The 71,368-nt window shown below is 46.5% G+C and overlaps 1 protein-coding gene across 1 annotated transcript; it reads right to left on the bottom strand.

Annotated features, from left to right (window-relative positions):
• Positions 1–22,646: 22,646 nt before the first annotated feature.
• On the bottom strand, positions 22,647–55,266 carry BCAS1 (brain enriched myelin associated protein 1). The gene is made up of 11 exons (XM_041478406.1): positions 55,198–55,266; positions 55,025–55,106; positions 47,266–47,783; positions 42,223–42,375; positions 41,668–41,712; positions 38,807–38,947; positions 36,716–36,751; positions 36,275–36,475; positions 32,477–32,644; positions 30,047–30,112; positions 22,647–23,836 (listed from the first exon to the last, which is right to left on the bottom strand). Exons 1-11 carry the CDS (start codon positions 55,264–55,266, stop codon positions 23,762–23,764), a joined length of 1,554 nt encoding a protein of 517 aa, XP_041334340.1. The 3' UTR covers positions 22,647–23,761.
• Positions 55,267–71,368: the final 16,102 nt, after the last annotated feature.

Genomic DNA, 71,368 nt, shown 5'->3' with positions numbered 1-71,368 from the left:
ATCAAAAAGCACCATTTCAGAGGGATAAACTGTGCAGTCAAGGAAAAACTGTGCTGTAACAACTGTGGTTTTACTGTCATGAAGACATCAAGGACAGAGGATGAGGAGGGCACCTAATGATTTCTTTTCCTAATTTCAGAATGTCTCTTGTACCTTCTTTTCCCCTGGTGAGAATCCATTATTAATATTTACAAGCAATTCTCCTGTAAGCAGGTAAAGGCTCATCATCAAATCAAATTACTGTGCTCCTGATGGCACTTCATGAGATGAGCACTTTATTAGGGAACAAAAGCTTCCAGAGAGATTATTTAATGAGAACTACATCAGTTTCTTTAATACTTTAATGGTAATTGCCAGTGAGACAATTATTTTCCTTGCCCAATGATTCTTCCTCCCCTCGTGAGCAGTGTTGTACTCAATGCTTAGAGCATGATATAATTATTCAGAGTTCATTAATAGACAATATTTCTTGTCCTTTCATTAAACCAGATCTGCATCTGTTTGAATAAGAATATAGAAATCAGCAGCCATGCAGCACAAAGTGTATATTATCATTTAACTGGTGAGGAAAGAACAACATGAGCCTGGCACTCTTCAATAAATTGAGGAAACCTGGCCCTGGTGGCCTGAGCAAATCCCTGTCTCTCAGCACATCTGCTCCACTTCACTTTCCCACCAGCCAGGCAAGGACAATTATTCCCCAGCCTCGCAGGGAGCTCTGAGAACTTGGAGCTGAGCAATAATAAATTACTAATACTGTTTTTAAACCCCTGCCAGGCAGCAGGGAGCAGTGATAAGACACGATGATAAGGCCAGAGGGACGGGTGCCTCTGCAGCCCCAGAGGCTCTTTGGTCCCAGGATGGCACTGACCAGCATTTTGGGTGTCTTCTGCCAGTGGCACCCCTTTCCACCACTTCTTTGAGGCTTCTAATCCTCCTGTTACTAAACATGAGCAAGGACTTCTTTGAGAAGCCTTTCCAGCTGGAGACCAGCAGCTCCTGCACGGATTTGGGTGGATGGAAGCAGCAGGGAAATGTCTCTGCAGCCACACTCCTGCTGGGTGAGGCCAGGTCTGGACAGGGCTGAGGAGAACCATGCCCAAAAAAAGGGAAAGGGCAAATCAGGGAGGTGCTCCCGTGGGAAACAGACACAGCAGCAGCTACAGGGGGGGTTCAGTGCACCCTGAGACCCCAAACCAGCCTGGTCCCTCTGCCTGAACTCTGCAGGGGTTCAGGTTCACCCTGAGACCCCAAACTAGCCTGGCCCCCTGCCCGACCTCTGCAGGGGTTCAGCTGAGACCCCAACCAGCCTGGTCCCCCTGGAGCTCTGCAGGGGTTCAGGTGCACCCTGAGACCCCAAACCAGCCTGGTCCCCCTGCCTGAGCTCTGCAGGGGTTCAGGTGCACCCTGAGACCCCAGACCAGCCTGGTCCCCCTGCCCGAGCTCTGCAGACCAGCAGGAGCTTCATTCTGTGACTAAAGACAGCATGCACCAGTTGTTCTAAAACCTCATCATTCCACTTAAGACAAATTTACATTTCTGAAGCCCTTTGAGCCTGTCTGCCCCATAAAGCCCCAATCCTTTTTCAATTCAAGCAACCAGAATGGTGGCAAGAGCAGAGCTGATGCTGGGCAGGAAAACAGAGCAACTTCTGCTGAGTGGGAGCAGGGATTTGCTGCCAGGAAGGAGAGAAAACAAGGTCCCACCTCCCTCTGCAGCTGATCAGTGCCCAGAACACTCCGAGTTTCCCCTGTATGGTTTTGCATGCGAGGGGCTGATAAAGATCTTTTCCTCCAGTTTCATGTTTGCCTGCTATTCTTGTGTAATGGCCAAACCTGTTTGGTTACAGATTCCTCTGTCTGGCCTGATTAACGTTGTTCTCCTCTCTGGACCCCACGAGGGAATCTGGGAAGCTTTTGGTGCTTTTTAGGCCATTTGTTGCATTATCTGGGCTGTCATTCTCAATTTCAGCTCTGGATTGCTCAAAACCCAGTGGTCTGTGCATTGCTTAAGGTTTTGCTCAGCTTTGCTCTCCAGAGCAGCTTTTCTTTGAATTGCTACTGAAACCAATTTCAGGAATAATCAGCTGTTACAAGAGTTTAATGGAGATATCCCAAAGTCTCTTCAGCCAAGGATTTCAAGCCCCGTGTGTGCAGGGAACCAAGAAAAGCACAGCTGTTACAAACTCCAGATAATCTGGGCTTGTCTATTCCCTATCACCGCTACTCCCTCATAGCAGTGAACAGGAAAACTGGGATATTTGTCCAGTTTCAAAAGGAGGAGACAGCACCCAGGACACAGCACAGAAAAGAGCACAATGTGCCAGCATCCCAGTCCCAGTGTGGCAGCAAAGTCTCTCCTGGGGGACAAAGCCACTCCCAGAGGGGTTGGACATTATTTAATTCCCCAGAACCTGGAGAAAATAAGCTCAGCACAAAGGGAGTTACACCTGTCCTGTGGAGCCTGCAGAAGCTGGGCACACAAGGCATGGAAAGGTGATTAAATAAAGTCACTTGGATGTGACATCCCCATAGAGACTGTTGCTGCAGCAACAAGACCTTTAGTTCCTCAAGTCACTTAAAGGTAAATAATACCAGGAAAAAGAGATTCTGCTGCCCAAGCCCTTGTGAAATGTTCATAAAAAGCACATTTCACCTGAGAAGAGCTCAGGATGAGTGTTGCACACATCCAGCAGGTGTAGAGCACTGCAGGGCTGCAATCACCAGCTTCTTCCTGATCCTTATTCTGAGGCAGCTCATCATCCCCTCCACCACCAGCCACCCCCTAAAAAACACAAGAGGAAAAGAAACCTGCATTTGGCTACAATGTACTGTTTTGAATGGCTAATAGAGAAATGGGGGTGGAAAATGAAAAGTGTATTTATTGCTGATTCTCACTATGAGATTTGACAGATAGCATTTGCCTCCAACCTTTCAAGCCAGAAGTGGAACAGATGTTCATGAAAAGCCAGTTAATTTCCTGCCATTTGTGAACTGATTAGAAACTGAAACATTAGCACGCTGACACTTCTTTATTTTTAATCTTGCTCGTGTTTTGAAAGGAAAAGAACCACCGGGAGCTAAGGTCTGCTTTTCAGATAGGAATAGCTGCACATTTTTATTTCCTCTTTTAACCCCAAACCTCGCTGCTAAGGAAATGGGAAAAAGCCAACCTGAGGCTGCACAGGCAGTGACAACTCAGTGCTGCCAAATGTGTCCTGGCACAGCTTTGCCAGGGAATGAGGAAGAGGAGGCTGAGCTTCCACACACCCCCAGCTCTTGTTACAGCTGCTAAGTCCAGGTACAAAGGCTCTACAACCGGTTTCCAACAGCTAGTAAACAGGCTGGTATGCAGGTACAGGTCACTGTCAAAAACGAGGTGTTCTGCCCTGCAGGGAGGAGCCAGGAATGAGGAACCCTCCTGGTTTTAGTTTCCAGCAGTGCTCTCACTGAGCCTCTGCTTCCAGAGCTCCCAGAACAGAAATTCAGGCCCAAACACAAATATGGGAGAAGCAGGTTTGATTCTGTTCAAAACTGAATGATGGTTGCAGATCTAATTCAGATTTATGGGTTACTGTTGATCCCAGGGGGAGAACTTTGGGCGTGCATTATCAGTTATTCAGACACTCCTTGCCCCAGAAAGAGGATTTTACTCTCTTGGGGCAGATGGAGCGCGTTGCTCAAAAGTAAAGCTGGGCAGAGAACTTCTGACAAAGCCAGGTTTTGTTGGGCAATCACAATTGGCCAGGCCTGGGATGTGTTATTTAAAACATCCTGGGTTTGACGAGCAGGCACCGAGGCTGGGGCAGGTCCAGCCCAGGGGCAGCTGCTGGGCCACTCCAGCCTTTTCCCTGCTGTCCTTGTCAATATTCCTGGAGCCAAATTAAAAATCTTCATCTTCCCGGGACCCAAAGCAAGCTGGAAGTGAGCAGGCAAACACAAAAAGGAAACTTTGTGAATTGCAAACGCTGCTTTTCAAGGCAGCTGTACTCAGGAGTAATTACAACCAAATGAAACAAGAGCTCTGTGTTTAAAACCAGGGTTTAAAAGGAAAATCAGGAGAGATTCTGCCCCAGATCTGCAAGCTGGTCAATATAACAGATATTTTTCCTGAGCTGCACTTACATCCACAACTGGAACAGCACGTGATTTCAGGTGTGGAAAGGAAACTTTGCTTCTAACAGCCCGAGCAGCACAAATGTGCTCACGGAGCATCCAGGGTGGGGCTGGGCAGCAGAGGGCTCAGCCCAGGCCACAGTGCCCATGTGTCCTCACACGTGTGTGCACCAAGGCAGGGTGCAAAAATCACAGACAGGCAGAGCTGGCACCTGGGGACAGCGGGGGAAGAGTCTGAAAAACTAAAGTTTTGTTCTGTGGAAAAAACTGCTCCTCCATCCTTCCCCCGAGGTGCCCCTGGAAGGGTTGGGGATGTTCTGCTGCCGAGTTTCATGTTTTAGTAACAGGTGGTTGGGTTAATCCCCAGCACCAGCACACAAAGGCAGGCTGATTCTGCTCCTGCAATCAGCACACACCCAGTTAAAGGTTATGAAAGCTGGGGTGAAACTCTGCCAGGTGTGTGTGTGAGCAGCAGGGATGTTACACAAACCATCTCTGCTGGATCCCAAACCTTGGGCCACACCTTGCTGGGGATCAATGGAAACCAAGCTGCTGTCAGCAGGACAGCGCTCATCAAATTCAAGTCAATTAAAATTAAAGTCACTGGCTGGCTAAATTGTCTCTCACTGTCTCCCGGAATTCAGCCCTCTTGCTAAAATTGTACGGTTCCCCTTTAAATTCCTTTCCTTACTCCACTTTCAAGTTGTCTTTACTTTTTAATTCCTTTCTTCTTCCTACTTCTGCCACCACTCCTCTGCTTCCTCCCTCTCCTGGGGGAGGGGAAGGGAAGAATAAATGCTTTGTTGTTGCTCCCCTCCCCCAGCCTGTAAAGTTTGCCTCTCGCATCCCCCTGGAAAACAGCATTTCCCCAAGCACTGGGAGAAACCATCCCCCTGGAAAACAGCATTTCCCCAAGCACTGGGAGAAACCATCCCCCTGGAAAACAGCATTTCCCCAAGCACTGGGAGAAACCTGCCATCCGTAATGGACAGCTGGATGTTGGAAACAGAGACAGCCAGGGGGAGGAAAGGCAGATTTTTGGGGTTTTCTTGGGGGGCTTTTTTTTTTTTTGGGTTTTTTTTTGTTTGTTTGTTCGGGGGAGGAAAGGCAGATTTTTGGGGGTTTTTGGGGGGCTTTTTTGGTTTTTGGGGTTTGTTTTTTTTTTTTTTTGTTGCTGGATGTGATGGAGAGCAGGACCTGCATCCCTCCCAGCGGCTCCAAGCCCTGCAGGGTGACAGAAATCACCTCCAGCAGCTCCATCTCCCTCACTTGGAGCCTCCGCGCGTTCTGCCTCTCCCTGCGGCAGGAATTTCCTATTCCCGGCTATTTCTGGCGTGATCAGCTGCTGAACAACTCCCAGCGACAGGAAAGCCCAAACTGCCCCCGGACACTTGGTGTTCCACGGGGGGAATGCAGGGCAGCCTCCCTGCCTGCCCCCAAAACCATCCCGACAGCAGGTAAAATCCCAGGAAATTCAGGAAAATACCCTCAATTTAATTTGAGGTCCTTGTGCTTACAAGTGATGTGTTTTCACCTCTGGATAAACTCTGGATGTCAGTCCCCAGCATCATCTGCCCCCTCCTCTGCCAGCCCCAGCTCCTCTCCCAAAGCCAGGCTATTGTTTGAAGGGGCAATTTATTGTCTCCCATAAATCACAGGTGTGCTCAAATTAAATCACCATCAGAGAGCCCGGGACAAAAATTAACTCAAGGCACTGAGTAATTTTAGAACCATTCAGGAGCTCTGAAGTGGCAGGGAGAGGATTGTTTGTTCTGTGGTTTTTTAACAAACAAAATCACACAGGAAAAAAAACCCCTAGGATTAATTTGCACAACTGTTGCAATCTTTAGACAGAATAAAGACCCCCCAGTCTTAATACTTTCAATTTAAAATACTTCTAATATTTGTATATGAACACAATTTGATTTTTAGAATTCCCCCTTCCCCCCCTTTATGCCCATCTGCTTATAGAGCTCTATTGCTAATTCAGGGAATAGAAAGTAAATGAAGGAAATTAAAATGAAGTAAATTCATCTATTAAAAAGCAAAAAGAAGACAACAAGATAAAGGTTGAATGAGTGATTTGACCAAATTATGACTCAGGGAGGATATGACAACAACCTAAAATATTTGATGTGTGTCAGCTTTAGAGACGGGCACAAAATGAAATCAGGCTGGGTGGGAGCAAAGGTTCCCTAAATGGCTCCAGCAGGAGATGAGGGAGGTGCTGACAGCTCCTTCTGCTCCCCAAGCCACCCCAGAGAGGGAGGGAACACAAAAACAGCACCCAGCACTTCTCCACAGCCTGAGATCTCATCCCAGCACAGCTTTGATCCTGACCTGCAGAAATGCTCTGGGAAATCCACTGCAGCTCTGCTTCTGCACACTCTGACCCTGGAGCAAAACTCCCTCCAAAAGGGAGTTATTCCAGCAGAATTATGAAATAAGTCTTTTCTAGGAGTTGATTGTTACATATAAATAATGTCACAGGTTCAGAGCACAGAAGAATCCTGAAATGACAGGAGACCAAGTGGGCCATTTTCCTAATTTATCTCACTTAAAATTTAAAAACAAAATTTTAAAATTGTACCTACAGTCTGTTTAAAAATGCTGTATAAAATCAGGATATTGAATGAACACGAACCAAGGCATGTACTGATTGACACCAAGTCTGTGTTTATGTCACAAAATCAAAGTTTGCTGGCACTGTTTTGTTATATTTGTGTTGCATAAATCCAGCCTAGTCAGATATATTTATTTTAGGCACTGCCATTTTAAGGGTTTGTATTTTGTTCTAACTGAAATACAACAAAATTCAGTTTGTTCTCCCCCCCCTTCCCAGATACACCTAAACCACAAAAATAAAACTGCAGTTCTGCAGAAAGTTTGACTTTGGATTAAGATACTTAATTACTGGATCTATTCCAAATGCTAAAAAAGTCTCACATACCTAGACTTGAAAACTCTGTTTTTCTTTCTACAATTGATAACACTGTAGTCTAAACTACCAAAAAAAAAAAAAACCAAAAAAAAACCCCAAAAACATTAGACAAAACCAAATACCACGGGGGTTTTATTGCCTAAAATTCACTTTAATGTAATCTTGTCAAACTTTTGTGAGTTTGTCCTGAGCAGAACTCTGGTTACAGCGGTGTGGTTTCACAAAGCATTTACCCCCAGGAGCCCTGCAGGTAACCAGCTCCTGCTTCCCTGGGGTGAATTACCTGCTTTGGTGGCTCTGCCTCCTCCAGAGCACCCTGCCTGTCCTTGCTCGCTGCTGCTGGCTTCACAGCAGGGTGTGCTGCCTATTTTGGGTTATTCTCATCGCTGCCAGCTGTTCTCCGTGCTGGGTTTTGCTTTGTGTCTCCCCCAGCCCCTGAATTTCCAGAGGCACCTGAAAGTGGGCAACGATCAGCAAGCCCAGCTTGGTCAGAGGTCAGGCCCTGCTTGAGCATTGGCTTTTTGCTAAACATCCTTTATAAAAATGTCTTTTATGAGCTGACGCTGAATTAGTTTAGTGCCCTTCCCTTTCAGTGTGGTCTCTGCTCTTTCACTTTAATTTCAGGTGATGGTAAATGCCTGAGCTCATTAAAAGCAAGGTTCTGTGAGCTGCAGGGGATGAATCTCTCCCTCAGCCATCACCCACTTGTGGCACTTTTGTCTCATTTCAGCTCGGTTAGTGATGGACACAGGCCCACAGCAGCCTGTGAGTGCAGTTTGGAATGAGATGCTCCTGGGGCTCTGCACCAGCAGCTCCCTGAGCAGCTGGAATGGCCCCAGCTGGAATCCTGCATCCACTCTCTGCTGGAACCTTTCCTGGGAGGTGGGGAGGGCTGGGATGGAATTCCCAGAGCAGCTGAGGCTGCCCTGGATCCCTGGCAGTGCCCAAGGCCAGGTTGGACACTGGGACAGTGGGAGGTGTCCCTGCCATGGCAGGGTGGGTGAGAAGACCTTCAAGGTCCCTCCCAACCCACCCCATTCCATGGTTCCACACCGGTGTGTGAATTCAGTGGCAAAACACCCCCAAAATGTACATGGAGCTGCTCTCCATGGACTCCTCAAACTGCTTCTGCTCAGGGAGACAACAGAAACTGGCCCATGTTGGTACATGAAATTAATGTGAGAAATCAAATAAAGCACTGCTCTGATGGGGCTTCAAAGCAAAGGTGTGGAAATACAAAGAAGGGGGATTTGTGCACACTGAGGAAAAGCAGCTCCAGCAGGAGCTCCTGAAGGAAATCTGGTTTTGGTGGAAGAGTCTGCAGGGAAAGTGCTCTTGGGTCAGTTCTCAGGAGCTGGGGCTTATTTGCATAATAGATCAGATAATACACAAGACCTGCAAATCTCTTATTTCTGTCATCAAACAGGAAACAGAAATAACAGACTGTGACTTGTGGCCGCTCATGTGACAGAAAACTGAACAATGTGAGGCAGCTCCTGGAGCATCTACGGAAAAATCACAGGACAGGCCTTGATTGCACCAATGATCTGAGAAATCATTGTGAAAAAATCGATTTGAATCAGGTGATTTGAAGTGAAAAAAGGGTTAAATTAGATTATTCATGATGACTGTGCTCAATTCTAAGTGCTTTATCTTGTGTTACTACACAAAATTCTATTTTTCATCTAAACGACCCAGTGCCTAAGTCAAACTCATTTAACATTAAATGATAAAGTGACACACACTGGGTGAGATTTTAAGTGAAGAAGAACAAAGTTTTGAGCCTCTTGCAGTTCTGATTTGGGTCACTTATTTTACTCAGCCCAGTTTGCTCATTCCAAACCCAAACCAAGCAGCTTATCCCACCTTTCCTAGGGCAGGCCAAGGCACAGGACATGGAATGCTCTTTACTAGGCCACCTGGCTAATTATTTTCCTTCTTTTCCTTCCAGACTGCGTTAAAAAAATGTAAATAAAAATCATTCTGGCTCTGGTAACATGGCCTTTGTCCATCACATGATGTAAATTCGTGGAGAGTCAGAAATATAAACCAAATTATCCAGAGGTGAAAACACATCAGTTGTAAGCACAAGGACCTCAAATTAAATTTAGGGGTTTTTTTCCCCGAAATTTAAGGGTTTATTTAAGTATCTGCCCCTTAAAATATCTTCTCTTTTAGGTAAATTGTGACTAAAGGGTAAACTGTTAATTGCTTCAGTCAACAGGCCTGAATATCTGTTCTTATCAGCAGAGAAATCTCTGAGCAGAGAAATCTCTGTGCAGGTCAGAAGCAGTAAAGAACCTGCAGATTTGCCTCATTTACACAAAATTTGACCAGGATCCCTGCCTCATCTCTGCCTGACCCAGGATGCTGACACTGGTACCAGCAGAGCAGGAGCATCCTCACCTCTGGGGGGCCAGCTCCAAATTTCAGTTTATTCATTTTCCATGAATAATCTGAAATGGAAATTAGTCAGGTGGAGAAGGGTTTCACCATTTCAGTGTCTCAGGAAATCTCAGAGAGCCTCCAAACCACAGCCGTGACCTGTGAACTGCTGGGCAAAAAACACTTCAGAAAGAAATTCCTTCTCCAGTTTATGGTGAACGTGGGAGAGTAAAAGTTCTGCTTCATGCTGGAAGCACAAAACTGCTAATGCAGAGTGTGCTTTTAAACCCAGGTGAGCTTGCAGCAAAAATAATGCTGGAAAATTATTTCTCAGCTGCAGTTTGGGGAGGGACTAGCAACACTTTGGTCCAGTGCAGCCTGAAGGAGAAGAAAACTTCTTTTTAAAAGCTACTGATTCCATGAGAGTTATTCTGCTGAGGTTACAGATAACAAGGTAAGGCTCCCAGTTACCTCAGTGTACCCCAAATTAATAACTCAAGGCTCCCAGTTACCCCAGTATACCCCAAAGTAACAACTCAAGGATTCCAGTGTACCCCAAATTAATAACTCAAGGATCCCAGTTATCCCAATTTACCCCACATTAACAACTCAAGGCTCCCAGTTACCCCAAATTAATAACTCAATGCTCCCAGTGTACTCCTCATTAATAACTCAAGGATCCCAGTTACCCCAGTGTACCCCAAATTAATAACTCAAGGCTCCCAGTTACCCCACATGAATGACTCAAGGAACTCCCAGTAAGGTGGGGGTAACTCCCAGTTATCCCCACATTACCAACTCACGGCTCCCAGTTACCCCAGTGTACCCCACATTAACAGCTCAAGGCTTTCAGTGTACCCCAAATTAATAACTCAAGGATCCCAGTTATCCCATTTTACCCCACATTACCAACTCACAGCTCCCAGTTACCCCAGTGTACCCCACATTAACAGCTCAAGGCTCCCAGCTGTACCCCACATTCACAACTCAGCTGTGGCTGCACCCCTGCTTTCCTCAGGCAGCTGATTGCACCAGCACCTCATTAATTACAGCCACAAGCAGAGCAGCTCCCTGACTGCAGCCGGAGCTGAAAGCACACACCTGACTGTACAGGGGGAAATAAATACACTGATGGCCTGCAAAGCACATATAAATCACTTATGGCCTGGAAATCACATGAAATCCCAAATGAATACATGTATGGCCTGGAAATCACATGAAATCCCAAACAAATACACTTGTGGCCTGGAAATTACATGAAATCAGAAATAAATACATGTATGGCCTGGAAATCACATGAAATCCCAAATAAATACATGTATGCCTTGTAAATCACATGAAATCCCCAACAAACACACGTGTGCCCTGTAAATCACATGCAATCCCATACAAATGAATACATGTATGGCCTGGAAATCACATAAATCCACAAATAAATACACTTATGGCCTGCAAATCACGTGAAATCACAAATAAATACATGTATGGTCTGTAAATCACATGCAATCCCAAACACACGTGTGCCCCGCAAATCACATGCAATCCCCAACAAACACACGTGTGCCCTGTAAATCACATGCAATCCCAAACAAATACACTTGTGGCCTGGAAATCACATGAAATCCCAAATAAATACATGTATGCCTTGTAAATCACATGGGGGCTCAGGCCGGGCTCTGGGGGCTCAGGCTGGGCTCTGGGGGCTCAGGCCGGGCTCTGGGGGCTGGGGCCGGGCTCTGGGGGCTCAGGCTGGGCTCTGGGGGCTCGGGCCGGGCTCTGGCACACTGCAGGCTGCTTCCCGAGCAGCTCCTGCTCAGAACCAGCTGCAGCTTTTCCTCAAAGCCCTGCGGTGAGGCTCTCAGGTGAGCGCTTTCCTCCCCACCGCAGCTTTGGCTCTTCCTCAGCGGCGTTGTTTTAATTTCGTTCTGACTCTGGAGGGGACGCTGAGAGAAGAACAATGCCACATTCAGAGCAGCACGAAAAGTCACTTCCGTGTTATGGCATGGCCAAGTCTCTCCTGACCTTTTTGTTTCTTCTGCATTTGAAAGACAAAGGGAGAACGGAGCAGGGAATATATCTTTTCATGTACATCAGGCACTTATTCTCATTAATCCCCTCTCTTTTTAATTTAAAGGCACTTCTGTGGTGCTTGCTTAGCATTCTCATCACACTCTGCAATTACATTTTTAGTTTTAGTTGCATTATTTTTTTTTCTGCCCTAAGCATGCCAGTTTTTGCCAGGATCAGTCTCTCATTTCCCCTTTACCATCACCCCTTCCCTGGCACTCCTTGGCTTTTGTTTGCCCCACATCAGCTTTTAACCAGTGGGATCCCAAAAAAGGCACCAAATGAAACCCCAGAGAGGCCCCAACAGTGCCAGGCAGGAGCTCTCAGGGCCAGGAATTGGGATTAAACCAAGCAGGGGCATTGCTTTATTCTGCACGAGGGAGGGGAGGACAGCAGGAAACCTGAGCAGAGATCACCAGCCTGAGCTGCAAATCCTGGAAAACACCAAAATACCCCAAAAGGACAAACAGACGAGCAGGGAAGTTCAGGGGGCTGAGCTGGGCTGGGACAAAGCCTGGTTTCGCTGAGGCTGCAGGAGTTTATTTACCCAGAGCTGTGCAGAAATTGCTCCGAAAACATCTCGGAGGAGCTGCTCATTATCCTCCCCCCAGGAGGAGAAAAATCCTCCTCAAGAGCAGAGGGCCTGGAATTCAGCACGGTGGGGAACCCTGCAGGGCCCCCCAGCTCCTCCCAGGCTCCTAAACTGGGATTTTGGTGGGATCTGGGACCCTGAACTGGGATTATGGGTTTGTTTGGGATCCTGAACTGGGATTATGGGTTTGTTTGGGATCCTCAACTGGGATTATGGGCTTGTTTGGGGTCCTCAACTGGGATTATGGGTTTGTTTGGGATCCTGAACTGGGATTATGGGTTTGTTTGGGATCCTCAACTGGGATTATGGGCTTGTTTGGGATCCTCAACTGGGATTATGGGCTTGTTTGGGGTCCTCAACTGGGATTATGGGTTTGTTTGGGATCCTCAACTGGGATTATGGGCTTGTTTGGGGTTTGGGATCTGGGATCCTAAACTGGGATTATAGGTTTGTTTGGGATCCTAAACTGGGATGATGGGCTTGTTTGGGGTTTGGGATCTGGGATCCTAAACTGGGGTTATGGGTTTGTTTGGGATCCTAAACTGGGATGATGGGCTTGTTTGGGATTCTAAACTGGGATTATGGGTTTGGGATCCAGGACCCTAAACTGGGATTATGGGTTTGTTTGAGGTTTGGGATCCTAAACTGGGATTACGGGTTTGGGATCCAGGACCCTAAACTGGGATTATGGGTTTGTTTGAGGTTTGGGATCCTAAACTGGGATTATGGGTTTGTTTGGGGTTTCTCAGGAAAAAAAAATATCCCAAAAAACCTGTAAATGCTACTGCTGAACAGTTTTAGAGCCTGAACCATGGCAGAAATTAAATCCAAGTGCCCTCTGCTGGCATTGGCGAGAGATGGGGCTGAGCAGGGAAGGGAGGTGAGGCAACATCCAAAGGAGCTGTGGCAGGAACGGGAATTGTTAGATTGGGAATTTGTGGGCATCACACAGAATTCCAGGTAAATCTTTTACATTTGTTAGACTGGAATTTGTGGGCATCACACAGAATTCCAGGTAAATCTTTTACACTTTTTAGATTGGGATTTGTGGGAGTCACACAGAATTCCAGGTGACCAGCACTGAAACAGCCCAAAAAAAGCTCCAAACCTTGCTCACCTTTCCGATGTAAAGACAAAGCCAGAGCTCCCTGGGGCTGTTTGATCCTGCCTCTGACAGTGCCCACACACCCCAGCACAATCTGATTTTCCACAGCCAGGATTGCTTGCTCTGCTCAATCTTGAATATTTCAGCACGTCCTGCAGATGGTTCTGCAGCAATTTGTGAACTTTTAGGGGAAATTAACTGGATTAGACCTATTTTGGGAATTACCAACGATGAACTTGCTCCACTTTTTGATCTGCTATGACATTAAATCTCCCAGGACTTTAACACCTGAAGCTCAGCTCGCCATAAAAAAGGTCAATGAGGCTTTCCAAAGAAGACAAGCCCAGCGTTGTGCTCCAGAGAAACCTTTCTTCCTCGCTGTTTTGGGGCAGAAGCTGCAACTTTATGGCCTCATTTTTCAATGGGATCCCACTGAGAGAGATCCTTTGTTAATAATGGGATGGGTTTTTCTTCCCTACAAGTCTATTTCTACAACCCTGGAGATGACAGCACAAATTGTAATTAAGGCCAGGGCAAGAATATTAACCTTGGCAGGCAAAGATTTTGCAGTTATATATTTAGCTCTGAAAAAAAATTACTTAGATTGGGCATTGTAAAATTCAGATGATTTACAAAATGCATTGTTAATTTTTTCAGGTGTTTGTTCTATTCATTATCCAGGTCACAAATTATTACAAGCAAAATTGAGTTTTGGAGAAAAGCCCTTGCTAAGTGCAGAGCCTTTGGGTGCTATAATGCTCTTCTCTGATGGGTCAGGAAAAACACACAAATCAGTGGCAGTATGGTTAAATCAAACAAGAAAAAACTGGGAATCAGATATTCAAATGGTAGAAGGTTCTCAAACAGTGGAGCTGGCTGCTGCTGTTAGAGCTTTTCAGCTATTTTCTCAAATAATGAAAAAAAACTCAAATCTCTCAAATTCAAGCTCAATCTGAATATTTCAGCAGGTCCTGAAGATGGTTCTACAGCAGTTTGTGAGCATTTTCAGGGAAATGTGATGGATCCAGGGTGGATCTCCCTTCTGGCACCTTCCCACCTGAGCTGAGCTTTGCTGCAGGGCAGCACCTTCAGCTTTCCCACTGCTCATCACCTGGGCCCAGCCTAAACCTCCTCCTGGGCTGGATTTTAAATCAGAACCAGCTCAGGACTGCTTCTGGTGATGGAAGTTAGAAAAAAAAGAAAGAAAAACAAAGAATAAAGAAATATATAATAAATAAAGAAATATATAATATATAAAGAAGAATAAATATTACTTAATATAATATATTTATATATTTCTTTAATAAGAAAAATAATAAAATAGAAATATATAATAATAAATAAATAATATATAATAAATTAATAATGAACCAAATATATATTTTAATATTTAATAATTTATATAGTATTTATATTTATAATTATATTATATAATGATAAATAGATGCATATTATATTTTATATAATAAATAGTATATAAAATAAAATAATATATAAAGAAATAAATAATTAATAAAGAAATAAATAAAGAAAAGCCTGTCTTGCCTGAGTGTGGCCATCTCTCACCTGAATGGCCACGGGGCAGTCTCTGGTACCAAAGCTTGTGCAGAAACAGCTCAGGGTGACAAACACTGGGAAAAGGGAAATTAAACTGTGGATGGAGCTCTCCTATTGTGTGTGCTCTGCATCTCTGCCTTGAGTGTAAAAAACCCCAAAGACATCCAAGAAGTGGAAACAAATGTAGGAAGAATAAAGCATTCTCCTCCTGGAGTGTCTGATTTGAAGTCAACACTCGCAAAAACTGATGGTTAATTTTAATTTTTTTTTTTTTCTACAGACAGTTAACAGCAAAATCTAAATTCATGCTAACAACTGGAATAAAAATCTCACTTTAAATATCTGAGATGGCTGTTGGTGATAACAACCAGGCCGCTACATTAGTTTTAACTGTCTCAAATTGCAAATTGAGATCTTTCAGGAGTACTTTGTGTTCTCCCCTTGGCAGGGCAGAGATCAACTAAATGTGTTAAGAAGTCAGATATAAAAAACTACTTAGATAAATGTGGTTGATATGTGGAGTCCAGCAATAAATTAAAAATAGACAATGTTCCACAAAAACAGTGATTTGTCCCCAAACTTCCAAATCCACTTCCAAACCAACATCAAATTTTTCACCTTTTATAGGAACTAAGTACAATCTCATGAAGAGTCAATTAGGAGTAAATTCAAAGTAAAGGAGAAGTTGAAAACAAGCTGACAATGCCAATTTGGGGTGACCTCCACCACATCTCACAAAAGCCAAAGAATCAGCACTTATAAAATCTTCAGTTTTTGGAGAAATTACGAGCAGAACCCCCCAAATTTGAAGTCTGCATAATCAGTAGTTGCTTAGGAAATTCTTGGCAGCCGTGTGCCCGTAAGAACAAAGCTACATCTGTGAACAACAAGCCTGAGGAACACGTTCTGCAAACCCCTGAATTCTATTTCCAGCCTCCAATACAGACATTTACAAGCAATTCTGCCAGTAACCAGCAGTAATTTTAGTGCAATGTTTGTTTCCAAGTTCTTGAAAGAACCTACTCTGTAAAAGACTGGGAATAGCAACTACCGTCTTTACCCTGTCTACAGCAATTACATTTTTTCCCATTTTTCCTGCCCTTGAAGCTCAAAAAACGAGGCACAGGCTGGATGGAAAGTGAGGAAATTTTCCTGATTTCTTCCCCTTTCAGCATATGGTTTAGTTTCAGTTTTTTTCCAGCCTAGAACAATGTGCTGTACAGGAGACAAGATGATGAATGCTTCATTTTGGGCTCAGTTAAAACAAACAACTTTCCCTAAAAGCACATGCTTTGTTTCAAAGTGACATTTGGTAAAAGCCTCGTGTCCATATTATGTTACATCACTGCAGGTCAGCTCTGTGACTGACACACAGGGCCAGGGAAAAAAGGAGATTTCCCTTAACCCTCACCTTGCCACAGCCCCGAGTGCTCTGAATGCAGAATTCAGGCTCCTTTTACACCATTTCTTAATCTTTACACTAATCGAGTCACAAACTTAAGTGATGCTGAGTATTTTGTTTGTTGAGAATGAAAAAAAAAAAACAGAAACAATTTCCCACCAAGATTAACCCAAGGAAGAGCATTTCACAATTTCCTTCACCAAGAAAACTTTTCTGATGCTGGAATTCATGTTCCTTTAACACCATTTCTCAATCTCTGCACTAATCAAGGCACTTACTAACTTAAATGATGCTGAGAATTTTGTTTGTTGAGAATGAATAAAACAGAAACAATTTCCCACCAAGATAAACCCAAGTAAGAGCATTTCACAATTTCTTTCACCAAGAAAGCTTTTCTGATGCTGATGCACCAAAATCCATCATTTTTGCACATCAAAACTCTCAATACCAGCCCTGTTTGGGTCTCTCAGAGGCTTTAGTGTCACATCCCCTCCTTCCCAGCATATTTTACAGGGAAAGGCAACTTTAAAAACTTGTTATTTCTGTGATAAATGTTCCCCTGTACTCCCAGGCCCCACTAAATTCACTTTTTAGCATTGCCATTCACCTTTAAATAGCGATTTAAGGAGGTCAGAGTTATTTATGCTCTCAGGGTTGAATGAGGTGGCCAAGGCCACATTTTGGCTTCCAGCAGAAAGGTGGGAGAGCAGAGGGATGTGCTGGGGCACGGGTGGGCAGCACTTCCCAAACAGTGGGGTTTGGTGGGGATGGAGCCAAGGAGCTGCACAGCACTGCCAGGGGAGCCACCCCACAGACAAAGCATGGGGGAACCACCCCAAAAAATCCAGAGGAACCACCCCACAAAATCTTGGGGAATCACCTCAAACCACGGGGGAACCACCCCACAAAATCCAGAGGAACCACCCCAAACCATGGGGAACCACCCCACAAAATCCAGAAAAGCCACACCAAACCATGGGGGAATCACCCCAAACCACGGGGGAACCACCCCACAAAATCCAGAGGAATCACCCCAAACCACGGGGGAACCACCCCACAAAATCCAGAGGAACCACTCCACAAAATCTGGGGAAATCACCCCAAACCACGGGGGAATCACCCCACTGAATCCAGGGGAATCAGTCCAGGGGAGCCACCCCACAAACTCCAGGGGGAACTACCCCACAAACCACGGGGGAATCAGCCCAAACTATGTGGGAAACCATCCCACAAAATCCAGAGAAACCATCCCAAACCATGGGGGAATCAGCCCCAGGGAATCACCCCACAAAATCCAGGGGAATCAGCCCAGGGGAACCACCCCACAAACCATGGGGGAATCACCCCAAACCACGAGGAAACCGCCCCACAAAATCCAGGAGAATCAGCCCAAACCAGGAGGGAATCACCCCAAACCATGGGGGAACCACCCCACAAAAATCCAGGGGAACCACCCCCCAAACCACGAGGGAACCACTCCACAAAATCCAGAGGAACCACCCCACAGAATCCAGGGGAATCAGTCCAGGGGAGCCACCCCACAAAATCCAGAGGAACCACCCCACAAACCACAGGGGAATCAGCCCACAAAATCCAGGGAAACCATCCCAAACCATGGGGGAATCAGCCCAAGGGAACCACCCCACAAAACCCAGGGGAATCACCCCACAAACCACGATGGAACCACCCCACAAAATTCAGGGGAATCAGCCCAGGGGAACCACCCCACAAAAATCCAGGGGAACCACCCCAAGGGAATCACCCCACAAAACCCAGGGGAATCAGCCCAGGGGAACCACCCCACAAACCATGGAGGAATCAGCCCAAACCATGGGGGAACCATCCCACAAAATGCAGGGGAATCCTCTCGAAGCACAGGAGGACCACCCCACAAACTGCAGAGAAAGCTGGAACCACAAAACCTTACGGGGCACTGCTGTCTCCTTGGGAAGCCACAAAAAGACAGAAAGGCACCAGAGCACTCCAAGGCCCCCAGAGCCGGCCGGGCACAGCTCTTACCTGCCCCTGGGAAAAGCCAGCCCTTCCTCCTGCAGCTCTGCCTCCCTTCCCATCCCTTCCAGGGGATTAAACCTTCTCATCACGTCCCAAATGAACCCAACCGGGCTGACCCCAGGGCAGCCTTTAACCCCTTCTGTGCCCCGTGGCACCTGCAGACCCCCTCAGCAGATTGACCCAGGCAAAACCTCATTTTTACTCAGCAGTTCTACTGTGGCAGGACTGTGTGGAGGCAACAAATCGGGAGAAGAGAGCCAAAAAATTATTTTTGAGTGTAGTCACAATGGTAGTAAAAGGCTTTGCATGGATTTAGTCTCGCTGGGATGAAATTTGTGTGGTTGTGTCTCTGCAGGGCTGCTCCACTCACTGCTGGAAGCACCAAAATCCTTCTGGTGTGGCCCAGCCCTGGGTTCTTGGGGTAAAGAAAATTTTTTTCTAAAATGTCTAAGACTGGTTCTGCTCTGTGGCTGGGTTGGGAATGTTGATAAAGCATTTTGTGGCAATAAACAGGGAGTAATAAAGTTATCTAGCCCTGATTACTGAATTTGATGAAAGATTCCTGAACGGGGCATTTGATAATTATGTGCCTTTTCAGTATGTGAAGCAGTGGTTAAAAAAAAAAAAAATTAGAATTTTTAAAAATAGGAAAAAAAGATTGCTTCAGCTCCATTTTACAAGCAAATTTTTCACAAGCAATTCTTTTCTTTGACTCATAGCAGCCACTGCCAGGGCTCAAAAGCTTCCTGTGATGATGGAGTCCCAACATTCTGGAATACTTCAGATTCATTTACCAAAGTCATAAAATTTCAGCCTGTACCAGCTCAGAATCTATTTCTCCAATGGACTCAAAACTGCTGACAGCAAAAAAAAGTGAAACCTCTGCAGCTTAATCCCCACTTCCCTTCTGTTTTCCAACCAACTCCAATGAAGTAATCACAAACATCCTGAAACTGGTGCACAAAGATGAGTCTGCAAAACTCTAATTGTGTTTTAGATGCCATGGGTGAGGGTCTGTCCTTATCATCCCTGTGCCTGTGAGCAGAATAAAGGACTGTGAGCAGAATGAAGGACTGTGACCAGGATGAAGGACTGTGAGCAGAATAAAGGCCCTTGCTGTGAGCAAAGGCAGGTGAAGGGGCACTGCTGGGCTCTCCATCACCTGCTCACCCTGGGATGTGATAAAGGAGGAATTTGGACTTTGTCCCTTTCCGGTTTGAAGTCAAATCTCTGGTGCTTCCTGTGCAGGAGGTTCTTTCCTCTGCCCTTCAGCAGGTGACAGATTTAATAGGAAATGATGAAGTCAAAGCAAAGAGTGCTGATAAGAAGTTTATTCTTCTTCTTCTTCTTCTTCGAGGCTTTTGATAATTTGTTTCCAGAAAATGACGCTTCTTTAAGGAATTCGTAAGCATCTTCAGCCTCGCCAGGGCTGCTGCAGAATTTCCTGTTTTTGTGTTCTCAGAACTGCTGAGCTGCTGAAATTGCCAGTAAAGCCCGGGGTGTGTTATCCAGAAGAGGTGGAGTCTATAACAAATCCAGATTTCTCACTGCTGTTCTCAGATTGTGTGACTGCACGGAATTCAGAGCCATCCCAGCTCCAGCCTCCCATGGCTCAGTCCCACAGCCACCAACTCTGTGTTTACCTCCTGTCACACCATCCTTCCAGGCAGGAAACCACAGGTTTTGTTGCATGAGTGACTTTAAAGCCAGCTGTGAAGATTTCCATCCCAAAAGGTATCCAAGGGTTCTTAAAACATGTTGTGGGTGCAGAGCTGTGAAACACAAACCCCAAATCAGGGCCTGGCTCAGTGTGAGCAGACTCAGCTCCTAAATGAAGGACCTTAAACTTCCAAGGGGCAAGATCCTGCCCAGATTCCCTGCTCTGAGGCTGGATGGGTCTGGCATGCTCAGCAGGGAGGAGTTCATGGCTCTGCAGCCCTGCTGGGAATGGACACAGAGAACCCAGCTCCTGGGATGGACACAGAGAGCCCTGCTGGGAACCTGCAAATCACCCTCTGCATGCTGTAAGCCAGCATTTCTTGCAGAAAAACCTGCAGTTTTGATCCATTCCCCTTTATATTTATCAGATGCTTAAAACCCTTCCAAAATGCCCCCCTGAAACACACCCTGAGAGCCTCGAGCAGTGTGATGTGCCCCGGTTATGCTCCAAAACATAAAACCAGAGCCTGTTTGTTAACAACGGGCTCTAAATGCAATGTATGGCCTTGGCTGCTCCTTTCCTTTGTCCTGGGCTGCAGCCCTTCCAAAGCTTTGATTTCCAAATGACTTGTTAAGCTTTCCTGGACATGAAAGCTGCATTTAATGTTCCTTATATCCGTGAGGAATGCGGAAACTCCCTGAGCTGGGGATGCTTCTCCTAAGACCTTTCTTCCTCTGGGTTCCACGTGTGGCAGAGTCATGGGCAGGCTGAGGGGCTTCTGCAAGGCTGCTGCTGGCAGGAGGAATCAAAGAAAACCAGGGAGGAATCAAAGAAAACCAGGGAGGAATCAAGGAAAACCAGGGGAGGAATCAAGCAAAACAAGGGGAGGAATCAAACAAAACCAGGGGAGGAATCAAAGAAAATCAGAGGAGGAATGAAACAAAACTAGGGGAGGAATCAAACAAAACCAGAAGAGGAATCAAACAAAAAAAAAAAAAAAAAAAAAAAAAACAAAAACAGAGGAGGAATCAAGCAAAACCAGGGGAGGAATCAAGGAAAATCAGGGGAGGAATCAAGCAAAACAAGGGGAGGAATCAAACAAAACCAGGGGAGGAATCAAGGAAAATCAGGGGAGGAATCAAGCAAAACAAGGGGAGGAATCAAACAAAACCAGGGGAGGAATCAAGGAAAATCAGGGGAGGAATCAAGCAAAACAAGGGGAGGAATCAAACAAAACCAGGGGAGGAATCAAGGAAAATCAGGGGAGGAATCAAGCAAAACAAGGGGAGGAATCAAACAAAACCAGGGGAGGAATCAAGGAAAATCAGGGGAGGAATCAAACAAAACCAGAAAAGGAATCAAACAAAAAAAAAAAAAACAACAAAAAAACACCAGGCAGTTTCTGCCAGGAGCCTGTGCCAGCTCTCAGAGTGGTTTTATTTTGCCTGCAGTGAGAGCCCCGTGCCATGGAGGGCACCCACAGCCACCCTTGGTGCTTGTTTCTCTGCCAAGAGTGACTCCTGACTCCTCAAAGCAGCCCCTTTGCCGAGGGATGGGGTCAGGGCACAGCAGCCCCGATTCCTGGGAGCTCAGGGTGCCCCCAGCACAGGCTGCTCCCCGAGGGGAGAGCTCTTCTCCTCCAGAGAAGGTCTGGTCTAGCCAAAATAGAATATTAATTAATGTCTACACAGTCCATAATATAGAAATAGATACATATTCTGTATTTTCAGCCTGGAAAAAAGGTTTTCTTCCTTCCACTGCCTGAAGGAGCTGCAGCAAAGATGGAGAGAGAGGATTTCCAAGGGATGGAGGGACAGCACACAGGGAATGGCTTCACACTGACAGAGAGGAGGGTTAGGTGGGATACTGGGGAGGAATTCCTGGTTGTGAGGGTGAGGAGGGGCTGGGCTGGAATTCCCAGAGCAGCTGTGGCTGTTCTGGATCCCTGGCAGTGCCCAAGGCCAGGCTGGACAGGGCTTGGAGCACTTGGGACAGTGGAAGGTGTCCCTGCCATGGCAGGGTGGCACTGGGTGGGCTTTAATGTCCCTTCCCACCCAAACCCCTCTGTGATTTTATGCTAATATAATTGATCATATTCATAACTTTTATTTAAAAATTACTGAACTACTATTCCTGAGGTAATCCCAGCAGTGTGATCACACCATTTATTCCCTCTGCTCTGCTAAGAGCCCCTGTCTCACACCTGGCACTGCCACAGCCCTGTCTCACACTGCAGCTGTCTCCCTGGCTCTGCTTTATTCCATTCAATCTCATCTCATGTAGACAAAGCCTAATTTTATTTATTTCTTTTTGTGGAGCAAAGCTGGGCAGAACAACCCCAATTCTGTCACCCTGGTGCTGCCCAGAAGGACAAGGAGGGGCTGTGGGTCAATCACCATGGACTGATGTCCCTTTACATGGCATCAGAGTGCCAGGGAGGGAGCAGAAAGTGCCTTTACAATAAAGAACCCTTGGTCTGTGCTCTGTGTGCACAGAACCAGCTGAAGTTTGGGCTGGGCACCCCAAACCTGCAGGTCTGCAGAACCCAGAGCCAAAATCCCACTGAACTGCAGGGGCTTTGCACCTCTGTCCTCTCTGATTAGTTAGAAACAGAATTGTGCAGAATTTAGAGAATTCTCCCCTGCTTTCCATGTGTAATATTCACTCAAATAAAGAGAGAATAACAACTATTCCCTCCACGGGCAAGGTTTGTCTGTGCTGATTTGTGCCTTAGTGTCACATCAATCATCAGGCCACCATCAGGGGATGTAAATAACGAACTTGGTTTGCAAATTGAAACAGCAGCTGATTTTTTGTTTCAAAGGATAAGTATTAGTTTATTTAAAGATAAGGATGTCAAAATATACAGTATTGCATCATTAAGATCAGTGTGGATTACAGTGTCAAGCCCCTGGTTCCCTGTACAGGCTAGGATTGAACAAACAGAAATCTTAATTTTCTGTAAAATTTATTAACTACAGTTATTACAGGAGTCTTGTGAAGCAGAGAGCTGCCTGGGCAGCTTCGATTTTGGTTTTTTATTAGGATTAATTACAAGTATGGATACAAACAAACATCAGGATGAACAACTAAGTTTCCTATGATCTAAGGAACATTAATTCCGGGCTGGCAGGCACAGCCCGGCGTTAGGGGACGTGGCTGCCCTCTTGTGTCCTATTAGAACCTTAAATAGCTTTTAATTTGTTATCCCACCCTGCCGGCCGAGACAGGAGCTGCCCCCATCACGGCAAGCCTTTGCATTTTAGCGTTTTAATTTACATTAATAACCATCAGGAAGCAGGACTCGATCACCACGGGTTCTGCCGGGCTGAAGGGCTCAGCTCTCATTCCAGCTCTGTCGAAACCCCACCAGAAGTGACTCGGCTGTTGTTACACTGCAGCAGAACATTTCTCCAGGGGATTTGTGTTTTCCTGGCTGCTTTCAAGCTCTCTGAAGAGGAGGATTCTCTGCCCGTGCCTCGCTGCCTTCCTCTGTCACCTGCTTGCTTTTTCTGCCATTTATTGAATTCCCTGCCAGCCTCGTACCTGACTCACCCTCCCCTCTGCACACTTCAAACCATCCACAGCACCTTACCTTAAACACATTTCATAGGATCTGCAGAGCAGCTTTCTACAGGTGAGGAACAAACCCTGCAGAGACAACCTGCAAAATTACAAACCCTGCAAAGACAACCTTGCAAAATGACAAACCCCGCAAAGACAACCTCCAAAATGACAAACCCTGCAAAGACAACCTGCAAAATGACAAACCCTGCCATGACAACCTGCAGTGGTACCCGGTGTTTGCTTCAGCCTCAGGTGTTTGTGACAGCCGTGGGAAGGAAAAGGAGTCATTTCTGCTGCCAGAAAGGAGTCATTTCTGGAGCTCCAGAGAGCTGCTGAGCCTCCCTCCAGCAGCTGGCACTACTTGGATTTCCCAGCAGGGAGGATGGACACGGGATCTGTCTGCACTTCTGCATCCGACATCCTTTTGGAGCCCTGTGGAACAAGAGAGACACCTTTAGAAACACTTCCAACTATTTCTGAATGGTCAAGTCTGGAATTGTGCCCTAGACTTTTGCTGCCAGATATTTCCCACTGATTTAATCTCCCTGCTTTTCTTCATTTAATACGCACAAATATACGAGCACCATCTGCATCATGAGAACCACACAAAGTTCCTGCCTAAATGTGGGGGTTATTTTAATAGAATTGTCTCAATTGGCATGGAAATAATTGTTGTCAGGAACTGGGCTCACCTACCAGAGCCAGGCTGCTGTGTGTCTGTAGTATTGGAGTTTTGGCATAACTTTCTCTACCATTTCCCTGCCCTAAACGCTTCACTGCAGCCCTGCTGAGAGTCCTTCAGGCATGATGAATGGTGTATTATAGCCAGCCCTGCTCTGCTCTAGGTTAAAGGAACATTAAATACTTTTATGCATGACAGGTATTCGACAATGTTCGAGTGATAAAGCTTTTTTTACACTGCAAACATAATTCTGGGTTTGGAACCACTCCAAGACACTAATCCAGCTTAGATGAAGGAAATGTATAGCTCTAACTATACCAACTACATTTTTCACTAACTGATAAAAACTTGGCTCTGGTTTAAGGTGCCTGACCTAATTTTGCTGGCCTTGAAGCTGCCAAAACTTCAGCAAAACGGACCCACAATCAGTGTTTGAGGTCACTGTTACCAGTGTGGGGTGTCAGTGCTGTTTGTAACCCAAATCACACCTTGCTAAGCAGAAAATCCAGCATGACAAAGCTAAAGGTGCCTCTGTGCTTTCCCTAGGATAGGAACCTGGCAGAATAATGTGTGAATTGTCCCTTCCTGGAAACCTGAGTCACCAGTTCAGGAGGATTCTGTGTTACACATGCAGAGTGAAAGGTCTCGACTTCTTCATCCCCTTCAGGGAACTAAAACCAGCAAGGTTTTTACACTGATAAGGCTCCAACTCACTGATCTTTCTTTAAGGTTTCACCTTGGAGGATCTAAGCATGAAAAAGGGCAGGCAAAAATCACAATGGACTGAAAAATCCCATGTAAAACTGATTGTAGCCTTGTGCAGCTGAGCTGGCCGCAGTGGCTTCGCTTCTGCTTGTCCTGGCATTGAGTTTGGAGGATGCTCTAGAGCAGAATGAAAGGTTTGGCCATTTACAGGTAGCAGCAAATCCATCATTTATCCACCAACCAATACTAAGTGAGCTACTCATTCCAAATTTAGCCAGAAACCCTAAAAACCTCCACATCAGGTAAAGATTTCCCACTTGACAGGAGTAATGGGGTCTGCCAGCTCCAGCTCCTGTCTGAGCACGACGAAGTTACTTCTGAACTGATCAGGGAATACGATGCTACAATTTGCCTTTTTTCCTATAAAAGGGTGGAGGGAGGAGACAGGAGAGGAGGATTCTCCGTGGAGATAATCCCCATTTTGCCTCTTTTAGCACCCATTTTGCAGAGGTCACTTATTTGCTCGCTGCAGTCCCCTGCTCCTTTTTCAAGGTGGTTGCTGATTAAAGCAGGAAGATCAGACTGGCTGATGATTCCTGTTGAACTGGAATTTCCAAGCCCTTCTTTCTCGTGAAAGAAAGAGCTTTGTTCTGCCTTTTTTAAGGGACAGATTCCAGCTCTGCCCTGGGATTCAGGAGCTCAGGTACCACCAGCTCACGGCTTTGTGACAGCGAGCTTGGAACATTTGGGCAGAGCATTTTAAAGGGCACACACAGCAAAACCTTGGTGCTGGAGTACTTTTTCCCCCAGGTTTTGCTCAGGAGAAGCCTGGGTTAGTGCAGCATATACATAGCAGAAAAAATCCGAATACTTTCCACGTGCTGAGCACTCCCAGCTCCTGACAACTGGACTATGAGTTATTCCAGCCCAGGAAACAATGTTATTAATCTGTTTTTCCCCCCTTTCTTTTTCTTTCTAATCTAATCTTTCAAAGACTCCCTAAATACATTTGCTACAGCTTATAAATTAATCTCTTTTACCATAGGAACAACCTTATCTGTGCTCAAACCCTGCAGCTGGGCACTGATGCTGTTTGCTTGCATAAATGGCTCCAGTTGTAGCCAAAATTTCAGCATTTTTAGCCAAAATTCCAGCATTTTTAGCCCAGCTGGGAGCAGAGGCTGGAGCTGCAGTGTTTAATCTGTATTCCTGCACTGTGACATTCCCAGGGGACTCAGAAGGGAGTTGTTGGGTGAGCACAGGCTGGGAGAGCTGCTGGATCCCCCCTTCAACATCTCCTGCTCCCACTATATCAACAAAAAGCTGAATTTCTCTGCTGAGTTGTTCCCAGACAATCGAGCTGTTATCTTGAAATGGCAACGCTGGCATTGGTTGGTGTGTGTGATCTAATGACCTTTAGATCAATGATTACACCTTCTGATCACCTTGGAGATGAGGAGATTATTTTTTTTTATCATTGCAGAATGAGTTTCTTAGCTCTTGGTAATCCTGAGGATATTCAAAGAGAGGTAATAATAATAATCCATAATAATTTTCCACGAGAGTTTTCCCACACACAGACCTCATTGTTATGTGGTTTGCTGCCACTCTGAAGCACAATCAAGTGACCAAATCAATTTTACTGTTGTCAAAAATTTCTTTTTTTATTTTTTTTTAGAGTTAATGGGAGAGGGAAGCTGCAGGAGCACCCTCTATAATTGCAGCAGAAGATAAGGGACTGCACAGCCAAACTGAAAAAATAAATCCTACAGAACTACAGAATAAATCCTACAGAATCTCCACTTCCCCTACACTGATTCTGTTTTATTCCTCAAATGGTCTTTTTACCTCTCACAATCTCCTCTCTTGATCCAAAAGCTTTTATTGCCCTTTCAATCTGAGCCACCTTTCCTGTGTCTCACTATGCCTTCCATAAATTTCGAAGGTGTTTCCTCCAGATCCCCCTTTCTGGAAGAATTCTAAATGTGTGTCTCTTGTTAAACTCCACAAAGGAGTTTTGATTTTGATCACCTGCCTTGATTTTGAACTTGCAGGGATTTTGTTTGGCAGGGATTTTCTTTGGCAGGGATGTCCCAGCTGCACCCCCACGGGGGCAGGCAGGTTCCTCTGCTAAACCAGCCCCACCTCCACTTTCCTTTAATGACCACGCTGTAATTTGTAGGAACTCTGAGTCATCCCCACAGCCAAGGCATGAACCCCAAACCCAGCGCTGTGCCAACAATTCCAGCTCCTCCTGGGCAAACCATCCCTGCCTCAACCAGCACCCCGAGGGTAAACCATCCCTGCCTCAATCAGCTCCTCCTGGGCAAACCACCAAACCATCCCTGCCTCAAGCAGCACCCCGAGGCCTGAATTTTCCTTCCTTTCCCAAAACCTTGCTTTTCTTTGGCCCAAGTCCTGCTGGTGAACCTTTTTTTTTTTTAAATGCAAAAAAAAAAAAAAAAAAAAGAAGAAAACCCTAAACCCATATGGCTTTATTTATTGCCATCATTAAAACAGCACAAATTTGCCATGTTGAAAAGCTGGAAATCTCACATCTGCCCTCAGGCCATGGCCCAAGCTGAATGCTCTGTATTTTTCCAGCTTTGGGAATTTTACCATTAGTCTTGAAATATTTGGTGTTCTTCTGAAGGCCTGGGGTTATGTGCTCACACGCCAGGCTTAGCTTTCATTCAAAACAAAAACATTTTTAGATATCATGATTTCAGAGAAAACCCTGAAAGGAGAAACTTGAGAGAAACAGAATACAAATACACCTCTTGTATTTAAAAATAAAGAATGTTCAAGCCTGTCTAATTCTGGGGAAACAAGAACGAGAGGGGACAACAATCCTGCTGCTTTGCCTTTTTCACTCAATTCAGCTTTTCTCACTGCCCAACCTTAAAAAAGTTCCCTGTTTAAATCACAGAACCCGTTTAATACATTCAGACTTGACCAGGAGACTCAACTCCTCCACTAAACACGAGCTTTTGAAATTATTTCTTTTTCCAGAGATTAATATATGTGGTAAATATTTCCTCACACCTGGATTGCTCTGCTCTCAGACTTAAAAAAACCCAGTCAGCAGCTTGTCTTTGTGCAGGAGAACGTGAAGGAGGGGATCAGCAGATTTATGAATGTTTAAAGCAGGTTCAGTGGGGTCAGAGGAGAGCAGAGCTGTGGTCTGGGCTCACAGGCACCACGCACAGCTCACCTGTGTCCCCTCACCTGGGCAGTGACACTGCCGTGCCCAGGGGATGCAGGAGCTCTCCCAGCACGAGGATGGACACAAAGCAAATGGAAAGTTGTCTCTCAGTGAACTCTGGGAGCTCTGAGCTGCTTCCCAAGACTCTTCTCACTGGAACTGGCCTCAGCTCAGCATTGAAAGGATTCTCTGGTGAAATTGCAAAAATTCACCTTCACTGCAGCAACAAGCACAGCTCCGGGACTGAGCCCAGCCACAGCCGAGTTCAGAGGGGCAGAGGAGCCTGGAACCCTCAGAAACACTCTGTGCAATCTGTGGCTTTGCTCTGTGGGTGTAAAATTAGAGTTTTCCTCCCCACACGTGCCTGAGACAGCGCTGCAGCCAAAGCAGAACTGTCCCCGTGGTCGAGAGCAGGTGGGGCCTTTGATGTCAGGCAGACTAAACAGTTTTTAAAAAATATTCATAATACATTTCCCAGGCAAAAAATACCCAACTCCAACCCTATCAGATAATCCCTTTGAGGTGTTTCATATTAACCTTGAAAGGCAGGAAATTGGCAGATTTGATATTGATGGGAGCAGCTCAGGAAATGCGGAGTGAGGCCAAGGAATAATGAAAGATGTTAATGCTCCTTATTCCAAAGGGGAGCTGCTCCTGGCAGTTTGCTTTGCCTCCCTCAACATCAGCACTGCCACTGAAATAAAAAAAGAAAAATGGACAGCATTTTCCCTGTTATCTTACAGGAGACCTTGGGCCAAGGCTGATTTTTAAGCCTGGGATTTCTGTGGTTTTGGAGCAGTGCTGAAATTTCGGGAGGGTGCAGAGTGGCAGGGATGGGAAGGGGAGAAGAATCACAGCATTCCAGAGACACTACAGCATAATTTAAGGAAATCCTTTCAAAGAAATCCCCAAAAAAGGAAGAAGTCAGCAGCAGATCCAGTTTTCCTTGGGCTCCTCTGAGGAATAAAACTGTTCTACTTTACACCAGGGCAAGGGAGAGAAGAAGGAAGAACAATAAACTGATTTACAGAAATGGAGGGAAGCTGGCTGCTCATTAAAATAATAAAATAGATCCAGGGCTGAAACTTTTGGTGTCTTAGTCAGATCACTTCACAAAGCTCTTGTATGAAATAAGGATTAAGTGTCACAAGACAAGGCCCTTCTATATTTAGCGTGCTTTTAGAGACATAATTCATACAAATTAACCTTGGTGTCATCAGACATTGTGAAAATAGGAAGAGAGAGATATGATTTTACAGCTATTTAAAAGAGGAAATTCTGAAATGACAGTTTTGAATGCAACTTCAGTTTTCCTCTTAAAGGAAACTGTCTATAGACAGAACCTTGTTTTAGTTCTCATTACTGAGAGATGAATTCTTCAGGATATCTTCACTTGAAGCAGATGAGGGTTTGACTCTCAAATTAACAGAATTTGTATTTCTAATGAAAATAATATTTTTTTGGAGCATTTTGAAAGCCATGAAGAATAGAATGAAAACACCACACCCAAAGTTTGGGTTTAGATTTTATGAACACAGAACAAAAGAAACAAAAACAGAACAAGAAACAAATCTTTTCATGGCTTTTGTTACATTGCAGTGAACAGTTTTCATTCTCGTTTTCAGTTCTCTTTTGTAGAGTTTCCACCTAAATGATTCCTTCCTCAGAAGTCAAGTGAATCAACAAAGTAAAAATAATTCTGTGTGTATTTAGCTCCACTGCCTGAGCCAAGGTTCTTGCAGAAAGTCAAAAAGCAGCAAGAGAGAAGAAGAAGATTGTACATAAACCCACTGATTATTTTAAGAAAAGGAACACACCCGGAAAAAGCTTTTTTTAAAAAATAAAATATGATGTTGACTCTTTAAAATCTTGTTTAATATTCTGAACAGATAAAAGAAACAGAAGCTGTGTGTAAATGCACGAAGCTCAGTGAGTGTAGCACTCTCAGTGCCTTTTCCATCTCAAGAGGCAGAGCTGTGTGGAAGGAGGTGACAAGAACCCATCACCAGAGGATGAAGAAGTCCAGGCCAAAGATCCAAAGTCCACTTACGTGGTGTCTGGGGCTGGGACCATCTCCCTCTTCGGAGCGGGGGGTCCCTCCATCACCCCTGACTGACTAAAACAACAAAGGGTCCTGTTTGAGGCTTCGTTCAGGAGGAAAACTCCCAGGAATCAAGGCTTGAAGGCACTTCAGCACCTCCACTTTGGAAATGTCCCCGTCTCCAGGGTGGGTTTTGCTGGCTCTGCTCTGTGGGATTGCCTCTTGCCAGTCAGGTTTCCCATCAAAGCCTGAGCAGGGATCATTTCAGCCACTAAACAAGAACCTGCTGTCAGCCCTGCTGCTGGAATTTTCTAGGAAAGAGCTTTTCTTTGCTTTGCAGAGCCAAATCTGTCCTACAAGACCTAGTGGGATTTACTCTTTACTCACCCTACTAAGTGCATGTGCTGTGAATAATTAAAGCCCACTCACATTTAGAGGGATGCTTCCATATTTTGTCATCAGCATCCATTTAATCCTGATTTTTGCTTTCCAGTTTATTCCTGCAGTCCTTAAGCCTCTAAAAAATAATCCTCCTTGGTTCCCACACTTCCCAGCCAGGACAATCCAGGCAGAGCCTGAGGCTGCAGCACTGGAAGGTCACTCAGAGCAAACCTTGACTCTGAAATATCTTTTTAAGGTAAAAACCCATTTCCATCTATATTTAAAAGTGAGAAACCCCTGTTTGACCAAACTAAGTAAACAGTACAAGCTTTGTGAGAATTAGGTTAAGCTTAAGTTACAATCAGTGCTACAAAAGGGACAACAGGAATGAGCATTTGTGTTTAAAAATGTGTTGGGAGGGTTCAGTGTGTTCTCCTGAGCCACAGAACTCAGCAGCAAAGCGTGAAATAAACTGCAGGATTTCAGAGTGCCCAAATTTAAATGTCATTTTTCATTGCAGAAGTTCAATGAAAACAATGAAAGGATGTGACTTTTGTTCTAAATTTATCTCAGGCGGAATTGTGTTTTGCTGCAGCTCTACGTTGGTAGAGCTACAACAGCACCAGCCTGGTCCCACAGATGGGGTTACTGCAACCCTGACTTTCCTACAAAACCACAAAAATCAATGCATGGCAGCAGCAGGAGAGAAAATTAAACCACTCCATGACAGTTCATGGCTTTTGTGGGGAAAAACCCTGTCCCTGGAAGGTGCCATGCTGAGCCTGGCAGGGTTTGTGCTCGGGAGCTTTATCTGTGCAGGAGGTGCAGGGGAGGAAGCACAGTGTGGTCTGTGCTGGGGACAAACCCAGTCCAGAGTGCATGGAGATGGGCTGTGATGAGATCTGCTCTGCATTTGTGTTTTAGCAAGTCCTCAAATGCCTTTAGGAAAAAACCCAAACCTGCTTTAACAGCAATCAGTGTTACCTTTTCCCCTATAAACACCACAAACCCAGATAAAAATAGCCCTGCTTTAGCCAACCTCTCTAATCCACCTCGTATTTTTATTGTTATGATTATTTTTAACCAAAAACAGAGTAAAGACCTTGAGGTCTAGACAAAGCTCCCTCTTGCTGCCAGTGAGATGAGGACGAAACAATCCCAAGGATTTCTCTCCAGAGCACTGCTGACCTCTTATCCTTGCCTCTGGTCACTTGGGCTTGCTGCTGCCCACAAAGTTTTCAGCAGTCAGCAGGGTGGGTTGGGATGTTTTTAAATGGAGGAGGGTGGGGACAGCCAACACCCTGCTACATTTTCACCAACAGTTGTGACAACATAGTTATTCTCAATTCTAAATGCTATTCATTGCCTAAAAGTTTGATTATGTGGGACTGCAGATGATTTGGGAAAAACTTTGCTCTGGAAAGCAGGATTAGATTCTATTTTCTGCCTTTCCTCTTTCCCTCCTGATGGACCTTTGCAGGAGTGGCTGCCTCCTTTCCTTTCACGTGCCAGTTTACCTAACCTACACAAACTGCCAAAAAAAGTCCTGCCACTAAAAATACAACTCCCCAAAGCCAGTGCAGGACAGAACACGGCACAGGAGGAGTGACAGTGCCGTGGCCAGCAGGAGATGGATTTGGAGGTGGGGTTGGAGATGGGCTCCTCCAGGGGGATGATGCGGTTTGTGAGGTGGAGCATCCTCGGTGTCGCGACCCCTGGAGCTCCTTGGGCCACCTCGGCGGGGAAAGGGCCACCGGAGCCCTCGGGACGTTCCGGGAGGAGCCGCGAGAGGGAGATGCAGGACGGGGAATGCACGGGGGAATGCGGGGAGAAGTCCCAGCCGCGCATCCCGGAGCATCCCTCATCCCTGAGCATCCCTCAGCATCCCTCATCCCTGAGCATCCCTGAGCACCCCTCATCCCTGAGCATCCTTCATCCCTCAGCATCCCTCATCATCCCTCATCCCTGAGTGCCCCTGTACCCTCCCAGACAAAGGCAAGGTGTTTTCCAAGCCTCTCCCCAGCCCCCTGAGCTCCCGAAGGGCAAAGCTGCTCTTACCAGCTTAAAGAACTTCCTCAGGTTTGCCTTGGGCGTTTTGCTCTCTGCCCCTCGCGGTTTCACCTCGGTGCTTTCCGTGCTCTTGCTCTCGTCCCTGTCGGGAGCCACAGCCTCGAGAGCCACCTCTGCCTTCTCATTGCTCACGGCCTCTGCTTCTTCCGAGGAGTTCTGGGGTTGGGAATAAAGTGGAAGAAACATTGTGGCTCAATCTTGAGGAGTTGGTTGAATTCTTACAATTTTACAATCAAACAGGGCATAAAAACGTCCTCAGCTTCGCTGTTCTCTTCATGTTGCTTCAGGAATTTGATTGATCCCAATTGAAAGGAAGTGAATAAGTGTTAAAACCCCACCAGTTTCTATAAACAAGAGAAATAACCTTTCTTGAGTTGCTGGTTCCCAATCACAAGAACCTAGCTTTGATTACAATGTATCAAATTTGATACCTAGCTTTGATTACAATGTACAAAAAGAATGAAAATGAAATTACACACAGCAATGCTGTCCTGAGGAGATGAGGCTCAAGTAAATCCAGTAAATGTGAGAAAAACCATACTCAGGAATTTGCACTCAAAAGCAGAATTAAGATTATTTGAAACACACTAGGGACACTATTAATTGCTGAAACCTGGCCTTGGACATTTCCAGGGATGGGGCAGCCACAGCTCCTCTGAGAATCTGTGTCAGGACCTCACCTCCCTCCCAGGGAACAATTCCTTCCCAATACCCCATCTAAACCTCCCCTGTGCCAATTTGGAGCCATTCCCCCTGTCCTGTCACTCGTTTATTCTTATTTGTCACCACATTCTTTTATTTGGACTCTGCACTTTTATTGTGAAAAAGGATATTTCCTGTTCCCCTTTACAGCAGTTTTTGTGTGCTGTTGTCATCTCCCTTTCTGAGCAAATAAAATCCCAGTTTATTTAGTCCTTCAGACAGAAGCCATCCAATATATTTACTCGGTATTCCATCACACCTTTAGTTCTGTAATATTTTTAAGTTGCAGAGAACTCCACATTCAGGAAGGGGACTCATCATGGACTCTACAGCAGCAGGAGAGATTTTGCTTTGTTCCTGACTCCTCTTTTGTGGAAGAAACAACATTTTGGGGGTGGGGCAACAGGGAGAAGAATGATGAGAGAATAAATATTCCTTATCCCCTGCTGCCTGAGATGGCTGCAGCACATCCCACTGCCCCGTGGAATTGTAGATTTAATTTATATTTATGAACAGCTTTGAGATAATCAATCTATAATAATTTCACTCTGGATCTCTGCCTGTTCACACATCCATATCATCAATTCCCCATCTATTTGCTGGAAGGAAATGATTCAGAGCAGAGTGGAAGCAGTGGCTCAGTAAAGCAGGGCTCAGCTCCTGGGGTCCCACCAGAGGGGCAGGTTGGGATCACTCTGCTGTACCCCAAAGGAGTTTTGTCTCTGCAGGTTTGCTCTGCACTGGAATTGGTGGCACAACCAACAAATGCACCCTGGGACCGAATGCCAAGCTCCAAAAGGCACTGCCCAGTTAAATTAGGGTTAGGCAGCTTTTCAGGGATTGAGTTGTTTCAAGGATGAGGGATTTTTGCACATTTCTTCAGGAAATTCTTCTGCAGAACAAGGGGGGATGGCTTCACACTGAAAGAAGGGAAATTTAGTTTGGGTATACAGAGGAAATTCCTCCCTGTGAGGGTGCTGAGCCCTGGCACAGGTGCCCAGAGCAGCTGTGGCTGCCCCTGGATCCCTGGCAGTGCCCAAGGCCAGGCTGGACAGGGCTTGGAGCAGCCTGGGACAGTGGGAGGTGTCCCTGCCATGGCAGGGGTGGCACTGGATGGGCCAATTTAAGGTCCCTCCAACCCAAACCATTCTGGGATTCCACGTTCTGCTTCACCCAGTAATTAACCAGTTTGCTGTCTGCACATCAGTAAAAAGAGCAAGATTTTCCTGCAGTTGCATGGCAAGAGCTGCTTAAAATTCAAGCTTTTTAAGCAAACACATCTGCTTTTAAAGACAGATCCCAGAGCGGTGTAAATAATGCTGCCTTGATCACCTTCCACCCTGGCCTGGCCTGCTTTGATCAGATAAATGTGAAGCATCATGTTTCTCTGCCCTGATCAGATATCTACCAGGCCTTGGAAGCAGCTTTCCAACACAAATATTGGAAATTGCCCACTGTAATTCCCTATTAGTATTCCTTCTGAAAAAAAAAAAAAAAAAAGAAAAAAAGAAAAAAAAAAGAAAAAGAGAAATGCTGGCACAGCAAATATTTGAGTAACAGTTCTGAAAATTCTCGTGAAGACTGATCAGGAAATGGGGCAAATACAAAGTGGCTCCCAGCTGAGAAGCTGAATAAGGAATTTTTCATTTTCCCTTTCCATATTTATTCATCTGCAGGCAGAGAGCAGCATTAACTGCCACGTGTTGACAGGCACTTCATTAGCTGCACTTTGAAGTGAAAGCTCATCAGAAGATGGATATTTAAGAGACTGCCTGGAAAGAGAAGCTGGAGCTGAATCCTGCATCCATTGAGTGTTGTGGTTGCTGTTTGTGACTTCAAAAGCAAAGCTACTCCTGACTCTGAAGTCTCCACCTATTTGAGCTTGGATTCTCTGTCTAGCAAAAGGACAGTGCATTAAATGTGCCAGAAAAAGATAAATTCACTGCAGAACACCCCACAGAGTCTTCAAACCAAGGTGAGTATGAGGCCAACCTGTTGCCTTTTGGTTTTTGTACATCTCTCCTCTTTTTTTTTTTTTTTAATCCTTGATACTTCATTAAGAAATGACTGAATTCAGATGGACTTTTTGCTGTTTTACACTGAAACTATGCACAGCAGCCTGCCAGAAGGCCTCTTCTCTCCTCATTTCATCCTGATGTTCAGCACACATCCTGCTTCCCAGCTCTGTTTTCAAATAAGCCAGACTACTCAGAAGAGGAGGTTTCTCTAGCAATAACAACTACAGAAAAACCTCCCTCTCCCTCTTCTTCTCAACTTTCCTCTCATTCCAAGCACCTGATCCCCTCAGTTCCCCTGGAAATTCAGTCCCAAGTGGCAAATGTTTGAAGCTTTGATTATTTTCAAGCACGTTTACTCTGTAAATATCTAAACACCTTTGTTTTTGTTTTTTTTTTAAACATAAATAAAATATCCGAACTGCATCTCCAGTGGGAAAACTCAGCTAAAGAAGCTGCAGGAGCAGCAGCCACTCAGGGGCATCTGGGTGTTTGGAAGCAGCAAATTTCTGGGGTTTGAACTTGAGCAGAAGCCCAGAAAAGCAGTTATTTAACATCCAGTGACTCAGTAAAGTTTCATACAGCCCTTCTGTGAAATGAAATTAAGAATGAATAAACTTCAGCTTATAAACCATATGGATCGTGGAAACAGGAACTGTGTTTTTAGAGTTAGCCCTAAATTTAGTTAAAATTATTATTTAACCTGAGGAACTATGTGTCTTCCTAAGCAATTGAGACCCCAAATCAAAGGCTGACTGGCTCTGTCACAGAGCAATTTCTGCTGAGTAAGAGTAGATCCCCCTGATCCCAGCTTTTCAGATATTAAAGCAAAGAAATCAAACGAGGTTTTAGAGCTTTGTCTCTACTAATGATACATTTTAGTAAAGAACACTGTGATCTCTGGGGGATATTTAACAGAAGCACTGAATTGTGAAAGGATAACATTCCTGATTCCATAAAAACATGAAAAGCACCACAGTTAATTCATGCCCCTGCTGCTGGACACGTGGGAGCTGCTGCCCGTGGCGGGTTTGGCAGGAATGAACTCCATTCCTCCATTCCCCTGTACCTTTTTCCAGAAGAGCTTGCTGAGGGGCAGAGGAGTGGCCGAGCCCTTGTCCTTGGTGCCCTCCCGGGGGGGATCGGTGCTCACTGCCTGCGGAGGGGCCGCGGCCTCCGGCGCCTTCGGGTTCTGCTTGGCCGGCGCCTCTTGGGAGGGAGGGACATTTCTGTCTGCTTTGACACAGGTCACAGGAGGCTGCTCAGGGCTCTGGGAATGAGAGGACATGGAGATTGTGGGGAACAAATCCACAGCCATCACCTGGGGCAGGTGAGCACTCCCTCTCCCCGTTCTCCCCGGCCGCTCCACCCCTGCTTCCTTGGGCAGAGGAAGCAAAGACACAGCAAAGCCAGAACAAGATAAAGAAATTAAAACACTTAAAGACTGAACACACCAGTGAGAATTCCCCTTTTCCTGCATTGCACAGATAATTCGACCCCTCCTACTCACTTTGGTGTTGGTTGTCTGCTGGGTTTCTTTCGCAGCCTGAAGGGAAACAAAACACAAAGATGAGTCTGTCTGAGGCCATGGCAGCACTGCAGTTCCACAGGCCAGCAATTGTCTGTGTCACCAATTATTTTATATTTAGTGAATGTGTGTGCAAGTCCTGGCTCCTGCAGCCATGGAAACTGATCCCTGGAAGAGTGGAGGCTGCTGGAGGGAATGCCAGGTCCCATCCTTGTACCTGCACCAGCTTGGTGCTGCATCCTTTGTGCTTGTAGTCCTCAACTTGTTCTTTAAAAATATATATGCTGGTTCCACCCAGCTCTCGTATTTTTGGGCATGAGGTGGGATTTCCTTCAGCACAAACACTGAGTGATGGGGCTCCTGATTTCAGCAGGATACACAAAGGAGGAGCCAGTTAAATTCCTCCTTGGCCAGGGATGTTAGCTGCATCTCTTACCCCTCACACTGAAGAATGACCTGAGCCACAAAAACCCACCCAACCCATCTGCACAGGCTCCAGCAGCCTGGGCAGACTTTGGGAAGTTCTCCACAGAACAGGTGAGATATTTTGCAGGGCAGGTGAGACATTTTGCAGGGCAGTTATTCTGCAGGAGCCAAGAACTCTTTTTTATGGTCAGTTTTGACAAACATCCAGAACGGGAGGTGAGAAGAAGGGTGAGGATGCCATGGGCTGGCTTCAGCATGGGATTCACCCTTCTCTTCCAAGGAAAATTCCATAAATCAGGACAGTTATATGCAAAATTAGCATGGAATGAAGGGCAAATGTGCATGGATGGGAAGTGCATCACAAGCTGCTTTAGAGTTAGGATTTTGTAACACAGGAGCCTGAAAAACAATATTTCTGTTAACTCAAACTCTTTAAACTTCCATTAAATATTCCAGGGAATTTTCTCACTACAGCTTATTGCAATATTAATTATTGGAATGGAATCTTAAAAAATGCCAGTCAGGTTTGGTTTTTACCAGGAACCAATTTTACCTTAATTCATTATGAACAAGTAATTAATATTTTAATTTTATTAAGAAATGAAGCTGAGATATCAAATTTAAGGTTTTGGGAAGAACTGCACACTTGAATTCATTTGGAATATTATTATTCCTTCAGTAATATGCTGATTATTTTTCTTCCCTCAAAAATGAGATAGTGGAAAGAACATTTTTGGTTTTAAAATGTATTAAAGAATGCCCTATGCTCTTGATTATAAAGCCCCCTACTCACCAGAAATTCCATGTGGGTGTCTGGAGGGGGAACTAAATATTAATTATGATCCTCCCCCACTGGAAGGGTCCCTGCTTCTGCATTCTCTGGGCTAAAAGGCTGCAATTCTCTGCTTGCCTGCCATGATTATCTTCAGAGAATGCAGAAATCTTTAAATACAGAGCTTGAGGCCAAAAGTTTTTGGTAATTTCTGGTTTTTAACATAAAAGCTTATGTCCTCTGAAACAGCCATTTGCTTGACTGTGCATTTTGAGCCCTTTAAAGTACTCATCTAACCCAGATTTTTTTTTTCTACTCTAAACTAAATCACAACTAAAATAAATTAATTTTCTTGGTTGCAGTGAGAAATCCCTATTTCTGCAGGGAATTCCATGTTCCAGCCTCCTCTGTGCTGTACCAGATGCCCCAAATGCCGATTTCAGCCAAGTTCCGGTGTACATTAATGACATAAAACCCGACCTGTGGCTGGGCTGAGCTCCCAAACCTCTCTGGTTTCAGGCTTTGGTCACCTCTACACAATTCATTGTTTGTCAGCACCTCTGATTTTGGTTTTTAGTGGCCAGGGGGGTTTAGTCTGTGTTAGTAACTGGCAGGAATTATTGCTCCAGGAATTATTGCTCCAGGAATTATTGCTCCAGGAATTATTGCTCCAGAACCCCGAGCTCACAGAGGGCCCAAGGAGAGGAAGGTGCAGCTCAGGATGGTTCCCATCCCCCCAGCACAGAAATGCTCCCCCAGGAACCTCCAGAGCTCTGCACATCTGGCCAGATGTGGGCAAAGAACTCCTCTCTCTCTGTGCCAGGAGCCAGCTGTGATTGCTCAGGGTTCTGCTGCTCCTGGAGCTCCATACCAACCTTGTGCCTAAAGAGTTTGCTAAAGGTGCTGTGGCCCAGCTTGGGGCTCTGTGCCTTCTTTTTCTTGGCTCCTTTGGAGGGGGATTCTGCTGCTGCCTTCGGGCCAGGCTGTCCCCCAGGGCCCTTCTCCGCCTTGGAGCCCTTGGCACAACAGCAGGGGCAGGTGAGTGTTTGCTGCAAATATTTGCTTCATCAAAGACATTATTCCATCATCACACACGTGGGATTAAAGGAAAAGATTCCCTCTTAGCTCTGGATAAATTGTGGGGTTTTTCCTGAGTGATTTCTCAGCTCTCCTCAGAGCTTCTTTCACACCAACATAAAATAAAAGCCAATGCAATCCACCCAATTCCAAATTAAACCACAACTTTCCCTCTAAAATCTCCACTAAACTGAAACCTAAATCCCACAAACATCTGCCTTTCCAAGTCATGAAGAAGCAATTTAGGATTTATAATTTAAAACAGGCAAATATATAAATCTTTGGAGGAACCTTCAGTCTTTTTATTGCAGCATAATAGGGACTTTAAAATGTTTTACATAATGCATTATTTAGCAAAAGGGCAGTGTGAATATTCATGATATACACTGCCTAAATATTTCAAGCTTGCATTAATGTCCTTGAAATTAATTAATTAATTGCTCGAGGTCCCAGGATTTAAAGCAGGAAGATGCCTTTGACTACCTGGCATGGAGGAGAATGAAGGATTATTCCTTACTAATTCTCACAGCAAAAATGACCCTTTTCCCTGCAAAATTCCTGCAATTCCTGAACACAGAATGACACAGGATCAGCTCAGGGTCTGCCACAGGAGGGTGAGGTCAGTGACTTGGGGCAGACCTTGTGCAAACAACCTCTTGGTTTGTAGGAACTGCCTGAGCAGGTGTGACCAGGCTCTGAACTGGTGTGGGCACAGAGGAAGGGACAGCCACTGAGGGACAGCCACCGAGGTGATGCCTTTAGGTTTAGCTTTTCTATTCTCTATTTTTTTTCTATTTTTCAGGTTCTGTGCTGCTTTAGTGTGTGGGTCTGGGTTCATATTATGGGATGGTGAGCTCTCTGCACAGAGCAGGGAGACAAAACAATTCCTGCTCCAGCTGGGCACCAAGGACAAATGATCCAAATCTCAGCCCAGGAGCACAAACCCCGTGGGCTGGAGAGAGAAAAACAAGCAGGATGGGAGTGCAGGGGCTGAGCTGGAATTGGACACTGAACTGCAATGTGCACATGGAGCAGAGCTGATCCCAGGGAGAGACCCCGTGACCATCATGTATTCTGGGACCATTTGGGTTCATCTTGGGTTCATTTTGGGACCATTTGGGTTCATCTTGGCTGCAGCCCTGGCTGGGCTCTTGTGATGCCCAAGGTGGATCCATAAATCATAAATCATAAATAAAATCATAAATCATAAATCCCTGCTTTATTCTTTAGCTCCAACCAGTCTCTGCTCTAGCTCAGCCTGCACAAGGCATCTGAGGGACTGCCACCACCGAGGGTGTGCCCGGCTGCTGGCAGCACACGTGGCCCAGCAGCTGATTAGAGCTGGAGCCAGCACTGATAAGAGCCTGACCCTACAGAAACAGAAGGGTTTCCCCCCCTCAGAGGATGCTGAGGCACTGCCCAGGCTCCCCAGAGATCATTCCCTGCTCCAAACCTTTCAGAGCTCCAAAAGTGCCTGGACAAGGCTCTGGGTGGGATTGCTGGGGGTCTGTGCAGGGACAGGGCTGGATGAACCTTTGGATCCCTTCCAGCTCCAGGATATTCCATGATTCTACCATTTGAAGGCACAGCAGCCACCCAAGAGCCCCATGGCACTCAGGAAAACTTCACTTAGCTAAGCTTTACCTTTAACACACTTCAGTTGTTTTTTGGGGGAAAAAAAATGACCATTATTTCCTATCAGCCAAAAAATCTGCACCTTTTCTACCTGGGAGCTGATAAATTAACCTCCTCGACATATTTCCCCTTTATTGAAGTACAAATGCCATATCAGATAAAGGAATTCCCAATAAAAAAAGAACTCCCACTTAATCTCCTGTAAGGAGTTTGCACATCCTGCAAGTCACCTGGGTTTGTTTGCCCTGCCAGGTGTGCCAGCAAACCAAACCCACCCAGAATATTCCTGTCCAAATGACAGCAGCACCAGCAGTCACCTGGCACAGGTGACAGAGTCAGGGAAGGAAATGGGGCTGTTTCCATCCAAACTGGATTGTTCACCACCTCTGGGAAGAGCTGCAAGTCTCCCTGAGGCAGGGCACTTTAATAACTGCATTTTCTGCATTGCTTGGAAAAGCTTCATCCTATTTGATGATTTTCAGAGTTATTCAGAGTTATTGAGAATAATTTATAGAGTTATTCAGAATTAAATCCCCCATGTACTCACCAAGCTTGCAGCAAAGACTATTGAATAGGACAAAAGAATAAAAAAATAGGAGAAAACCCAAAAAATGTTGTGATTTTGGCTAATATCTGCACGGGAAAACCACTTCCATTTTTAGGGTTTTATTCCTTTTTCTTAATAAAGTTTTTTCAAGGCACAAGGAAAACTGTTGTACGAACAAACAGAACTTTTTTGTGGACTCAAAGTTTTCACGGAAATTTTAGATCAAAAACAAGTCAGAGAAACAACCAAAAGTGTCACCAGTCATCACCAAGCTTGCAGAAAACACAACAGATTTTGATTGTAACAGATGATATTAAGAATTGCACTGTTTAGCCTCTTTCTTTTCAATTTATCCAGCGGAAAAATATTTGAAATTACTTCAAATTATGACATCAGTTAGAGAAAAAACCCAACAAAATGAAGAGGAAATCCCTGTGTGAAAAACACCTAATGACCAATGAACAAGGAACTGCCTACCTTGTCTTCAGAATCACTTTTGGCTTCAGCTTTGCTTGGGGAGACCTTAAAGGAATTTGAAAAAAAAAAAAAAAAAGGTCACTCAACCCAGCCTTTCAAAGGATCGAAAAGATAAGTTTGAAATCAGCAGGTTTTATTTGCACAAAGGGAAAATACAAATATTGCTTGCCTCAAGTGGGAAAATTGATAATGCAAATATTCCTTGAGAACAACGTAATGGCTACGATGAAAAATGCCTGGAGTGAATATTTACTATTCAAGCTTCTAAACAATTAATAAAAATGAGCTTTTAGAGGTGGTACAAAAGGAATATCAAGCAGGAAGTCTTTGAGACAGTTCAAGATCTGTATCTGTGTAGAAGTGGAAGTTTGCAGAGCAGGTGGCACTCACTTGATCATTTCAGTGTCCCCCCACACCCTCCTCATTCCCCCATGACAGAGAACATTTTACATTTATTGACACATTTTACTGAATTTATACAACTTCTCCACTCCCACAGGGGATTTTTGGAAACAGTTGAAACCCAAAGAGATGGAAAGGCAAGGCAGAACTTACCAGTGTTTTGAGGAAGCTCATGACTGAGCCCTGTCCTGCAGCCGCCTGGGGACTGTCCTGCTGTGCCCGTGCCCTCCCAGGTGCTGCAGCAGCCGGGCCCCGCTCACCTGCAGAGTCCTGCCCGAGCTCCTCTTGGCTGCACTCATCTATCTCCTAAAAAATAAAAGGGGGCACAGATTGCTCAGTGCCAGCTTGCCTGATGCCCAGTGGAATGCAAAAGTGGCTTTTGTGACTCGCTGGGAGTCACAACAGCAATTCCAACCATTCCTGCCCAGCCCACGGGCAGAACAATCCAGCATTTATCCCTCTCCTTCCCCTCTCTCCTCAGACACTCAGCGCTGCTGCTGCTTGGGGGAACGTTGTTCTCAGCCACAACAAGCACAGGGCGAGCCCCAAACTCCACTTTTGTCTTTTCGAGGCTGAGCTTGTGAAAAATGGGAGCAAAATGCTGAGATTTTGGCCCTGCCAGCTCCGTGTCTGAGCGCACCATCCAAAGATGGCTTCTCATTCTCTATTTTGCCATGCCAGGAATCATTTTTATCTATCAAACACCAATGTGACACACATTAAAAGAAGGAAAAAGGCAACAAATCAAAGTAATTCCTCTTAGCCAGACAGAGCTGCCTCTTCTCTTCGTGGAATTACACTTCCCTGAGCCCCAAAACATTTTCTAGTGCTCAAGCACTCACAAAAGTAGGTAATATTTAGGTATTGTTTTCTGTTTAGACAGCTGGACAAGGGTCTGCTTCTAAAAAAAACACTTCTTGAACCAGTTTTGGGGAGTTTAGCACTTCTCACACTGAATTTACCTTTCATTTTGGCCACCTTTGTCTTGAACCTGCACAGGAAAGCTCACGAAAAGTGTGCAGGAGAGAGTGACACCAAAGAATGCCTAAGTGACATCCAAGGTATTTTTCCCTAACCAGCCCATTATAGCTCAGTGCTTTTTTCAGTGGGAAAAATTAGAATAAAAGCATTCTAAAGAACCTTTCCCCGTGCTGGGTGATTAAAATAGCACAATAATTGTATAATATGGATTTCTTTATGTCACCAGTGGAAGGAATAGACTTCAAATGCTTTAAGACTTCAGAGGGATCAGGACAGCTGGGCGTGGGGTGGGCAGTGCCAGCAGAACACAGGGAGTTAAAGCAGACACTGAAATGCCAGAAGGGACCTCAGTGTCATTCCCCACCCACCCAGTTTTGCAAGCTGGCCCAGGAAGCAGCAGGGCACTGCTGGAATGCTCAGCAGGCCACTGAAGGGTCTCACACACCACTTTGTGCAGCTGCCAGCCCCAGAGGGGCCCCAGGAACAATCTGTCCCATGCAGGACACGCGTGGCCACGCCAGCCCGGGGTGGCACACGCAGAGCTCTGGTGCCATGGAAAATGCTGGCTCTGCTCCAGGTGTTCAAGGGACAACTGAGGCAGGAGGAGGAGGAGGATGATGTGCTGCTAAACAAAACTAGATTCACAGCCCAAGTGCTTGGTGCCATCACACTCTTTCGAGCTGGATGCTATCAAGAAAAGAAACAGATTTAATAACTTTTTGGAATTACAGACAAGCCCAAGCCCTGGCCTTGGGATGCACTTCGGGAGGGAGCTGCACACAGCTGTTTCCAGCACCTCTGGCTGATCCAGGACATCTCCCTGACAAAGTCACATTGAAGAGAAAGCCACTGCAGATCCTGAGGAGTGGGGCCATCCCAAAATCCCTGAATTCCAACCTCACAGCTCAGATGTGCCCCATTTGATGTGCCCATTTCAACTCCTGTATTCTGCTGGCACTGCCCACTCCACACCCAGCTGTCCTGATCCCTCTGAAGTCTTAAAGCATTTGAAGTCTATTCCTTCCACTGGTGACATAAAGAAATCCATATTATACAATTATTGTGCTATTTTAATCACCCAGCACGGGGAAGGGTTCTTTAGAATGCTTTTATTCTATTTTTTCCCAATAAAAATGACCCTTCCCAAGCCGAGGCTGCCCCTGGCTATAGAGAATCACTCCAGTCTGGCCTTGGAGAGGGGCTGTGATCCATCCTGTGCTCCCATGGGAATATTCCTGCAGGAAGAGCCCAGGCTGGGGCCATCAGCACAGAAATCAGGCACAGAGAACACACAGCCCTGCAGGATCACGTCTGCAGAGCCACCAAATCGCCACAAAAGCCTCTGTGGCAGCTCCCTGCTCAAAGCCCTGGGGGTAAATAATGAAAGAAACTCCAGGAATAACAGAAGATCAGTATTAGGAGTTAATAGATGCTATGTAAATGTTCAATTCGTGTCTTTGAGAAGTTAAATTTGGGGGTAATAAACACCTTAAATGTACTGTAGTTTCAGTTCAGTCATCAGGAAAAAAAAACCACCCCAAACATATCAAAAGAATGTATTCCTGCCAGCACTTTTGTTTGCATGAATCATGGCTCAGTGAAACATTTCAGGCATATAATTTATCTTTTCTTTGGCTTACATAGTAAATGCTTCATGAATTCATGAATTCTGCCCTTGTTTTAATTATGCTGCGCTCTGAATGTAGTTTTGTAGACCACAAAAATAAAGAGTGGCTCAGCAAACACAGAATGTTTGTGCAGCTCTTAAGCTACAACTGTGGAGCCTCTCTCTTACTCACCAGCAACGCTGTTTGTTTTGTCTTGGCACTCAGTGCAGGGAAACTTTGCTTTTAGCATTTACAGATACTACAAGTCATAATCCACAAAGAAAAAAATAGAGAGAGAAAGAGAAAAAAGAGGAGCTGTTGGCAGCGATATCTTGATTTTTAGTATGATTTTTTGGTAACAGTCTGTAGTTAGTACAGTAACAGTAATTAAATTAGGCTTGGTCATTCTCCCATCCAGCAGGAGAATTGGAACTTCAGAGGGAACAGAAGGCAACTGTGCTGCAAGGCAGAGCCACAGCCTTTGTTTTAGGGATTGAGTTAAATTTGGCAACACATTGCAGTGTTTAGCTGATGTATTTTCCCCCAAAAAGGTGCTTAACTCCTCTCTGCCCCCACCATATATTCCTTTTCATGTCTGAAAGAACCAAAGACAAAATTATAGCCAAAAAAATTCAACTGTATGTTTAAAATTCCTCTCCCAGTGATCCAGATCTGTCATTTTACCCAGTGAACCCAAATTTTGTGATTCCTCAAAGATGTCCATGTGTAGCTTTAAGCAAACACCTAGGAAGTATAGAGGCATTTTTGATAACCAGACCTGTCCTCAGGAATGTTCCAAAAAGCTGCAGACACTCCCAGCCAGCCCCAGCACCACCCAGGGCTCAGCTGTGCCTGGGATTTCCAGGTTATTCCCATCAGGCACCTCCAGGATGGGGATGGGTACAAGGGGACTGGAGCAGAACTGCCAATCAGTAGGAATTAATGAGAAATCCAGGTGTTATTGATATAATAAAGCTTGATCTGGATGAGCAGTGTGCTTCCCTGCTTGAATTGGGAGAATGATTTAGATTCCCTTCTGTCCCTGATCATGCTCTGCCTCACCTGAGCTTTCAACAGCACTGTTTGCTCCCAGCAATGTTTAACTCTGAATTTTGGTTAAAACTGCTCCAAAGTGTTCTTTCCTTGGACTTTCACAGCATTCCTTCAGCAGCACCAGCTGTGACCTTCCCCACTCTGTAAATGAAAGCAGTGTCACTGCAGTGACAGCAAAATAGGAAATGAGAATTTGGCATTTGGTGGGAAAAGAGACAATTCCTGCAAGCCACGGGGAGGACTTGTTGTGTGATTGTCAAAAATATCTGCAGGAATTTGGGGTGTTGAAAAGCTTCATTCTGAGAGGCTGAACACAGAAGTGCCAGTGTGCCCTGAACAGAAGATTCATTGCAAATTATCCACCCTGTTCTGCTTAGGTGCTGAATGCTTTTATGGCTTCTTTAAATGTGCATCCTGAGCTGTCTGAAACAGCAGTGATGGGAGCACTCCTGAGGGGCAGGGGTGAAAAATGGAACAGTTCTTTCTTAAAAATGAACCCTCAGAAAAATACTACAATGTGTAAATTTATACAAGAAATGTGATCTTCAAATCTGAGAAGGTCTAAGATAGAGAAGACAAAGATTAAAAAGAAAAGAATTTTGGGGCAACTTGCAATGCTGGCAGTGTAAGCAGTGAGTATCCCATGAGGTAAGTTCAACACTACCCAAAGCATCAGTGATCACCATCTTATTTGTAAGCCTGAACTGGCCAATAAAAGCAATTACTAAAGTGCTATTTACACATTGGTTTCCCCCTCCTGTTCCTGACATTAGACAGGGTTTCAATTTGATCACCAACTCCTGCATTCCACCTCTCCAGCAGAACTCAGAGTTACACCATTATTCCCTTTCAGAGGATGGGCTTTTTCTGGCGTTAATTACATGAAAATTATACCTTTGTTGACATCAGATCTGGCAGGAAGTGTAAAATCTAAACTCATATTTCAGCTCCTTTGAGCAGGGTGCTCTTTAAGATCCGTAGTTTCTTATATCACATTCTCATCCTGTAAAATCATTTCTAATGAACCACTTTTCTTTGACTAAAACATCACAATAAGCTGGAGTACAAAAATCATTGCTGCATAATAGTCTTAATTTTGCTGAATAGGGTATCCAGCAACTATTGCTAGAGAAGTAGGGCTGTTTTAAAAACGACACACCAAAGAACTTTTAGAAACCCATCCAGTGTCAACCTCCAAGGTCCTAAAGCACAAGAAACTGGTTTAGTTTCAGGTGTTTCTGCTTTCATTTGCAGCTGGCAGCTGCTCCTCCTGGCAGCTGGAGCTGTGTTGCCCAAACCTTTATTGTAAAAAAGGGAATTATAAATTGAATTAAACTGGAGGTCAGGAATTAGTCATGAGACACAGCTTCACTCCTTGGCCACAGGTTCATCTTCCACACCTCTGTCCTGGAGTGTTACCTGTGGTCATTTTCAGGGCAACACTGATTCATTCCCACCCCACACAGAGTTACCCCACTCTGCCAACATTCCCAAGAGGTTTCACCAGCAAAAACGAAATTAAAGGCTATTTTATGGATATAAATGAAGCACTTGCCTCGCGCAGCGGTTCCCCGTGGGGCGCGCCGGCCGCGATGCTCCCGTTGGGAACGTCCAGCCCCTGCCTTCCCTCCTCAGGGTCCCCTCGTGTCCTTCCCTTGCCCTTCTCCAGCCTGAAGATCCTGTCCAAGAGCGTCACTTGTTTGCCCTTTGGGGCGGCCACATCGTGTCCCTCAGGTGTCCCCGCGAGCTCCACGTCCTGCAGCGGGGCCTGGCCCGGGTTTTTATGGCCGCCCTCCTGCGGCGCAGCTGCCCCGGGCCCCGCCGTGCCCTCACTCGGGCCTTTGTTCAGCCCGGTGGCATCAAGGGTGGCTTCTCCGGGGGCTGCAGCCGCCGCCGGCTCCTCGGAACGCGCTGGCACGGCCCAGGGGAAGGCCAGCAGGGAGCGGGGCCTGGCAGCTGGCAGGGCCCTCCTGGCAGCGCTCCCGCCGCTCTGCCCGCCCGCCCGGGCACCGGGGCCTGGCTCCGCCGAAGAAACGGGAACGTTATCCCGGCCTGCAGGCGCCCTGGCATCCACTGCAACAGAGGGAGAGAGGGAATTACCCATGGGCACGTTATCCTGTCCTGCAGGTGCCCTGGCATCTGCTGCAACACAGGGAGAGAGGGAATTACCCACGGGCACCAACACAGGGAGAGAGGGAATTACCCACGGGCACCTTATCCCAGCCTTCAGGCACCCTGACATCCACTGCAACACCGGGAGAGAGGGAATCACCCACGGGCATGGGCACTGCCAGCCACAGGCACCACAGCCACGGGCACTCGCGCTGGGGTGAGCACGGGCACACTGGGGACCCCGTGCTGCTGCTCAGCCCCCAGAGGGGAGCCAGCCTTCAGGCACCCTGGCATCCACTGCAACATCAGGAGAGAGGGAATCACCCACGGGCATGGGCACCGCCAGCCACAGACACCACAGCCACGGGCACCACGGGCACTCGCGCTGGGGTGAGCTGGTCTGAGGGCACACTGGGGACCCCGTGCTGCTGCTCAGCCCCCAGAGGGGATTTCTGCCATCCCTCACTGAAATCAGTGCACATTTTACTCTCTGTTCATCCCCACAGTGGATTTCTGCCATCCCTCACTGAAATCAGTGCACATTTTACTCTCTGTTCATCCCCACAGTGGATTTCTGCCATCCCTCACTGACATCAGTGCAAATTTTACCCTCTGTTCATCCCCAGAGCTGAGTTCTGACACCCCTCACTGAAATCGGTGTGAATTTTACCCTCTGCTCATCCTCAGAGCTGATTTCTGCCCCCCTGCAACTCCTCACTGAAATCAGTGCAAATTTACCCACTGCACAACCCCCCTGCAGTGTCAAAGTCAGACACCAGCCCTGTTTGGCACTCCTCAGCCCAGTGGACAGCAAATTAAAATCAGTGATACGCAAAAATATGTATCAAGATATCACCTGCTCCTCTGTCAAAGCTCAAGTAACAAAAGGAATGGGAAGCACCAGGACTGATCCCATTTCCTGGCTGGCCAAACTCCCAGCAGGGAGTTCTGTGCAGCCAGAACTGATCTCATTCATTTTTCCTCACCCTGCTGCCTGCTCTCCTCAGTGCAGCTCCTACCTGCACCTCTCCTCTGCCTGTGGGTTATTTTTGAGCCTGATCTGAATACTGATAAATCACATCCCAGCCAGGTTTCTTATCCTTACATTTCTCTTTACATTTTACGTTTTTTCTCTCACAAACTACGGCTCAGAATCACATTTCCTCTCCCAACACTCACACAAAATTTCTGCCATCCCTCACTGAAATCAGTGCACATTTTACTCTCTGTTCATCCCCAGAGCGGATTTCTGCCATCCCTCACTGACATCAGTGCAAATTTTACCCTCTGTTCATCCCCAGAGCTGAGTTCTGACACCCCTCACTGAAATCGGTGTGAATTTTACCCTCTGCTCATCCTCAGAGCTGATTTCTGCCCCCCTGCAACTCCTCACTGAAATCAGTGCAAATTTACCCACTGCACAACCCCCCTGCAGTGTCAAAGTCAGACACCAGCCCTGTTTGGCACTCCTCAGCCCAGTGGACAGCAAATTAAAATCAGTGATACGCAAAAATATGTATCAAGATATCACCTGCTCCTCTGTCAAAGCTCAAGTAACAAAAGGAATGGGAAGCACCAGGACTGATCCCATTTCCTGGCTGGCCAAACTCCCAGCAGGGAGTTCTGTGCAGCCAGAACTGATCTCATTCATTTTTCCTCACCCTGCTGCCTGCTCTCCTCAGTGCAGCTCCTACCTGCACCTCTCCTCTGCCTGTGGGTTATTTTTGAGCCTGATCTGAATACTGATAAATCACATCCCAGCCAGGTTTCTTATCCTTACATTTCTCTTTACATTTTACGTTTTTTCTCTCACAAACTACGGCTCAGAATCACATTTCCTCTCCCAACACTCACACAAATAATTCCATGTGTACACATGTGGCCATCACACCTTAGATGAAAAAAATCATTTTTATTTAAAAATATATTTTGTGATTTTATAAAACAATGGTGCTTTGATAGCACTGTTGAGGTGAAAATCCCTGGTATGGGATTCACAGGCAGGAAAAGGCAGATCCTGCTTTACACAAGACAAAAGAAAAATAATCTTGCCTGGATCAGTTTTGTGGCTGGGAGGCAGAAGCACAGATGATGTGGTGTGAAACCCCAATAAAAAAGAGTCTTGTCAGAGGTAAATCTTACAGCTCCCCCTGAGCTTCAGCTTCTCTTCCCTACTTGGACTGGAATATGGATCTGATTTCCCTGTCAGTCATCAGCACATTTCAAGGATGAATTTAGATGTATTTAATTATAACTGTGGAAAACTGTCAGGCTCAAACCAGCTTGCTGAATTAGAACGGGAAAATTGTCAGTTTCAATGTAAAATTGAAATTGTTTCAAATTATAATTGTAATAGTCTAGTCAATATTATGCCTTTCACATTTTCCTTTAAGAGAAAGAAAACCCCAGACACCAAAAAAAACCTGACTGAAACACACCTTCCACACAGCACAGATCTTCAGTGTGAAATTCTCTGAGATTAAGAAAACAGAACAATTTTAGATCCCAGCTTTCAAAGCTACCCCTTGGCTTTTCACAGCAAAATTCCCCCCGGTTTCCCACCTCTCCAGGGATTCTGGATAATCCCACAAAACATTAGCAGGTCCTGGGCTGATGTGTCTGCATCCATCACTCTGTCCTGCCTGGCAGCTCCAGGGATCCTGGGGACATCCCTGGGAGCTCCAGCAGCAGAGCAGAGCCCAGGGCCCAGCCTGGAGCTTCCTTTTCCCACAGCTTTAATCCCACGGCTGAGTGTCCCCACGGGACCCTGCACCACAGCCCAGGCTGCTCCTGCTGAGCAGGAAGGGGGGGTTTTCCATGAACCCCAGGATCTTTGGGTTGGGAGGGACCTTGGGGACCACCTCACCCCACCCTGCCATGGCAGGGACACCTCCCACTGTGCCAGGGGCTCCCAGCCCTGTCCAGCCTGGCCTTGGGCACTGCCAGGGATCCAGAACAGCCCCAGCTGCTCTGGGCACCTGTGCCAGGGCCTGCCCACCCTCACAGGGAAGGATTTTTTCCTAATATCCAACCTAAACCTCTCCTCTGTCAGTGTGAAGCCATTCCCTGTGTGCTGTCCCTCCACCCCTTGGAAATCCTCTCTCCATCTTTGCTCTTGGCTCCTCCAGGCCACACTGAGCTCCCCCCAGAGCTTCTCCTGTCCGGGGGAACAATGCCAGCTGTGCCAGCAGAGCTGCCCCGTCCTCTGCCCACCCTGGAGCATCCTCTGGACCCTCTCCAGCAGCTCCTGCCCGTGCTGGGGGTGCAGTGGAACGTGCCAGCATCACCTCAAAGGACTTCACCCAAACATGTGCCAGCAGCAGAGGCACAGCTGACACTGTCAGGGCTGTGGTGACAGCAGCCACAGCTGCCCCAGCACCCCACAGCTGCTAGGACCTGGCTCCCAACTACTCCCCTTGGATCATTCTTAAGGAGCCTTTTGCTCCCTCTTCATGTTTTGGGCAGAGTGGCCAGAGCTCCTCAGCACAGCCTGCTCTGGCAGGCAAATATTTCTTCTTTCTGAGCATACATGAATTTTTTTCCCCCCTGCATTGTTCTTCTGCTGTTCCTGTAAGGAATCAGCCTCGTTCTGGGCATACATGAATTTTTTTACCCCTGCATTGTTCTTCTGCTGTTCCTGTAAGGAATCAGCTCCACTGGCAGGAATCTTGGAGCAGCAGTATCCTCCTGGGATATTTCATAGCACCAGTTTCGATTTCCATGTCCTGACAGGCACAGCAAAAGTGCAAATTACAGCTACTCCAGCACCTACTGAGATACTCAGCTGGGGCCACTAAGGATCAGCTGTAGTTTCCTGAGCCTCCTGTAGTAAAGTTAGAAAAAGAACTTCTAATTATAGTTGGAAACTTGGGAAGGAAGCAAAAATCAAAAACCCTTCCCCAGCTAAAGAAAGGAGAAACAATATCCATAGGAAAATAATTGTAAGAGATGCTGAACTTCTGCTTTATGTAACAGATAACAAATGAACCACAGGAAAACTGGCTTTGGCTCAAAAATGGGGATATAAGCTCAGCACTAAGAAAACCAGCTAAGCAAGTAGCAGCTCAGGAACCTATGGGGCTCCTTTTATCTCAAATTATCATGGAAGGAATGGAAGCCCTGGGAAATGTCACTGCCTGGGCTCTGCTGTGTGTGTGTTGTGTCAGGAGAGCTCCAGCTGCTCCAAGGAAATTCTGCTCAGCCAGAGGCAGAGCAGATCCCACCAGTGCTGGGCTGCACTGAACAGGCACGGCAAACTGAGGGAGAAAAGCCCTGAAACTCCAGTATTTGGGTGAAAAGTCTGTGTTATTTTTGTTTTTAAAGACACACCAGTGCCATCTTTTTTCCACATTTATTCCTCAATCCAGAGGCAGAATTGCAAAGATAAGCAAAACCCCCCAAATTCTAGGTCAGGTCTTTGAGCAGATCAAAGCTGCTCGTTGTGACTGAGATTAAAAGCTGCTCTGAGATGAAAATCAATACACAATTTACAGACTGCATTTCAGACTACTCCTGCTCGGGTATTTGCCTTTCAACTCTTTAACAAAAGACAGTCACACTCCAGAAGATTTGTCTCTCTTTCCCCTTCCCTTCATCAGGGCGTGTTAAAAAGGAAATTTTGTGGCTACACAAAGTCCCTCTTCTGTAAGAACACTTTTTTCCCCTGGAATTTGGCAAATTAAACCAACATTTTTTTTCCTTGACTTAGAAAAAAAAATAGAGCAGATCAATGGTTAATGCAATATCACAGAATTGTGGAATGGTTTGGGTTGGAAGGGACCTTAAAGCTCATCTCATTCCTCTCTTTTGAGTACAAGCCAGCCACAAACAAATATTTTGCTTAGCCATGGAATTAGAGCCACACAGCGCTTTTTTCTCCCCCGGTGTTCAGATAATCGTGGACAAAATATTTTAATGGCCATGAAGAAACCATTAAGGGCTACAAGGCAACATTTGGCACCAGGAATTCCAGCAGGGCAGGGCAGCACAGGCTACAACAGCCCTGAATGAATTTCTGCAGCAAATACTAATCCAAACTAAAACTCTCCTCCTTCTTTAAAAAAAGAAGGAACACACTAATATGTTTTGCCATCTTACTCCACTATTCCATGCACATAATTTTTTTTGCTGCAAGAATCATCTTGTTTCTCTAATTTAACTTGCATTGTTATTTACCTGCAGATTTCCAGAAATTAATGGAAATAGGGGCAGAGGAGTCAGCAGCAAGAAGAGCAACGCTCATTCTCTAAAAGCATCCCTGAAATATTTCACATTTCAGGCCTTACAGGCACAGGAGCTGCTGCAATCAGGATTTCTGCTGGGTTCTGGCTGCTAGCAGGATTTGCTGAATGGGATTTGCCCTCTGGGACAAAGGAGCTGCATCTTCACTCAACATTTCTCCTTTGTAATCTTTTTAATTCCTTTGCAATTCTTTTTAGGAGCAGGTCGTTGTTTCAATCTGCATGGAATTACCACCCAAGCCCACAGGAATTGTTCCTGTTTTGTCCTCCTGCTGCATTTCTGCTCTGTGCAGTGCAAACCAGAGACAGAAAATTCCAGTCCCAACCTTCTCCCCTTCACCTGTTGCTCACCAAGTGGTTTTATTACTGAAAGTACAAAAAGTTTCCCTTTTTTTCAGCTCTGGCTCCCCCCAGAATCCTCACTCTATGCCCCAAAAATGCTATTTATTAGAATATTTCATTTTAGAAATACTACCAACTATGTTTCCCTAGTTATAACTTCTATCACTTGTATTTCTCCAAAATTACATTGCACAGACATGGAAATTTTAATGCTATCTCAGTGACTTTAACTGCTTTTCAAACAGGGAAAAAAAGTTAAAATACAAGAAATATCAACACAGGAACGTCTAATTTTTCAACTTGCTACTTAAACTGATTTAGCAGTTACATTAATTAGGTAATCCATTTAAGTAAAGCAGTCCCATATGCTTCATTTTACATACGAGGAATAAAATGTACATGTATTTTCTAGGTCTTCAGGCAGTGAAAATCATCTGGCTTTTATTTCCTCAGAACTCTGCTGGTTTACACCAGAAAAAAGCACACAGAGAGAGGCTTTGCTGGTAGGCAACTGCTGAGAGTGACTTATGGTGGGATGGCACTGGGAAATTTGGGCCATGGAGCAGAGATTCTGAGCTCTTATCAGATCCACTTGCATTTCCCCACACCAGCCTTTGACTATTTTTACCGAAATTTAGATTTTTCAAGTGCCTGTGACAGACTGAGAGGTTCTCTTAACAGCAAATCATAAAGTGTTTTTCTCAGCACTGAATTATAAAGCATTTTCTTTGCTGATAAGATTGAAGAGGAATTGTTGGGTTTTATTTCTTCTGAAAAGAAAAGTTTCTTTTCAGAATAAATACCAACGAGCGGGGCTGAATCTCAGAGCTGTGGATGGGGTGCTGCTGCTGCTCAGAAAGGCTCCAAAGCCAGCATGGGGTGGAAGGAGGAATTAATGAGGTGTGAAAAGCAAGAAGAGCCACGAGCCTGTGGATGAGAGCAACTGCCCTTGAATATGTGGAGATAACTTCTCAAAACCACTTGGGAACTGTTGTGTGTGCAGGGAGCCTCGTGGCAGGAAGGAATGATGAACCTGACTTTTCTAAGACTTTATCATCCTGTGGATAGGAGCAGATAGCCAGGACATGGATTTTTATCCCTTTCCAACACATGAACTGTTCTCTTCTTGTAAAACATTTCCTAGTGTCCCCCAGAACCCCCAAACCTCTGCAAGAGTCCATAATCCCCCTACACTGCTGCATTTTGTCCTTTCCAAGAGCCTAAATTTGGGCTCCTTGCAGCAACAATTCCCCCAGGGCTTGTTGGAGACAGGAGTTGCCCCAGGAATTCCTCCAGAGCCCAGACAGAGTTTTGTCACAAACCTGGCAGGGACCAGCAGCCCTGCCTGGTGATGCTCCCCACAAAGCCCTCCCCCTGTAAATCCACTTTTTGGGGCCAGGGCAGAACCAAACCCCCAGAACTCTTAACCAGCACCCAGAGAACTCTGGAAAGAATTCCTTATTTTTCTTTTTGTTGTATTTCAACTTTGCATCTTCTGCAGAGCCACATTTCCAGGTCAGAGCTGGAACATGGGTTCATCCCCTAATTCAAAGCCATTCATGAATATTTATTGTTCCTTCAGTCCCCGGGGCACTTCCAACTCCCCTTCCCAGCCCCTACCTTCACCATTCACCGCCAGGGGAGGGGTCTGAACAAACACCACAGATCCATTTGTGACACCGTCAGGAGACTCGGAGAGGGGCTGAAATAACAAAGAGCAGAGTTTTTAGGACATCCAAGGGGTGGGAATTGCACTGGCAGCAGCCAGGGGAGGTGGGAGTGGGGTTGCTCACCTGGTAACTCTTCACTGTGCAGGTGTTGTCATCCTCAGCTTCCTCTGGCACACTCAGGTTATTCCCCATAGCTCCTGTGAGCTGGAGGAGAGAAAACCCCAAATAACCCTTTCTCTGTCGTTTATATGAATTCTCTAGTTAAGAGACAGCCAATGGGGGCAGGCTGTTAAAATCCCTAAAATCCCACCTGCCCCAACCCCATGGTGCTCAGGGCTCACAGCTGCTCCCCGAAAACGGCACAAACCAACAAACTTTTCTTGTTTGTGGAGAAAAACTGGCTGCAGCCCCACCTGCAGCATCCCTGGGGCTCAGGAGAGAACAGCGTGGAGTTAGCAGCAGCACAAGGCTGAAACCTTTGCAGAAATTACAACAGCTTGTGTATTTTTGTTTGGTTTTTATTTAATAAAAAGCAGAGGGAAGGAAAAGAGGCAGCATGGAAAGGCATCACACATGGAAACTGAACTGCAGCCTGTGTACTAATTCACATAAATCTTCTGGGGGTTTGTTTTGGTTTTCTTTTCCTCTTAATTTCAAATACATTTGGGGGCTTTTCTTTTCTTGTATCTTCTTTTCTTTTGCCCTTAATTTAGAATGCATTTATGTACCCTCTGATCTTGCTCTGTAAATTCTTTGGGGCCAAACACTCCCTGAAAAGCAGTGGAAGAGCAAAGCAGACCCGAGTCAAGAGAGGAGTTCCTGTTGTCTCAGGATATAAATGTGTGTTTGCTGTTAAAGTACCCAAATAAACAATGGGGAGAAAGCCTCCAGCCACACCTGGAGAGAGGGAGGTGCCCAAGGAGAGGAAGCTGGAGCTGTGCTGCCAAAGTTATTATTGCTCTGCTCTGCCCTGCCTGTGGGAATCAGTGAAGCTGCACAGAATGGAGGAGAACACCTCCTTTAAACAAATCAGATTAAATTAGAAAACATCCGTGTGTGCTACTTCTGCCCCGTTTTACAGAAAAATGACAGGTCACTGCCACCTACAGACAAATGCGAGCAGCAGCAGTGACGATCCAAACTCAGCAGATGAATCAAACTGGCAGCTGCTGTCACAGCTCTGCCCTTGTGCCAGCACAGCTCCAGCCAGCTCTGGCTGCCTCCTGAGCTCCAGAGCTGAGCAAACAGCAGCTCCACCTGGCATTCCCATGGAATGGTTTTGTTTTTCCCAGAGTGCTCAGGCCTCTGTTGATGTGGTCAGATCAGTTTTGCTCTCATTTCATATTGCGAGGTTTAAAGCTGGAGTTATTCAATGTGAATAAAGGAAAATAAAGAGCTCTCACGATGTGTTTGTGGAGTAGATAATCACGGAATTGCAGCAGAATTTGGTTGGAAGATGCCTTGGAGATCACCCAGCCCCTGCCCAGGCAGGGCCACCTGGGGCAGGTGACACAGGAACTCAGCCAGGTGGGTTTGGGGTGGCTCCAGAGAGGGAGATCCACACCCTCCTGGAGCTGTGCCAGGGCTCTGCAGGAAGAGCTTCCTCACTCTGTGAGAGAAAATGTCACAACTTTTATGGGAGAAGGTGAATTTGGAGGGCTGAGAGGGGAAAAGAGATGATTCTGATACAAGAACATTCTTCAAAATGAGAGGAAAGCCCTTAAAATCAGGCCTGTCCTGAGCCTTCCTTTCTAGGTACAGGCTTTTCACCAAGTCCCAAGGATATTGTCCTTGTGGGGGCTCCCCCAGGCCAGCTGGAATCCAGCCTGACTGGTTCCAAAAGGAACATGAACTACCAGCTTCTACAGCTCTGAAACAATCCCTTTCCCAAATTATGCCTCACTGCTTCCATTGTAATGCAGAAAATAATTCAAAAGGAAAATTATTGTATTTTTAATTGGTTTTAATGCTATGTGCACCATAGTGTGCCAAGTTCAAGGCTTGGGAAAATCCTCCTTTTTCACTCTCTCTCTCAAAAATCATTGGTTTGGTTCTGGCAGAATGATAAATACTTTGAAAATATGAGAGAAAATTATAGCAAAATCTATGATCTGCTGTGTGCTGCTAAAGGCAGCCAAGCCTCCCCTCCCTGATGTATTGACCAGCCTGGAATATTGCAATCACCCGTGTCCATCAATGCCAAAAGTCCACAATTAACTCCTCGCTAAAACTTACCATATGTTGCATTTAAACACCACAGAAAATAATCCATTTCCCTGCCCTCGGAACCCAGCTGAGCTTGAGGACATGGCCACGTCCAGGTGGAAAAGCAGAATTTTCAGCTCTGACTGACGTGGAGCGAGGAAAGGGCTGATAATAGCGCAGAGTTCAGAAATTCTGCTTACCTTGAGAGCAGCTCCGCCTTGTCCTGCAGGGAGAGGACGCGTGCTGGGGATGGGGGAGCAGGGCCAGGGGCTCTGAGCCCGGGCAGAGCTGGGCAGCAGCCGTGGGCACACGAGGGACAGCAGCAGGGACAGCAGCAGGGAGGGCTGGCCTGAGTCACCTACAGCAAACAAGGAACACCCAGAGCACCTGAGATCCAGCCTGGCAGGGGCTGGGCATGCAGGACATGCTGACTTACGCTCCTTCAGGCTCTTGGGACAGTTTTATACAATTCTTTCAGCCACTCCACGCTGGAGCCAAGTGGGAGAAGCAAAATAGCTCAAACATTCACGCCCTGGGCTCCCAGGGAGGGGACAGCTCCACAATGCCACCAGGTGAGCAGCCAGTCCCAGTGTGGCTGGGGAAAGGCTCTGCCACCAAGCTGTGCTCCCATTCTGCAGGAAAAGCCAGGGCACTGCAGGGGAAAAGGCAGAGCAGGTGCTTTAAAACCCAAATAAAGAAAACGAGACTTGCAGGTGCTCCCAAGATCCTTGGGCAGGAGAGCACAGGCAGGACTGCTGGAGCAGAGCAGCAAAAAGCAAATGCAAAAAATGCTTTTGTGAGAGCAAAACCCAGGAAAAGCTAAACCAGCAGAGCAGAGCTGCACATTAGGGAAGGAAGGAGATGAAGGATAGGAAGGATCTGAAGGAGTTACCTGGGGGAGAGGGTCTGGGACAGCTTCTGGGAGCTGGAGCTGGTCCAGGTGAGGTGCTGCTCACCCAGCCCTGACTGCTGTGCCACTGTCCTTATCCCTGTCCCTGCTCTGCCCACAGTCATCCAGGGAGTGCTCACAAACACTGGGTGCAAACACAGCCAGGGTGGAGCAGCCCCGTGCCCCTCCCCAGGTGTTTTCTGTTCTCAGCTCTCTGGCCACCCAAACCTGCTCCAAGGCACTTGTGGATCCCTGGCCCTGGGGCAGCCCCTCACCACCCTGCTGTGGGAATGGTGACATTGTGCTGCACACCCACAAACCCCTTCCCAACGCGGGCTTTCCCCAAAATGCAGAAAAAAAAACAAAGTTCTGTTACTGGCAAAGTTCTCCTACTGTTCTTTTGACTGTTTGCTGTTGTCAGTGGTGGTTCTGATCCCAATCCCCTGCAGAGTGTGCAGCTGGGTGGTTCTGATCCCAATCCCCCTGCAGAGTGTGCAGCTGGGTGGTTCTGATCCCAATGCCCTGCAGAGTGTGCAGCCTGGGTTGTTCCTGATCCCAATCCCCCTGCAGAGTGTGCAGCTGGGTGGTTCTGATCCAAATCCAACTGCAGAGTGTGCAGCTGGGTGGTTCTGATCCCAATCCCCTGCAGAGTGTGCAGCCTGGGTGGTTCTGATCCCAATCCCTCTGCAGAATGTGCAGCCTAACAAAGTGCTGCTGTTTTAAAGCCATTGTCAGGATTTGCTGCTCCCTCAGGTGGGTCACAGAGCCCACTCTCACACTGGGGGTGTCTGCAGCAGGGAGAGCTTTTTGTTCTCAGTTTTCACAGCACCTCAGGCAATAAAACCTGGCTTTGCAAAGCGAGGTTTCCACAGGCAGGCGAAATAGCAAGGAAAAAAAATCCCAATTTTATGGTTTGAAAGGAAGACCACTGACTTGCTTGCATCATCCAGCTGGCACTTTTATTTCAGAGTTGCTTTGTGGGTTTGGGTATAATTCTGTTCTTAATCATGACAAAGAAAACAGATTTGTCACGAGGGTTGTGCTGGCTGGGGAGGGTGTCAGGTGTTTCAGGGGTGATGAGGAACCTGCAAGGGTGGGACCAGAGCAGGAATCTGCATCCAGCACCTCAGCAGGGCGTGGGAAGGGAGGGGATATCCTGGTTGTTTTTTCATTCTGGCACTGGGTCAAGCATCTTTCTCATTTTCTTCTTGGTGCAAATCCCTGTTTGCTACAAGCTCAGGTGATATCCCACGAGTCCACTCTCAAAGTTCCATCCACAGACAGGATATGATTTTGGAATGGTCTCTGGAACTTATCCCTGGGCTGAGGCACAGAATCCCAGCCTGGCTGTGAAACCACTCGCCCATGCAATAATGCTGGACTAATTGTCTTTTTTAATTTGATTTTTTGGTCTTTCTCCCCTGGTTAAAATATTATTGTGAAGTGATTTTGAAATGAAGGTGTAAATATTTAATTCCAGAAATGCTTTATTTCTGTAAGAGAAGGTCATTACATTCACTACAAATTTGCACCATGTTTTGCCTTCCATGGATCTGTTTGCTCCTAAAATGTCTTCAAATTCAGCCTTAAAACCTTAATATTCATCATGAAGGAAGTAATTTGGATTATCACGTCCTTCACCTGAATATAAGAATTACAGTGCTCCTTTTCCTTCAGAAAAAGGTTTTTCCTTGAACTGAGCCATCACAGTGAGCTTTATCCTGATTAATTTCTCCCAGTTGTGTGGACAATGAACCATCCATTCTTTGAGGTGTCTTTCAACTCTTTAATATTCTTTCCCAGTAATTTCAAAGCCATCCCATGTTTACAGCAAGGACAGACCTGAGGGGCACACGTTGAGTTTTTGTTTCGCCAAACTGGGAATTATTTAGCTGGGTGGCAGCCACAGAAAATCTTCTGCAAAGCACAGGAAACTGCTGCTTTCATGCTTTTGCAGCTCTCAAAATGCTATTTTTTTCATTTCTAAAAATCTCCAATGAAGCTGCCACCAAATAAATCTTCCTCCCTTGCAGGAAATGCTCAGCTGGTGCATCTGACAGCTGCATAAAACTTCCTGTTCATCAATGGCACAACAATTATCAATGATTAACCGGCTTCTTTTATTACTGTCCGGAGCCAGAGCCAAGAGCATTCAAATATTGACAGTCGAGGAGCAGATGACTCCAGGTCTGTGTTTGCATCTGCTCCTGCCCACGTGCTCTGGAGAGGGGCTGGTGGGCTGAGGTGAGGGTTTCCACCTGGCTGATTCTGCCAAGGTTTGTTCAGCACGGCACGAGGGATCAGCAGCAGGGAGGGCACAAGGAACCTGCAGCAGAACAGCTGAGCAAAAAGCAGAAGGAGGCATGGCTCCAGGGGAATCCTGACAGTTTGGAACAAAATATAAACGAGGTTTGGACTCAGCTTTGACGTTTCTCTCAGAAGAGGATGGATGGAGTGAATCACGGATTCTTTCAGATGACAGAGCCCAACATTTGCATGGATTGATGGATCCTGGATCCTGGGCAGAGAGAGCTGTGGGAGCCTCCTGAATCCCAGATCCAGCCCAGCCCCTGGGCCTCTGAGATCCACAGGGTTTGTTCACCTGGAGCCTGCATTCCTCAAACACTCTGAGTGACCTTCTGAGGGTCCCTCAGTTCAACCTACTTAGAGGAGGTTCCCAAAAACCTGAGGCAGTGCAGTGACTGATGCTGGGGCTTCCACACCTGGCAGACCCCAAAATAAGGCGCTGGCACTCCAAAATTCCTGCTATCCATTACAAAATCCATAATCCTTGGGACAGGCACGAGCTGGAAGCTGGTGCAGAGGTGAAGTCATCCCCATCAGCACAAACATCCTCCTCTCTGGGGGAGCAGGTGCTGCTTTGAACTGCACGAGGAAATCACACCTGAACTGGTGTTCCTGCAAACCTGAAAAGCCTGGCTTGCACCTCCAGGGAAAACCCCTTCTGCTTAAGTTGTGCTGAAGTTCTAAGCTTGGATCTGGCTCCTGTGCAGCTGGTGGCTCCTGGTGGTTGTCCCAGTGATGTTTCATGAGTCTGGTTTCCCTGCTGTCTCTCACAAAGTTCCCATCAATGGTCAGCTGTGCCTTGTGTTTCACCCCTGTAGTCTGACTGGGTACTGAAAAGGAGACAGTGATTGCTGCAGTGCAGGAGCTCTGGGCAGCAGCACCATCCCTAATTATGGCCATTACCTGCCTCTCAGCAGGCCTGGGTGAGGCTGCAGCCCCTTCTGTGGTCTGGCTCTGCAGCAGCTCCCCCAAGCCCAGAGGAATCCCTGCAGATCCCCGCTGGGCTGGGAGCAGCCTCTGGCTCACACACTCCAGCTGCAGCTCAGTGGGAAACACTCCCTCATTCTGCTTCCCAGAGATGCCTGAGCAGCGCTTTTAAATGATATTTCAGCCTGGAGTTTCTGCAGACTGTGAGTCACACTGTTGATGTAGGAAGGGAGCTGCTGATCCGATTGTCTCTTCTTCCCCCACCACAAAAATCCCCCAGGTTCCTGCTGCCACTATTCTGTTTTTAAAGAGGGAGGATTACAGACTCTACACCAGCTATTTTTCCACGTGGGAGCTTCTAGAACAGATAAAAGGTTCCTGTGTCAGGATTGAGACAGAGACTTATTGTAGACGTGGTGCCTCCGTGGGTGGAACAGGCATTTGAAGCACAATTACTCTCCTGTAGGAGCACTTTAAGTCTCTATCAAATATGCAGTGATGATAACAATACTATGTCAAATATTCACTTCCTTCGTGCAGCTTCTGCACAGCCTGGGTCACCACTCTCCCCAGCAGCTCTGCTTTGTACCCCTGCTCTGCTTTCCTGTCAGTGCTTCCCCTTCCGAAGCCTGAAATGTGGAAAATTTGAGGAGCTACTGCTACTAAAAAGAAAAAGAAATTTAAAAATTCTTCTTGTAAACCCTGAATTTAATTCTTGCCTTGAGTGAGGAAGTAGCAGGCACATGAGCATGGACCTGCAGCAGGGGCAGAGAAGTGATGGCTTTTGGGGGAGGTCAGGTGTGGGATGTTCTCCTGTGCTGAGGAGGGGCCAGGCACGAGGCTGAGCCTGCTCTGGTGGGATGTGCAGAGCTGGGGATGGCACAGTGCCCACAGCCAGCTCTGTCCTGGCCAATTCCTGCTGCCAGCTGGGCACAGCTCAGGCGCTGGCCGCACTCCTGCCCTTCTGTCAGTGCTGCTGTGGAACCTTTGTTTCCCCACCCTGGTGGCTTTGGGCTGAGGGAAAAGTCCGAATTTTCTTCTGTTTTCTTTGGACTTTTCCCAAGAAAAGGCATCTATGGCCTCAGGCACCTTGTCCTGGTGGGGATCACCTGGGAGAGCTCTCCCTGCAATTCCAGCTGTGAATTCCTGCAGCTGCCCTGGAGCACGGGGCTAAAGCTCCTCCTCAGCACAGGAGAGCCCCCTCAGGTCACTGCAGGATTAGGGCAGCTGCAGCCAATTTTTCTCCCTGGAAAAATACGATTTGCTAAATTTCTGCCGAGTGGAAACACAAGGATGGATATATATTTATCCCTGAAGCAGTCACTGAAGGGAGAAAAGCTTTAAAGCTATGGGAGGAAACATTAACCTTAGTGAGGGACAAGGATTTGATACCATTTCATTGCTGCCACTGGGGTATCAGGCAGGAGCTGTGCCAGCCCCTGGGCTGTCCCTTCCCTTTCTGAGCTCGTGTGAGCTCCGTGACCCTGCTGGATTACTCAGCACTGCTGAGAGCCAAAGCTTTATTCCACAATTCCAGGGCTCCCCGAGCAGCCCTGTCCTCCAGCACAGCTCCTGGAGAGCAGTGACACTCCTGAGCAGGACCTGACCTGTCCCCATGGCCAGGCCTTGGGAATTACACTTCCCACATAACCTTTCATTTCCCCCTTTGTTTTACCCACGTGTAAAAAGCAATTAGAGCTTGAAATCTGACCACAGTCTCAGCATCAGCTGGCAGAGATGGCCAGGGACGCTTTGGGATGCTCTGAGAAGTTCTGGGATGCTCAGGGAAATTCAGGGATGCTCAGGGATGCCCCGGGATGCTCGGGGAAGTTTCGGAGAGCTCAGAAATGTTCCGGGAAGCTCAGGGATGCTCAGGGATGCTTAGGGAAGCTCAGGGATACCCTTGGAAGTTGCGGGATGCCCGGCAGCCTGTCAGCAGGTGGCGGCGTTAAGCTGCGCTCAGCCTGGAGATGCTCAGTGCGCTCAGTGAGCGTTTTACCCCAAAACTCCTTCCTTGTAAAAATAAATAAAAATCATCTTTCCAAGCCCTCTGGTTTCCCCGTGCTGCTCCACCACCACCCGTTGTCCTTGTGCAGTTAAAATAGACAGACTGTGGTGACTGAGGGGAGAGTTTGGCTGCACAAGAGCTGTTCTTGTCATGACAGACTCATGGGCAGGTTTGTTTTTAGCATCTTGAGTAAAATCCCAAGTCCCAGCTGTGAAAATAACATGTGGGTGTCAACAGGTCAAGGAGATACTCATACATCCTTTAAAATTAGGTTATCATGGTGAGTGTCTTTTAAATAAAGAAATACAACCAAGAGAAGCTGATTTGAACATTGATATTTGGGTAATTAAGAGTAACTTAAACATTTAACTATCAAATTTCTCTCTCTGGCATTAATGAACCAGCTGCCATGATTGACTCCTACTCCAGCTTCATCCCTTTGTTCCCATTTTGAACAAAAACCCCAATTTAGGCATGAGAAACCCTCTGAGGATGCCTCTTGTGCAGGCAGAGGTGGAAGGGGGTAAATGCCAACACATGACTCAGGCTGTGTCTCAAGCCACTCAACTGCCACTGTTTGCTCTGAACCAGGCTCATTCTAAAGTTATCTTTATTTTTTTTTCTCCCTCAGATCAAGTTTTTGTGTTGTTAAATTTGTTCCCTGGGGTCAGGGAGTCCGTGCTGGTGTTTTCAGGTGTGGTTAATGATTTAAGGTGACTCATATGTCAGGGCTCACAACAAACCCAGCAGTGACTCAGGCAGGTTTTTTATCATTGCGCTGAGATGATGTGTGCTCACGGAATCCTAAAAGAAAGAGGAATAACAGATATTTCAGCAGATTTTTTTTTTGGTGTTCCCGCTGTTTGTGGCTCTGTGAGGGGATTTTAGATAGCCCTTATCAGGGACAGCCCACACGGCCCAGAAAGCAGCAGGTCCTGCAGGGCTGGGTTTACAGAGGACGCCGTGGTTAATGTTTTTGCAGCTGGCATGTGACTTGCAGAGGGGACACCGGGGGGACAGGGGGGCTCTGCACCGTGTGGCACCGCTGGGGTTGCTGAGTGCGAGAGGCAGAGCCACTCCAGGTCTCCTGTGAACACTTCCAAACCCTGGGGAAGGGACCCCACTCATTTTAGTCAGCACCTTCGCTGTGCACAGGGATGAATGAGAATGCTGTGCAGAATGACAGAGCCAGGGACATCAGAGCTCACCCATCCACCCCTGCCAGGGCAGGGACACTTCACTGGCCTGGGACACTGCCAGGGGTCAGGGACAGCCACAGCTGCTCTGGGAATGCCATCCCAGCCCCTCACCACGCTCACAGAGAGGAATTCCTTCCCAATGTGCCGAGCAGGGATCCCAGAGGGAGTGATTTCCCTGTGTCACTGTCCCCTGCTAGAGGCAGACCCAGCACTGAGCTTTTGGTCAGAAATAAAGAATGAGCTTGAAGTGTTGAGTCAGAGCAGAAACCCCACAGGAAAATTGTGGGTGCATTCCATAAAATGAGACTTCTTCAGCAAGGGTTAGTAACAGCTGAAGTATTCTGTTACAGAAATGTCACTTTTTGCAGTGCTGCTGAGAGATAGGGACTATTTTTTTTTCCCCCAGGAAAAAATTGGTTGGGAATTCTAAAGGCATCTTGATTTTATTTGTGTATCCTGCAAATTCCACGTGCAAGCACTTCCGAAGGGCGAGCCTGGCACTTCCCTGACTCCGGATTTGAGGAGTTATAAATAACTGCAGGAAGCACTACCCGTGCCACTCGTTTGGGTAATATTTAATGGGGGTCAGTGTGCAATGAACTCCTCAGGTAACGGAGTCCAGTGGACAATTATTGCCTGACACTTCAGTTTTCTGTTTGGATAATTTCACCTTTTAATTGAGCACTTAACCTGAAAGTTTACACAGTTTGAGGCCACTCTCAGAGGAGGAAAAAAAACCCCACTATTACATATATTCTTCTCCAAATTTCCAATTAAAGGAAAACCATGGAAAATGGAGTTTTCCTGTGGCTGCTGGCTGGTGTTGGAGCTCCCAGGAGGAGAGCAGGGGCGTTTGAAGCCCAGGGATTTTCTGGCAGGGCAGAGTGGGTCACGTACTGCCAGGGCTGGGATGGGCTGCCCTCGTTGGCCTCTCCCTTATCACAGAGGGATTCCTGCTGCAGGTTTGCTCTGCCTGCTCGGGGTGAGCTGGGTTTGCTGGGCACACACAGCGTGGCTGTAATCCATGTTTTCCCCAAAGCTGGAGGGTTTTTGGAAGGGCAGTTCATCCACTCAGCAAATCCTTCAGGAGTGGGAAAAGGCAGAGGCAGGGCTGGGCTGCTGCTGCTGCTGCAGGGTCCCTGTGCATCCCCAGCCTGCTCCTGTTCCCAAGGCTGCCCTGCTGCTCCAGGTCCTGCCTGATTGCATCCCTGGGGGCTGGGCCTGCTCCCAAAGATGCCTCAGGTTTGGCTTTTCTATTTTTCAGGTTCTGAGCTGCTCTAGTGTGTCAGATTCTGAAGGCATCACAAAAGGGAATTCTGTTGAAAACAGTGTTTAGAGAAGCCACACCATGATAAAATATATATATTTATACTCCCTTGTGAACTTTTTGCAGCTCTGGGGAATCACCCAGCTGCTAAAATGGGTTGTAACTCTACCAAGGAAGTAGCTGGGAGATTCAGAGACCTCAGATTCTAGTGGAGTTTTTTTTCCACTTTTAATAGTGTCCAATAAAAGATAAAAGATGGGAACTGTTTTCCTTCAGATCAGTGATTGCTGACAGCCAGGGCAGTGCTCTTACTCATGGGCAAGCCTGATAATCCCAGCAAACTCACTCATCCATCCTCCAAGAGGAATTTATTCCAGCCCAGATCATGCAGTTCATTGCTGGTGAGAAGGAAGAACAACCTTTTGCAATATGTTCCTCCCACCAATCCTCCTTTGCTACTGGCTTTTTCCTACCAGGTTGCCCAAGAATATTAAAGAAAATTCAGGGAGACTTTTTCCCACCACTGACTACCCAATGTTTTTGCTGGCAGCAACAAACCTGGACTTGAAAGTTTGTGCAATGTGGAGATGGGATGGTGGGTGGGGGAATAACTGAAAATGCAGAAGCAAACTCAGGGTTTAGGGTGTGGAATTTAGGTGCTTCTGCTTTGGCTGAGACAGAGAGGGAGAGTAAAAGAGAAAGGAATTCAACACAGGGGCACTTGCAGCTGAAAATTCTCAGTGAAATTGTAGAGAAGAAATGGGTTTGGGAGATAATTTCTCTAAACGTGTTCATGGCAAAGGAAAAAGAGTGGCTACAAAGATTTGTACATCTCTGAATATTTTCAGTGCAAACAAAGTGGTCTTGACTCAAGCCCTGCTGGACAAAGTGTCCACAATTTCCCTTATGGACAGTTCTGGCTGAAAAAAACAGCAATTCATGCACAAAATTAATGACAACTTCTCTGCTAGAACAAACTCCTCGAGGTAAAGGCTAATGGAGCTTTAATGATCTCTCTGGAAAATGGAAATGGTCATTTCCAGCACAGCCAGCCATGATTCTACCATTTTAACCAACACTGCCAAACCAGGAAATATTGTGCTCTGAACTGCTCAGAGCTGGTGGAAATCTTGCTCTGAGTGTGCCTGTGACAAAGAATATTTAACTTGTGGGAGCAGGGAAGAGCAACCAGTCATTCTGTTTTATTATTTGCCTCTGTTTTATTATGTGTCTCAATCCTGTCCAGCCTGGAAAATGTAAAAACAAAGAACACTTTATTTCTCAAGTTATCATAAATATGGATTAATCCTTCAAACCTCACAGGAAAGCTGAGGGTGCTGGGGGATCAAAAAGAGGGGAAATCCACGTGAGCTTAGAGAAATGCTGGCATTTCTCACCAATAAACATGATGTGCACTGGGATGATCAAAGCTGCTGCATTAGCTCAAATATTGTCCTTGGAACAGAGCCACCACCACTGCATTGTCCTTCTTACTTAACCTCTCAGGAAAGGTCCCATTCCCCATGGAGTGTCTCACCCTGCTCTGCTTTTCCTGCACTCTGGAGTGTCTCAGCCTGCTCTGCTTTTCCATTCCTTATGGAGTGTCTCAGCCTGCTCTGCTTTTCCTGCACTCTGGAGTGTCTCAGCCTGCTCTGCAGCTCTCTGCTCTGCTTTTCCTTCACTCATGGAGTGTCTCAGCCTGCTCTGCTTTTCCTGCACTCTGGAGTGTCTCACCCTGCTCTGCTTTACTGCACTCATGGAGTGTCTCAGCCTGCTCTGCTTTTCCTGCACTCTGGAATGTCTCACCCTGCTCTGTTTTTCCATTCCCCATGGAGTGTCTCACCCTGCTCTGCCTTTACTGCACTCATGGAGTGTCTCTGCAGCTCTCTGCTCTGCTTTTCCATTCCCCATGGAGAGTCTCACCCTGCTCTGCTTTACTGCACTCATGGAGTGTCTCTGCAGCTCTCTGCTCTGCTTTTCCATTCCCCATGCAGTGTCTCACCCTGCTCTGCAGCTCTCTGCTCTGCTTTTCCTGCTGTTTCCCTGCTCCATCCCGAGGTCACACAGCTGCAGCGTGCTGCTTGCCCACGCTCTGACACTGACTCCCACTTGCTGCACTTTTGGCTCACATCCTGACTCTCATTATCTTTATAAAGTATCTTAAAATTACCTGGATCCTTTGTTTCTTCCGGCACCATCATTCTGCCCTGCTGTTCAGACTCAGAGCCATTCCTAACATGGAAATATTTGGGAATTCTGGGGAGATGTGCAGCTGGGAGCCTGGCTGAGCTTGCATCCCTGTCCTGGGGCTGTCCTGAGCCCAGCCCTGTGCTGCCCTGGAGCCTGGAGGGAGGAATCTGGGGCAGTTTGGCCACGGTTCAGCCCAGAATGGTTTGGGTTGAAGGAACCTTAAAGCTGATCCCATCCCACCCCTGCCATGGCAGGGACACCTCCCACTGTCCCAGGCTGCTCCAAGCCCTGCCCAGCCTGGCCTTGGGCACTGGCAGGGATGCAGGGGCAGCCCCAGCTGCTCTGGGCACCTGTGCCAGGGCCTGCCCACCCTGCCAGGGAACAATTCCTAATTCCCAACATCCCTCTAACCCTCATCTCTGTCACTTGAAGCCATTCCCCGTGTCCTGTCCCTCCATCCCTGTAAATTCTCTCTCCATCTTCCCTGCAGCTCCTCCAGGCCACAACGAGGTCACCCCAAAGCTTCTCCAGGCTGCACAATCCCAATCTCCCCAGCCTGCCCTGGCAGCTGGGGGCTCCCAGGGTCACAGCTCTGGCACTCCCAGCTGGGCACATTTCCCATGCAGGAGCAGCCAGCCCAGCCATGTCCCTCTCGCCCCGTCCTGGTGGGCCCTCAGCTGGATTTTGTGGATTTTGGGAAGGTCTCTGGCTGAAGGTTTCCCCCTCACCCCATGCCCTGGTTGCTCATTAAACCCCCTGCTATTAATAGCAGAGCACAGGGTGGGAGTGCAGGTTCAGCCAGTGCATTCTCCTACAAGGCAGGCCAAAAATAGACACAAAAGTCCAACCCTGATGAAACTTTAACTGTTCTTAGTAAAAAAACCCCACATACTATACTAACTACCTGATCCCTGACACTCACGTCCGAATTCCTCAGAAGCTGTGCAATAAATGTGTTAAAAACCCCATCATCTGTTTATATTTATTAACTTTTTAATATTTACATTATATTTACAATATAATTTTTTTATATTTACATTATGTTTGCAATACCTCTTTTGGCTGTATTTCCACATTAATACATATATTTGAATATCTTTTTTATATTTACATTATATTTGCAATACCTCTTTTGGCTGTATTTCCACATTAATACATATATTTTCTTTTCCTGCTGTTCAGCTGATGAGGTGAAATGAATCTCCAGGATGTCTCCATGTATTTTATGAACTGTGATCATGAGCTGAAGGCGTTATCTGCAGTGCCTGCTCCTGTCCAAACAGCCAGGGAATGAGAGAATTGGCTGGGTGGGGATTCCAGGAGGGAAGGGGAAGGATTCTGACAGGCTGAGATGAGCCCTGAGGGTGAGCCTGAGTGATGGACATGAGCTGAAGGCTCATGTTATCTTCAGTGCCTGCTCCTGTCCAAACAGCCAGGGAATGAGAGAATTGGCTGGGTGGGGATTCCAGGAGGAAAGGATTCTGACAGGCTGAGATGAGCCCTGAGGGTGAGCCTGATGGATCCTCAACTCCTGACCAGTGGTGCCAGGTAAATCTGGGAAGTGCAGCACAAAATGAGGGCAGAGAACTCTGAGAGGCAGCAGAGGAGGAGGAGTCCACCTGCTTTTGATAATGACAGAATTAACTTTGAGTTACATGCTGTTACCTGAGCCTTTAAATCTCTGACTGTTAATGTCGTATTTATGATTTCTGTGCAAGCTGAGGAGACGATGAAGTCCTGCACAGGCTGCTGGAAGTGGCTCAGGAGCAGCTTTCCCCCAGGACCAACACTGCCTAATTAGTCTGGCTCTCATGCCAGGCAAGCAAAGCTCTATCCCTGGATTAACATCTGAAAATAAATCAATTTTCTCTGTCTGTACAACAAGAGCAGCAAGGTTGAAATGACTGCATATTTCTGAAAATTTAAGTTCTGCCAAAAAGGTGCCAAAAAGGAACCAAAAAGGTTCAACTTTTGGCAGAAGCAAAGTTTTCCAGCTCAGACCAGGACTGTCCAAGGTTTTCACACCATTTGGTGGTGCTGACTTGGGCCTGCTGGTGCTGTGCCTGGAGGTGTTTGGGAAGAGCTGCTTCTAAAAATCCAAACATGCCATGAGACTGAGGTGTTTTCATGAAATGCCCTTTCCAAATGAAAATGAAGAGTTGTTGACATAATAATGTTGAAAACTACAGGTTTGGAGCTTGACTGGAAGAAAAACCTTTATCCTGGAGGAAACTCTGGTAACAGCCCTGCTAATCTCAAAAGCAACTCAAAGTCCTCCAGAAGATTCCTTCCCATAAGATTTACATCCAGCTGTTGTGTTTTCTCGCTCCCAAACTTTTGCTGAGAAAACACCTTTGCTTCAATCAGGTTTTCAAGCACAGAAGAATTTTAAATTTCAGGATCATTTAGAAAAATAGCAAACCTGGTTCCCATTGTCCTTCGGCACGGCCAGTGTGGGGCACGTGGCTCCACAGCACAGCCCTGACCCTTTGTGACCCCCAAAATGTTATTTCCACATCTCTGTTTGCCCAGGGGCTCTGATTTCCCCAGAAATTCCAGGCTTTTTCCCCTGGATGCCATTGACTTCTATAAACAGCACACTCCTCTCTCTCCATGCCACAAATCTTTTTTGACAAAAAAAATAAATGTTTTCCAGCCCGGCCCCGCTCTGGGTGCCAAGCACAACCCCAGAGAGGCTGGGGGGACGCAGCATCTTCCCCAGGGGATGCTGAATATGCAAAAATCCCTCAGTGCTCCGTGTTTGTGAGGGCACCTGCCCTGGATCGAAGCACAGATCAAACATTTGGCACCAGCCTCGTCCCTCCCCGAGCAGCTCCTCCTGCAGGCAGCACCATGTGCTATTTTTAAACCTTTCTTCCATTCATCTGGCTCCACACACAAATAAAACTTGCCCCATTGCAGTGGTTATCTGTTGCCTCACAGCTGGCTCTGGCTCTTTCAGCAATGAGTTTCCCTTTCAATTCTGCCTTTGGGCAAGAGGAGCCGTGCAGGGGTTATGAATCAGCTGCACTTGGAGCTTCTGTCCTGTCTGGAACACGTCTTGGGGCACACCTTCCCTGGCCTTCCTTGCCAGGCTTCCCTCTGAGCCCGGCCCTGGGCTGGGAGGTTGTTTTGCCACTGTTCAGCAACAATTTGCAATTACTTCTTTTCTCTTTTCAACCAGAAGGGAAGTCCCTGAGAGGTTCTCATGTATCCAAAGTGAAATTTTAGAGCAAAAACCTAAAGTCCTGCTGGTTTTAGGTGGCTTGATTTCACTTTAATATTTAAGAACCTGAGGGATT

This window comes from Pyrgilauda ruficollis, unplaced genomic scaffold, assembly GCF_017590135.1.
Source record: "Pyrgilauda ruficollis isolate IOZ18807 unplaced genomic scaffold, ASM1759013v1 scaffold45, whole genome shotgun sequence".
Lineage (NCBI taxonomy): Eukaryota > Metazoa > Chordata > Aves > Passeriformes > Passeridae > Pyrgilauda > Pyrgilauda ruficollis.
The sequence above is the reverse complement of the archived record's forward strand: the minus strand, read 5'-3'. Positions and strand labels throughout refer to the sequence as shown.

Bases quoted from the DNA above. Each gene is read 5' to 3' on its own strand.
- BCAS1 (XM_041478406.1), bottom strand. From the start codon at position 55,266: ATGGGGAATAACCTGAGTGTGCCAGAGGAAGCTGAGGATGACAACACC. The intron at 42,376-47,265 runs GCAAGTGCTTCA...TTTATTTTTTAG, and splicing joins ACGGGGAACCGCTGCGCGAG to GAGATAGATGAGTGCAGCCA. The intron at 36,476-36,715 runs GTGAGTAGGAGG...TCTCATTCCCAG, and splicing joins AGCAGACAACCAACACCAAA to AGCCCTGAGCAGCCTCCTGT.